We start from the raw sequence: 72,089 nt of genomic DNA, 5'->3' as shown, positions 1-72,089 counted from the left end.
GTATACGGTGGTCCAATTGAACTGCATCCAATTCGCATCCAGCTTTAACTTATCTATTACTCTTATGGGTATGAGTACACGTAAGTATTGGCGTCAATTTTTTCGAAAAATGTATGTCCTTGATGCGGTTCAAACGTATTAGTTTGTTTATTATTTATTAAACCGGAAAACTTTAATAAATAAATATTTCATATCTCAAGTAATATAAAAGTAGCTTATCGAAAGTAGCTTCAAATCGTATTGTTCCAACTGGATATATTTTCTCTGCGAATGCCCGGCTTAGGCGTCCAAAAGAAACAGGTTTCTAGGAAGGTACTTCTTTGACACTCTCTCAAACTGTTCATCGGAGAAGACGATACATCTATTATATTATCTAAATTCGATGGGGTGGATTTGGTCTCTACTCTTGTATACTAGGGGTTCTTGTAAGGAATGTGTTAGCAAAACGGCGAAAAATCACTAATTGAAGTATATGGAAGTTATCCAATGGCCTGCCACTGCAACTAACCAAGTCCAAGAAGAACTAGATTTCGCAAATTTTGAAATAAGAAATAAAATGAAGCTATTAGTCCTAAATGAACGCATTCAATTACTAACTATCATCTTATCTAATGCGAAAAAGAATCAAATGTACTTAATAGACTATATTGAAGTCAAAAGAAATTACTTGTAATGTATTGGGTGCTCTTCGTTTTGATTCTTTCACTATAACGTCAATATTAATGGAAATATTTACTGTCATAAACTTTTAAATAATGCTATGAAGAAATGGGTAGCCTAAAAGCAGTAATAATTGCCGTGAATTGACTGCAATCATAACATGCCCTTAGTTACCAATCATAGCCTATCGTTAGATGTATTTTCCAGCCATTCTATCTTTAATATACACTTCCGTCGTCGATTGACAAAAACTTGCATGTGATATGAGACGACATGAGACGACATTTTATGTTAGGTGTCCTCTTAGTAAAACAAATACAATTTTAAAAATTGGTGAGTGCTAAAGATGAAGAGTTCGTAAAGTTTCTCAGTCAATCAAATATTTGCTGCGATTTTTTCTCTATTCTTCAGTGAAGTAAAGTTTAATGTTTAGTTTATAAAATAAGTAAAAAATTGTAGAAAATTTGCTCTCGTTTCTGCCAACAATGTCGACGTTGATTCAACTGTTTTCGGATATATCATATGTTTCAGTCAATGGTAAAACCCTTGCAAATTAATTTAAAATATAGTAAAAAAGGTTATGCTGAACATTATAATTATCTGAGAGCTATGAATGACCTATGAAATGACGCGTTTTATGACGAAAAGAAGCTTATAAAAAGTTAAAAGAGTTCGAATAGAAATGAAAAAACAAGAACAAAAATTTTGATTAATTTATTAAAATTTTGCTGACCATGCAACGCTGCTTCGAGTATTGCTAAGAACACATCATCAGTGGTCTTAGGAAATATTCGAATTCCTTGTATTGAGCTTATAGTCCGTATATAATTTGTTTGGAGCGTAAGTGCTAGGTTGTGCCTATCAAATTAGAAGCGATGACTAATCGTGTTTTTCTACAAGTAGCCAAGGCTACACTGATTTAGTCATGTCATGAGAATGGATGAAGATCTTCCAGCGAAATAGATGTTTAAAGCAGTATTTGACGTGAGAAGACGTAGAGGTAGACCGTGTCTCCGCTGGAGTGATCAAGTTGAAGGAGCACTAACTGGACTTGATGTACGAGACTAGAGAAGGCGCGGAGAGGCGCCTTGAGAGACATGTTGCTTCATGCCGAAACTCGGTAACGGCTTGTTATGGCCAAATAAATATGGTAAGTAAGTAAGCCAAAGATGTATAAACTTTTAATGCTCAAGTTGCCAGTTTTTTGGAATTGTTTTTTATTTTTTAAGCGATACTAACCAAAGCACTGGCCGTGCTTAAAATCAGTTTTAGCTTATATATACTTTAGAGGTTGCCAATTTTTATTTCAAAGCTATACTTTTTGCAGAGACATATGTTAGGCTTATTTTTAGTTACTATAAAAAACTATTAACAGTTGAATTTGTATTTATGTTTTAAATTAATATAATAAAAAAAATTAGCTTTAATATTAAGCCAATTTAATTATATTATTGATCACTTAAATAAAGTCAAGTACAGTGTATACCACTATTGACTTTACTGGAGTGGAAGCTGTGGTTAAATTGAAAGTACCAGCAAATTTCTAAAAATTGCACCCAACGCCCCTGGGTTTCCTTACAAACTTATAATTTATTTTCCTTCCGACATCCTGTGGTGATCAACTACACCAAAAGCATATTTAATTAAGTGCACGAAAATACACATCAGAAGGCAAATAACATCATAAATTATTAAAGGATTAACGAATTGCTATTTAAAATTTTAACCCAGGAGGACAATCAGTTAACTGGGCAATTCGGTATTTTATAATTAGGAACGATTAAAGAGCAATAATAATTTGATTGAATTTTTTTTCGTATTCTTATAATTCAAGTTTTTTTTTTTGAAATTTGTCTTATTAAATACTAAGAAATTTGTAAAATTGGTGTCCATACACATTTGACGCCCAAATCCTTGTTGTTGGATTTCTGATGAGTAGAATTTGATTTCCAATGACGTAAGCAAAATATAATGGATGAATTTAAGTTTAGTCCTTACAAACTACCACATGGATTTTAATATTTATGTGTTTGTGAAAACTTTAAGTTACGAACATAAATTGGCCAAGGGTAGTTAGTGACTGGCAATAATTGGATAAATCGCCTTGAATATGCACATGCAAAGGACATCCTTACAACTGTGCTTACATCAAATAGGAAAATTACAAGTCAAACATATTACATAGGATATAAGGACACCTTTATGGGATCAATAATTATCGTTCAAGTTCATGCGTAATGTTATGATGACGCACAATAATTCCGAAATTCAATACAGCAGTAATATGTGATTCAAATAATTAATTAATAGATAATTATAAAATAAAAATAATTTAAATCAAACACATAATTATTTCAATCTTTATTCCCATTACTATTAAATTATTGGGTAAATGAAAATTAATAATTATTACAAATATTATTTAAATTTTTTTTAAAATTTATTATTTATTCACTAAATATAAATATAAACAATATATAAAACTCCAGAAAAATATGCGAACATAAAAAATCAAGTACGGCTTTGGTTCAGTTTGTTAAGATGCGCTGACTCTGAGCTTTAAATTTGGCAGGACACGAGTTTGATTCCTGGTACTTGCAATCTCAAAAAAATATTTACGAATAATTAAATACAAGAATTATTTCTCGAAACAGCTGTATGATCAGTCAAAAATTCAATTATTTAAAATAATATAAAATGAATTTTTGTTGTTGTAGTTTACTACTATTCGAGAAACCTTTTTATAAACAATATATACATAGTTCACTTGCTATCAATATGTTATATTGTATATGAATAGGACTTTTAAGTTTATATAATATATACCACACTCTCTCTAATAAATGGACAATTAAGCTGATTTGCTGATAACTATATCTTCCCAGTGCTCGAATACCATACTCATATACAGCTACATAGCTTAGCATGAATTTAGATGCAAAGTTAAAATAGAAAGAAGGAAAGAACGAGTTAAGTTAGAATTAATATACAAAAAATTATATTTGTTTCTTGGGTAAAAATCACACGTCCCACTAAGCAACAAATTATTTATATACAAGCAAGTCTTAGCTTTCAGAAAATTGTTTAAACAATTAAGATTGTTTTTATTTAAGTATAAATAACAACCATTAAATTTCAAAAAAAAAATTTTTTAAATGTATCCCTAAAATTTTGATTTTTTATATTTTATTTACATTCAGTTTTAAATTTTGCTAATAAATAAACATATTCAGAATGGCATTATTTTTTGAAACTTTTAAAAATTTTTTTTTTGCCGCAAAACACATCAGGCACTATATTTCCATTAAATGATTTTTAAAGTATATACTACAAATATTTTTATATAATATTTTTTATTTTGATTAGTAATAAAATTCTACATAAAACCCAAAAATTGTAGGACGATTCTAAAATTGTCTTTAAAAGTACTTTCAAAAAATAATTTTATTCTGCACATCACACTAAAGACATACGCACGATTTTTCAGTACGAAAAAAAAGAGGAATATGTCATATAAATTTTTCTTTTTTTGTTTTGATTTAGATTAATCAATAAATTTTACTTAAAAATAAATATTTCCAGTGCGGCATTCCTTTTAAAAGTGATTTAAAAAAATTAATTTATGAGGTGTCATACACGTCACTCATACGCACCGTAACACCATTAAATCAATTTCACACAAAAAATGATACAAAATAATATTTAATTTTTATTTTTGAATTGAATTTATCATTAAATTTTGCATGAAAATGCAACTTTTTAGGATGTAATTGTTCTCAGGAGTAAATTAGTTTCGCATCATCTCCATTTTTAAAATTACAAATTTGAAAAATTTAATATTCCTCCTGATGAGTTTAACAATCGCGACGAAGAATTTAACCCGCATCAGTTTTAAAGAATAAAATTATGAAAAAAAAAATACTGAGTGTAATGCTTAATTGATCTTAAATCAGTTGATTAATTTATAATGAACTCATTTATAGGAAAGCTATTTGTAATATATAATTATTCTCATTAGTGGCCTTAATGAGCGAAAATGCGTAAATGAGACAAGAAGGTTTTTAAATCAGTTTATTTATTTATAATGATCAAATTTATAGGAAAGCTGTTTATATAGTAAATTATTCTCATTAGCTACAATAATAAGCAAAACTGCCTAAATGAGTCAAGTAGAAACTTGGTATTAGATGTTTGTCATTTTATTACTTTACCGATTATCAAGTAACAGAGCTATGTCTGAACACTTCTATTGTTCTACTGTTGAAGTAAAATATTTATCAAATTTAATATAATAAATTTTCTTTTCTATTGTCTAATATAATATAATATAATATTATTACATAAAGTGATTGTGCATGACAAGGTGTTTTAACCTGATGCAACAGTATATTTTTTCCTGTATTATTCACAAATCGACTGTTTAAATGTAACAATAAAGGCAAAGCGACCACAATTGGCTAACAAAATTGAAGTTGTGTTCTATCGTAAATATTATAGGCCTCAGATACTCGTATTTTTGAAAACTCAAAACAAAATAACGGCACTTGGTTGAGAAATTGTGATGCAATTTTAGTCCCTGCAAAACTCTGTTAATAGTAAGAGTGTTGCTGAAGCTCACTTGGTTAACATTTTCGCATATAAAGTACAGAAGTTCTACGGTGATGAAATTATAAAACTACCTGAAAAATAACAAAAAGTTATAAATCATAATAGACAATATATACTTTATTAAAATTGATTTTCAATAAATAAAATTTTTGCTTAAAAATATCAATTTTTAACAGAAAACCACGGATACTTTGTATATCACCCATAAAACCTTGTGACTGATACATTTGTAAAAAATTTGGGGAATATTTTGTCTTCTTAAACAACAACTTCTAATGTATTACCTTCGAAAGCTCCCTTTCTATTCCCTCCCACCAACAATTTAATTGTGATGTTTGATGTACCACTTGTTGGTTGCCGCAGTTTACAAAATACTGAACAATGTTAAGGAAGAAGTTCGACACGTGTCCATTTCGACTTCCTATAAAGGAATTACGATATAGAAAAACGTTCGCCATTTGTCAGTATATAAGTACATGTGCTATACATATAGTATATTCTGTAAGCTTAACGTAGCTTAAGTGTGTGTGTGTGGTGTTCATTCAGTATTTTGACTAACGACATATCAAACTATACTCAAATAATATACCAAAAGTTATCCAATGAATAACCGAAATGGAATATCTTCACAAATGTTCATATCGTAGTACATATGTAGTGCATATGTAATTAGTTAAATATGAATAAATTGATAAAAAAAAAAAAGACAAATATGTTAAACATAATTATCACACTTAATTTTGGTTCCTGTGTTTACGCTACGCCCACCGGAGTCATTTATTTAACACATGTTATACATTTTTTACACCCTCCTAAAGTCGTACTCGTATTTTTTGGCAGGCACCATTGATACAAGGCGGCAGTAAGTAATTAGTATAGTAGTTGGAATCAAGTAATTTATGGCATATTAAATAAACAAAAATGATACGAATAAATTCTTAGATAAAATAATTCATCACTTCATGAAATTGGCACAAAATTTAGATTGTGATAATTTGGGTTGTTCGCTAGTCTTAATTAACCAAAATTTAGTTACTAATTAAATTTTGATTTCGTTAATATAATTAGTTCAATAAATTAGTTTTATTATTAATAATTTTGATTTTATCCATTTATCATGCTAACAACGAAATCAAAATTTAATTAGTAACTAAATTTTGGTTATAAATAAAAGTCGTTAATTCTATAAACTCGATAGTACCTGTTTCCAGTAAAATTCATACTTCCACAACTTAGAAAACTTCATAAATAATCGTAGTAGATAAAAAACTTAATATAACTAACTAACTTAATAGACTAACATTAGGTATAATATTATGCTCCTAATAATATAAGAGAAGTACGATTGTAGGGAATGGGGGTGGGGGTCTCATCAAAGTTTGACACTCTTATCTTAGAACCACTCTGACTAAGTTGGCCGTCTTTATTAGTATTGCTTTCAGGCATTTCTGTGACAACATAACATATATCTTGAGATTAAGATTTACTTGCTTTTGTTGTTGTTGTGTATATAATTGTCATTGAATTGATTATTATTGAGATTATTTCTACTACATATATCTTAATAATACATATTGAAGTTTTAACTGTTATTGGTACAAGGTATTGTGATGGTTATTAATATAAGAGGTAAATTAATCAACACCCGGCGTAAATAATAAAAACGCTTTTTTTTGGAAAATTAGATTTTATGCTTTAACATAGTCCTCTCGACGCACCGACTCCAATGATATTTCAACATTTGGATAACTTTTAAATAACACGATTTATCAAACTCTCTAATACATACCTCAGTTTCTCATTCCACTTTTTCATTTCATGCAAATCTCTTTTCTAGGAGCTGTCTTTTAAGGTTTGAAAACAAATAATTGTCACTGTGAGCCAAATCTGAAGAATACAATGGGTAAGGAAGCAATTTATACCGTAATTCATTCAATTTTGCCATGGTTTTTATAGACGTATGAGTGTGTATATTATACAGGAAAAAAAATTTTGTTTCTTTGACAAATGTGGTCTTGATTGATTTTTTCTTAATTTCCTCATGCAATCGTTTCAATAATATGCAATATTATTAAATAATGATGGTATTGTTTTTCAATTTTTCAAATAAAGTCTATAAAAATTATTCCACTTCAATTCCAAAATACGAAACCCAAAACTTTTCCAACCGATTGTTGAGGAGCACTACATTTCCAAGCACTGTTTTGAATGACGAAGTCGTCGTCGTTGTTATTTTTGATCAAGTCAATTATGAGCAAAAGCGCACCCATCTTGCTGAAAGCTTTTTCATACCCATATATTCATGTAAAAAATTCGATACACGTTCATATGACATGTTTGTCTTCCCACTCAACTAATTTTTGGATAATCCAACAAAATATCGTAGGTTTTTCCATGGTTTTTCTGTTGTGACCTCTTTTGAACGACCCGAACACACATTTAAATTCAGTCTCCCAATATTTTATTATTGGTACCGATGTAAACACAATCCATTTCCAATTGGATTGCATCATCGCTCATTTCTTTTAAATGGAGGAATTTTATTGCTGAACGATATTCAAGTTTTTCCATTTTTTGAAAAATCACCAAGGTACACCAAGGTACCAAGATGAAGTCAAAACTTTTAAAAACTCCCCAGATATACAGAATATAGTTAATTTAGTTCTGGCTTTGCCACCTGTTGTGAAGTCAGGTAATTATCAATCAATCTCATAAATTAAATTTTTTATTGTATCCTTCTTTTTTACTGCTGTCTAGAGAGACTGTAAAATCGATATGTGCCATTGCTTGGTTACATATCTATTACAAACACATCCAATCTGTTACCATCCAAAACCCATATTTAGTACAAACCAATACGCAACCACTAGGTACAGATAAATATTAATAAACACACAAATTGATACTACACCCCATTTGTGTGTGATGAATGGGACGGTGATGCTTATGTGGAAAAATTCAATGATTCCAGTCTTGAAAAGAACCATTGAATGCACTATTTGTGAGACCATGTAATAACCTATTGAATTAAAAATATTTAACTAATTCTATGCGTTCTAAAAAAATAATGTACATTTGCAATTTAGAAATGTTATCTCTCATTTTACCATTGTCTTCGCTTAGACTCTCGTTAGACCTGTTAATGATATTAAATTCATATTTCATATATATTATTAAGTTTATATGAGATCATAGTGAGTACTGAGAGCCAACTATGTGCCTTTCAATAGTTCCACTTTCTTTGTTCGCTTTTGTCATCGTCCAGGCATTCGAGTACTAAGTTTATTTTTTATATTTACTACCAGCTTTTTTGTAGGATTTAGCACTTTAAGCTACTCGAGTAGAAAACACTATTAAATTGTTATTTTTGCTAAATAATTAGAAACATTTTATTTTTACAGAGCTTTGCAAATTACAAAACGACTCATTATTTTCAACATATTAATAAAAAAAAGTGTTTTTGAATTTTGCATACTTATCTACAATAAATTAAAAATAAATATGTATTAATAAAACTGCAAGAATGATTTCACAACAAATAATGCGAATAATTTATCTAACTTAATAGATTATAATTGATAAAATACAAGATCTTTTGCTTTCATCGCCTTTCCTCTACAAAAGATTCTAGACTTTCTAGCATTACCAAAATGATGCTCTTGATCCCTTGGAATCGGGATAATTTTGTTCAGGAGTTCTCTTGGAATCACGTTTTATAAGTATAAAGCGAGATCATCAATTGAATCAAAGTGTATCGATTTCCAATTTATGAAAATCGAGGAGAAAGGATATACGTCTACATATTATAGTACATTTACTACTAGTAATTCTCAAACTGAACGATATAAATAAATAAAAATACAAATGCAGTACTAACTAAATATATTTATTTCAACTGTTAACCAAAGTTCTAAAAGGTGTATATGTCCAGAATAATAATTAAAGGTGGAGTGGCAGGCTTCATGGCATCTTCAGAAATTTCATGATTTCATTTTTGTTGATTTCCTGAAATAGATATTAATTAGTTTAAATAGAAAATTGAATTAGTACAGTAAAAGACATATCAACAGAAGAAACACAATAATAAGTGTTTAAAAAATTTTAATAAATTCTCTTAACTTACTGAAAAATTTGAGTTTTGGTGCAGTTATATGGTAGATTATTTCCGTCCGTATACATTATTGTGTACACTAATAATCCAACAAGTATTTCTAAAAATATTTATAATGCAAATAAAAGTTTAAAAAGTTTGTGATAAATATTTAAAGTGTTAAATACTTTGATATAAGATGAAAAAATTTATTTACGACTTTAAGTTGTCGATAAGATGGATACCGTCCTCGTAACACCATAAGTGTGGAAAACTAATGTTCAAACAAAAAAATTAAAGTATTATTAATTGCTGTCAAATATGAGAATTTTGTTTATCATTTAAAAAAATATTCAATATTATCCTACCAATTCAATGTTTTTTCCCCTTCTTTTTTCCATGGTTCTTGCCACCTTTCTTTGCACGCTTGTTTTTCCTTTTCTTGAGTTGTCCTCCACGACGGCCTGCTTTCTTTTTCTTAGCGCGACGTTTGTTAACCGCTCCCTTCCTTTTTGCTGGTTTACGTTTTCTTCCTTGTTTTGTCAGTTTTAGCTTCTCTACGGGAAGAAATACGTCTAATAAGTCTACGCTGTCTATAACACGAGGCCTATGTGGAGAGAACTCTTCCTTCTCACTCTCGTTTAAATGAACCCAAATCTCCCCTCCACATTTAATAATTTGCAACGGACTTAATTTTGGATTGCTTTTTTGGAAAAATCTCAAAAAATTGGTGAATCTGTTTTCAGTCATTTTACGAAAAATTTTTTCTTTAAGAAAAAACTTTAAGTTAACAGTTGAAGTTATATTTTATTAATGAAAATTTTTGAATTTACTTTACTGTTTTACTTGAAATGTCAATGCAATTCTGATTTAAATAGAAATATATAGTGTAAAACTGCAAAGTAGAGGGAAACTACTTGAACCCTTTGAAAAATCAATTCAGTATTAAAAATTTATTATATTATTTATTCAGTTTTTTGACGAACAATATCGCAAAACCCTGTATTTTTTTAGATGTTTTTTAATTATATATACCATATATTTTTCAAATAGGATTCATAACGATTTTCATATACAATATTTTCAATCTTCAGAAAAAGATCATATTTTACAAAAGAAAGAACTAACATTTCTAATACAATATAATATAATAAAATATTTTTCTTATATAATAGAAAAAATTTATAATAAAAATTTTATAAAATAACTACATACATTCTTATTACACTACTATAAAAAATAATATACAAGTTATTTACATACATACATACATAAAATTTTAAGTTTCTCAAACTTCATTCGAAGTTCGAAAATAAACCAAAGATTTAGGTGCAAACTTTAATTCATTCTAAATAATATGCAATATATGTAATTTTCTCTTATAGCAACATTCTCTATACCAATTGTCGTATTCGAAATTCTTGCTCAAAATAATTTGTACCAGCCGAGTGTACAGACGAACGGAAGGGTCTTATCTTCATACAGAAACCTTATTCAAGAGAATAAGGTTTGTCCTCATTACCAACTTTGTTGGACAAAATCTGCAATATAAAGAAAAATTTGTTTCTCTCAATTCTCTTTCTTTCTTTAAATAAAAATATATTTCAAATATAGTTTGATTTTATAAAATTCTAATTGAAGAAACTGGACAAGTACCTGAAATGTCAGATATGCAACAACTTTTTTCAGTTATTATAAATTATAATTATAATTATCAGAGTCAACTCAGAGTCAGCGCACCTTAACCAACTGATTCTTTTCTAAAAGCGTAGTAGGTGGCTTGATCTTATTCGATTTTAGGTACCGGCGCCGGCGGTTTTGTTGAAGAGTGTTGCCTATCTAAAGTCCTGCAGTTCTTCAGGTCTTCAGAACACCTGGTTGAGAAAATACAACTTCATATCAAGTGATATTATAAATATTAACACCTTTACTGTATAACTTTAGATTTTAATCACAGTAAGAGCTATATCTAAACAAATCTACAACACTATCAACGCTAACAATTAACTGAAGCTTAATCGAAAAGTTCAAAACATATTAAATCAATTACAATTAAGTTCTCTAAAAAGTAGCAAAGTATATTAAATCACTTCAACTTAACTTGTTACTCAATTTTAAATACTCAAATAAAACTTAGCTAAACTATCGGTTCAATAGATCACGATACGATTTTTCATTGGTATATACACAAACATTTGAATATATGAATTTAGAGTTACCAGTAAACTCTTTACGCTTATAAGACATTCTTATAAGCGCACATCTCTTCTAATAATGCAAAGTTGCTGATCCCCAATTTTCATTTTTCAAATAAATCACGTTTTCTTAAACAGTAAAAACTTCTTATCTCTTCGCGAAGGTAGCGACTTCAGACAGCTTTCACTGTTCACACTGCAACATAATTATGTTAAAAACGATGATGTAAAATGAAATCGATGCTTTTTATCAAAGTTCAACAAGATACATCCGGACTTTATTGTACAAAAAATGGAACTTAAATATTTGAAGGATATGGTGCTGGATGAATTTTTATAATCCCTATAAGCCACCACAATACTCTCGTATAGCGTCAAATCAGTCAAATCAGAGAAAAAATGACTCGCTAAATGACTCGTCAAATCAGAGCCTATTTTATAAATCGCTAATAATCTATTTATTATACTTTCCAATTTTAAGGAAAGTCGTAGAATTTTGTAAGTATTGTTAACAATTATTATAAGATAATATAATAATAACTTAACATTATTACAGCCTCTATGACTTTCTTCTTGCTGGTAATTTTTGGTGGCAAAGTGAAAGTGAGCATATCTACATTTCCTTTCAAATTTAGGCACAACCAAAGACATTGTAAAAATACGATATTGGCAATACTGATATGACAGTCTAAATAACATGCTTTTTCGGCATAGCCTACAGAACAAGGACCTAGGTAAGACTAATGAAAGTTAATGCCATTGAAAATGGCAACAGAATCGTCAAATATGACGATGGAAACGAATTCAAGAAATAATATATTGGACTTAAAAAAAATAATTTTGATTTAAGATTTAGATATATGTGTTTATAATGCCATTTCTTGCGTATTTTATCGACGTGGGCTTTAACTTCTCAACCTCTCTACTTTCAGGAATATTTGCCTAATGACACAATCAATAATATTCAAATCAAGTTGACGTTTTCTTTTACTAAAATGAATCTAGTTGTCATGAAAGAAATTTAAATGTCAAAAGTTTAATGTAAAATATTTGCTGTTCATTCAAAATTTGAAACAATAGAAGTCAACATCAAATTCTGCTCTCCGAAAAGTTATATTTTAATAGTGTATTTGGTTCAATATTATCGAACTCTACTTAGTTTTTATCGTTCAAGAAATGATTTCAAATTTCAATTGTTAACTATTAAATTATAATTTATTTTTGCAGAAACTTAACATAAGGTAAGTGTACTCGTATTGCAATATATATTTACTTTGCGTCTACACTGGCTAGTATTTGGCAAGATTTTTGTATACACTCGTCAGTTTTCGCTGGCATATACGAAATTTTGTTTGTAGATAAAACGCGAGAAAACTTATTCGCATTCGAAAACGAAAATCTTGCCAAGTCTAGACAGTATAATGCTGAATAAGATTCCATTTTATCGGCAAAAGAACACTACTTATATTACACGCACCATCAATTTCGCTTGCATTTAGTTTAAAAAAAGAAATATTGGGTTTGGGTCTTGTTTGGAAAACATAATTTAATCACTGAATAGTCATAAATCCTATTGAGAGTCTATTGAACATTTGTATTTTTATTCATGTTCTTTAAAACCTCGAAATAGTATGAAATTACAAATCATTTACGAATTACAATAACAAAAACATATGTTATTCGATAATTAAAAGAACTGCAGAACGCTTGCAAGTATTTTAATAGGGCAGTCTATGAGTGACGAGAGAAAAAGTAAAAACCCGGAAATCAAGAAAACTCTTGGGCTTCTCTTTTTTTTGTTTGTTTATTTGGAGCTACCAATTTAGAATGGTTAAACTATCTGTAATATTTTCTCTATAATCCTCTAATAACACACATATCTTTAGCAATATGTATCGTCATTTATTGTTTTCAAAGATTCTAATTTGGATCCGGATCTATCAGGTCTATATGCGATCTCAGCACTACTTATCGAATACAAAATTTTTTAAAACAATTTTGACAGCTATTTTTTTCAATCAACATTTGAATGGTTGTTCATTAAAAATGTTTCTTTGTACTTAGATCAATATTGTAATATATAAAAAGATTTAAACAAATATTTTCTTCAATAACTTGGTATCTCCCCTATAATGTGGCATCTGACACTCCCCTCCTTAAACCAAACACCTTCTTTTTTGTGTTTTCTCGGTATTCGATATTATTAGCGATAGTACTGACATTTTCTTTATTTATCAAAATGCATACTTCGACAATATATAAACTATACCAAACAGTAGGACTTGGATTACCGATACACTTTAAATTTGCAAAAAATAAGTCAATTTTTTTTATTAACAAAACCACTGAAACAAAAGTCACCCTTTTTATTTACCGAAATCCCGTCGTAAGCAGTGATAGTGAGGCTGTAGTCATTGCAGCAGTTATTCAATCTTCTAAGAAAGTAATCCATATTTCGTGATTAATTATATACTTGGGCGTAGAACTTCGCAAAAATGATTTGTGAAGCCAATATATAAATAAATATAACTACATGATATAAAACTTGTGCTAAAAATGCACTTCTTTATATATATATTCAATATATATATATACTCAATATAATTTACATCAATTTATATATATTAAATATATATATTCAAGTATGATTGTTCAAGAACTAACGACTGTTCCAAGCGCGGCGCAAAAGTCGCTATTATATATATCATCGGTAGTATTTATTTTAAAATAAAGATATAAAGTAAAATTTTTAATTTGTAAATGTTCTGCTACGTATCCCACTCATGTAATTTAACAAGACAATAATGTTCCAGTTCCAGGGCTCTAAGTTTTGTATGGTATATTTACTTATTTAATTAATGGGCCATTACTGATGCGTCCAATAGCCTCCGCCGATCAGTGGTTTACTGTCGCCACTGAGCACCTACATATTGTTGTTTACCTGGTTCTTCTAACGAAGATACAGACATCCTCTAATATGTTTTTTATCAACGGGTACCGAATCAAATACCTTTCCAATCAAGAGCATTTTCTTTCATTCGTCTGACATGACCAAGTTAGTAAAGTCGCTTAATTTTTATGCGCCTAACATTGTCGCGGTATAGCTTATACAGCTCATGGTTCTATCTAATTCGATTTTTTTTTGTCATCACATAAGGTACCATAGATCTTTAAAAAAATTTTTCTCTCTAAAACTCCTAATGTCTTCACATTGCTGTTAATAATTGTTCATGCTTCTGCACCACACAAAGGACAGGCATGATAGTAGACTGGGGGGGCGTGATTTTTGGCTTGTGGAGAGAAGGCTTTATTTCTTGATTGCTTATTTAGGCCGAAGTAACATCTGTTCGTAAGTTTGATTCTTCGTTGAATCTCTAGGCTGTAGTCATTTTAAGTATTAACGCTAAATGTTAACACTGAGTTTCTTTCTTTTTTTTTTGGAAAGTTCGCAGTGTAAAGAATACGTATATATGAAAGATATAAACCTTGATCCTCGAGGGACTTTTGCTTTGATGTTTCTATATAAAAGATGATTATAAATTTAGACTAATTTTCTATTATGCATGAAACTACTAATTTTACGATTCAATTTAACTAATACTATTCCGTTGACTTTCTCTTGGTAGCTGCAGTTGTAAGATGTAGTTATTTCGTAACTTTTTTATCTTCATATGGGGCTGTTATTTCACGATATTCTCCTTTTATGTTGCTTTTTCTCCTTTTTTTTAATCAGTTAGGCCGATAGCTATTGCTGTCTATTAGCAAAATCGGAAAGCCTTAACTTTGCCAACTTTCTGTTGGCAAATCAGTAAGCCCTTTTTGTCACATCATCGGAACGTTGTGCTTTTCAGTCAACTGTCCGCAACAGCGTCTCCCACTGCTAATAGATGCATCTCAGCTGCAATTACATCTTAGGGAGTCATACTGCAATTTCAATTTAGGGTTTTTCACAAAAATTTTTAAGGTGTCAGCTATCTCCTTATTTTAGGGTTTGCTAAAACGATTTTGTAGAGTTTTCTGTTGTCATCATGCGTCGTCATCTACTTTGGGCGACAGCGCGTTCGGCATCATCTGTGCTTTAACGGTCGTAATTAGTAAATCACTTCTCTACCATTTGTCTTGATGTTAGTAGGATCCGAATAGCACAAATTAAATCAAGCTTTTGTTATCACGACATTTTTTTCTGTTAGAAAACTATAATATATAATTAATTGCTTTGAATCTATTGTTCTAAAAATATAAAAACTTGTTTCACTAAAACAGCTGTGAGTTAATGATCGGTCAAATGTCGTGAAATATCATGGAGTTTTCATTAAAAGTGCTGCCAATATGTCATCCTACGAGTTTATCAACCGATATCTTATGTGTGTTGCTTCGGAATTTAGTGTTTGAGTTAATTATATTTCAGATATTGACAAAAATTTTTGGATGGATAATGTTTTTTTTTTTTTAAAACTATCAAGGAAGGAGAAGGGAAAGTGAGTGGGGAGAGTAAGGTGGCCAAGGTAAGGAAGTGAGTTGGAGGAGTAAAATGGCGAAGGTGGGGGAATAATGTGGGGAAGTAAGGTGGTGGTCAGTTAGAGTGACGTGAGGTGGTTGGTTTCTGTTGTTGTTGTTGTTGTGGTTTGAGTTAGTGCTATTGTGCACTTTTACTCTTTTGTGGCTGGGGGGCGTATACCTGCCCCACACTAAGCTTTAACTACACTAGAATTATTATCATTTAATTATCTTTTAACTGATGACGAACCGTAGATCAGCATATCTTCCTGTGCGCCTTGAGGTGGACTTAAGGTTTGTTAGGGGGGGGCAGGGGTCTGTGAATAACTTTAGGGAAATTTATTTCAAAAACACCCTGTATTTGTGTACCTTCAATTTTTCTAGTGTTTTAAGTTGTTTAGAACAAATGACCAACAATTTTTTTTTTTGAACTAGATGCAAGCTTTGATGAACTTAAGCACATATATACTGACATACATATATAAAACATTTGTATATGGTATTTATTTACCAACATATTTACACGTCTAGACAAGTACGCCTATGTTTCATTAATCACACTGTAACATATTGTAAAACTTAATTTAAAAATGAACGTGACTTCGAAACCTACGAATATGGGAGCAAATATCACATTTACTGCAACGATAGTATAGTATGTATATACACTATATTTTTTGTAGTGTATGTTTTTTTTTGGTTGGTTTTTAATAAAGCATGCGTTGAAAAGTTAATAATCTAAAAATGTAATAATAAATCAAATATTAAATATATTTGAATTCAGTAAGTTTATAAAGTAACTAAGTTGTGACGTTCTTATCTAAAGGATGAAAGTAAATACCTAATTTAAAATAGCAAATATTTTTAAACATAACTGGTATGATATACATATATTATATATTTGATTGAAAATATTAATTTTTCGCAGTGCACCTTCAGCATCCTTCAGCTGTCAATTTGAATGAAATTCAAATCGCATGCGCGAAAATTCCCAGCATCTGTCAAAACAAAAGATATTTACCTCCAAAAGGGTGAGTCTATGATAAACAGTCAAACGTGCGGTTGTCGCCTTCCTCGTAAGGAGTGCTTTTATTGTGAAAAATGATTTTATTATACAAAAAGTGATAATTGGCAATTAGCTAAAAATAATTCCTTAATCATATATGATAAATGCACAAATATTTTCAAATATTAGAAATTTTTAAAATAAGTGCTCGAAAAGATGCGCTCATCATATTACAGTAAAGATAAACGAAAATACAGTGACATGACATATGAGTAAGTGGTTTGGTGATGAGATGAAAAGGAAATTCCTCTGCTCTAGGTGTAGTATTTGCTTGCCTTTGTATTTGACAAAAGGATTATTCCTATATCGTGAGTTGAGGTGGGACGAGTTGAGGCGGAATTTCAGGTTGTGTTAAGCATTCCTTGAGGCAAATAGCGCTGACATATACCACAACAACAAAAACTACTAAAAAAACGACAATCCACCTACATTTGTAAAAATAGTAGAGAAAACCTTGTTTACAAAAATAATTCCACTATTCAGAATGAGATCAGAATTTTATGTTTTCTTGGTGATTTTAGTACTAGCTGTCGTTCGTGAGATTGAAATCCTGTAGTTTGAAAGGATTAATGAAAGAATAGTAGTAATTGTGTAAATAAATTCAGTGCTGCAAAAAGTATGTCGTCGCTCACCTTTCCGTGCAGTATTTACTCTTCATCTTCAAACTAGGTTATAGGCTAGTTAGGTATAATTTTTTAATTTCCTCTACACCATCCTTTAATGCGAAAATATGCTTAATTATTTCTGATTATAAATAAATCTTTAACAATGGAAAAGTTATTGGTATTGATTAATTTATAATTAATTATTTTACTATTTTTTACAAATATTTAGCAATTAACTGTTGTGATAAATAATTATTTAAAATGCTATCACTCATCACAAAAGCAAAAAACAAAAATCATCCAATAACTTCCCTCTCATATTTCTCATACCTCTTCTATTAATTAGTCTCTAACTTATACTCTTCCAACTCCATCCGTAAAATATACATTCCTTCTACACAATTTAATTTTGTTAGAAGAGGAAATGATTATAATTAAGATCTTCAAGAAATAATAAAATAAAATAGTATGATATAATATATTTGCTTTCCAATATCTTTTTAATAGTCTATTTACATGGCTTAAGTTAATCATAATCCCGGGATTTAGATTAAATACGCATTTATACAGCAATTAACATTATAATTCGTCAATCAGTAGTGTAAGAGCAACATGTGGATAAGAAGCAATACAATTTCATAAGAACTACGCAGTTTTAAAATACGGCTTGAATTAACCATATTAAAAGAGCTGCCTAATTATAATAACGAATAAAACTCGATTTGATACTCAAATCTATTTGAGAATTATAAACACGTTGACAATGGTAATAACTCAATCAAACAAGTAATTTATGCCGTTTAAATAGATTATGAAGCTATGTTCACACTCACTCACTCATCAGTCAGTTTTTGTATAGAATTTATATGAATAGTGGCAATACAAAGTAGTGATTATAAATTTATTTAAGGCGGGATTCTTCTCACCATACCTTTATTCTCATTTATATATATTATATATAGTGGATTTTTTATTAGATCGATATAGCAATTTAGGTCCATATACTAGTAGTGATTATAAATTTATTTGAGGTGGGAACTAGGAAGCGGACCCATTTAACAAATAAATTTTAACTTGAAAACTATTTTTGTGAATTGTTTAAATATGTTTAATATATGTCTTCGGCCGAAAAAATTTTTAAGTGCAAAATATCTTCTATTATTTCACTCAATATCTTCTATTATATAATTTACTAAATAAAAAAATTGTATTTAAATCGGTATTCCGATTTCCATTGCTTTACGGCACTGCTTGGGCATACACACTCCCTTACCTTCGATTGGGCGTTAGTGGTCAGCATTACCCCATACGTCCTGTTCTCTTGGTGAAATGTTATTTCAGATATATTTTTAGTATTACCACGTAAATAGTGTTTCACACATAGTTTTAAAATTTTCTTCAAATTTACCTTTACCAAGCGACTTAATAATATCAGAAATATTTTTTTGTTAAACATAAGTTTTTCAAAAGGTGTTTGTTGAAAAGAGCATATAATATATATGACACCTAAATTTTCTAAAATGTGTGTGAAAGCTCAAAACTCTATTATAAATAATTACTATTTTTTTTTTATTTTTTTTTCAAAGTCCAACTTTTATTTTATCTGTTATTGTATCAATCATTTTATACCACTTTCTAAGTTTGCCATCAAGAGAGAAGAAGTTATAGAATTAGGTTTAGTTAGGTGTGCTAAATCCAGTGACTAGCCAACACTGTGTCCGGTATCAAGTCATTGTACATGGTACTGAGGGCATGATCATACAGCCGGATAATTCCGAATGTATATCATGACTGTGACAAATTTTCGGGTTTGTGAGTAAGGCCGAAGATTTGAGCACATAAAAAGTTATTATTGATATTGATGTTCTCTACCTATAAATTGTAACATTGAACCTATATTACAGAGTTTTATAACTTCATCCATTATAAGATGCCTATCTAGGTACTTATTATGTTTATAATTTAGTGTCGGAAAGCTCATAACACATATTTTGAGATCTCATTCTCTGCCCTACAAAACCGACAAGTTCATTTAGAGTAAGTTCCCTGTTTTGTAAAGTGATATTTTACCCTACAGTACCCTGTCAGAATGTATGTAGAGATCCATAAAATTTTTGCTCTTAATTTAATACAATTGCTAGATTGGCTTAGTACAGCTTTCTTTGTTTCTACTCTTATTACTGAATGGGTAAAAAGAAATTACTTCCTTTCAAGTCACAGAATGATATCGGTTTCTTTGAAGCATATATAGTATAACTTTTTTTTAGAAATTTTCATGCTTAAGTATCAATACCTCTTAAATTTGTTCTTATACTTTTATTTTTATACTTTTTAAATTTTAATGATATACTTTTCATACCCAGAATTAACACCGTTTAAGATCTTTAAATCTTAAATTTTATTATTTAGTTTTAATATTTCCAGTTTATATAAGACCTCTATTGTTTTGTGAGTAATAACTGCTATTGATTGATTGAGAAAGACTTATTTATTTGGAAGCTATTCAGAGGGAATAGCTTCCATTAAATAAACTTCAGATTTAAGTTTTACTAATTCAAATTGATTCTATTATAATTTCATTATTAACAACGGATTGTGATGCTGTGTTTCTTGTTTATTCTTAAAAGAAGATTTTCCTGAATTGTCAGACGAAACGTGCTCCTTTAGCACTATTGTATAATGATAATGAGAAATTCCTGGTAACAGAGTTTTAAGAAGTACTTCAACTATACTTCACTTTTAATCAATTTTTATTCATGTTTTGTTCAGAGTCTAACGGCAGCGCTGCTAATAGGTTCAATCACCCAATAGAGATTGCGACTTCTTGCGATTTTTCTCAAACTTAATCGAACATGTATGTTTAAGAAAATTTAATGAGTAATTTAAGTAATAAATAAATTATGACTGTGTGGTGGTATCTAAGATGTCACATTATCCATAAAAAAGGGAGAGATCCCCATAAAGTAGAAGTTCATAAAGTAGAAACGAAACGAAGTCACGTTCATTTTTGCTATTTTAACCCTAAGACATTTAGACATTACATTTATTTCAAATCGAAACACACACCCCAACACGTACTTCAAAAACATATAGAATATAATTTAATTAGTTTAAATGGACATTATCGCATTTGCAGTGCATATATACATGTATATACATGTTTTAAACATACTCTTGGATAGCATATAATTGCATCATCTATCAACTCCTTAACTTGGTATTTGTGGAAAAAAGTCAAAATTATAAATTTTCATATACGACAAACTTGTAGTATGAGTGAACATTTTGTTAGTGAATATTTTGTATTGGGACACAAAATTGGAAATGGATCATTTGGAGAGGTTTTTACCGGCACAGACATTAGATCTGGGAATAAAGTTGCAATAAAGTTCGAATTGCCTCCATGCAACAAATCACAGCTATGTAATGAGCGGAATGTCTATGCAAGTACGACTGGGTCCGTTGGTATACCAACTTTTCATTGGTTTGGTGAACATGAGGAATATAATGCATTAGTCATGGAATTACTTGGTCCCTCTTTGGAGGATTTGTTTTTTGCTTGTAACCGTCACTTCTCTTTAAAAACAATAATCCAGCTAACTGATCAAATGCTAAGACGAGTTCAATGCCTCCATAAGTCCGACTGGTTACATCGCGACATTAAACCAGATAACTTTGCTATGGGTATTGATGAGTTTTCTAGCACTGTATATTTGTTTGACTTTGGTTTGGCAAAAAGATTTTGTGCTCCTCTCGATGGAATACATATACCATTCAAAAAAAACAAAAAGTTAGCTGGCACTGCAAGATATGTCTCTATTCACACGCACATGGGCTTAGAGCAATCTCGTCGTGATGATTTAGAGGCATTAGGTTATGTGCTTTTGTATTTTAATTTGAGCGCACTTCCTTGGCAAGGTTTAAAAGCGAAAACCAGAAAACAAAAATATGAACGGATTGCAGAAATAAAATTATCAACACCACTGACTGAACTCTGTAAAGGTTGCCCGCGAGAATTTCATATATATCTTAGGTATTGTCGAGATCTTGGTTTTAGTACCTGCCCAGATTATGAATATCTAATAAAATTGTTTCATGGAACTGCCAGCCGTTGGAGGATTGTTTACAACTGGGTTTTTGACTGGACAAATATGAAAAACCATTCGGTCTTTCAAGAAAGCCGAAAAGATTCAATAACGAAATGTGTGCAAAATGATAATAAAACACCCAGCCAAAATGTTTACCATAATCCTAGGGAAGTGCGACTGTATAATCGTGTGAGAGTTAGTGACGCAAAGCCTTGTGTACAAAAATGTAAGAACAGTCCACAAATACAAATGCGTACTCGTCATGCTGAAAAACGGGGTGTGCAGAAACCAGGTTTGCAACCAAAAACTAAACAAGCTGTTGTTGATAATTGTTTTAAGAAACCAATCAGAAATGATACACGTGTTAAACAGCATTCGTTACGCCATGAGATAACTTCTAAACAATGTCTGAGAACCATTAGATACCATGAAACAAATCATACATTAGATCAAATGAAGCCTCAACATGAACTGCACGCGGATAATGCTCACAATAAAACTGCTCAATTAAATGAAGATCTCAAAAATCAATATCCTAAAATCAACCGGGGGCGTTCGTTTTCAAATCAGATACAGAAACTAACTTCCAAAAACTTTGTTGACACACTCAATCGACATAAACCGTTTAACAAGCAACGGCGAAAACTTTTACATAATAATAAAATGAGCAATGAGGAGGAGCAGGGTGAACTTACAAATAATGGATGTCGTGAATCTGATAATAATCGTTCAAATTTAAATCGAGTTCAAACCCGAAATTCAAACCAATTGATTAATAACAATCAATGCTATGAACGTGATGATACTCCTTGTAAGCAACTACAGTCAAAAAATGTAAATAAAACCCACTTGAATAATTTTGACAAATCGCAACTGAAGAAACCTCTCAAACACAAGTGCGGTGTACACGACAAGGTATGTTCTGTAGAAAATCTAGAAAATTTAAGAACTGATCTGGAACTTCAGCATACTAAACCCTGTGTAATGCATGACGAAGTACAAGAAATGGGTTATTCGAAACAAAAAAACAATCAACACACAAAACCTAAAGCTCTAAATCATCACCGAGGACTTCCTGAAAAAGAATTAAATCCTAAATATAATAGTAAGGAACAGAGACATATGCCACAAAATCACGAGCCACAATCTAACCAAGATTCGTATGTGAAACCAATGCCACCGCCTCGCAAACAATTTATTGACAGTTATGGCGATGGTAATATTAAGCAACGTCAATATAATGCAACCCAAAAGCAACGATTAACTGGAGGTTCAAATATAGATCAAGTGGCACCATTGCGTTACAGTTACAAAAACCAACGAAATTATGTTTCTTTAAATAAGAACGATTCAAATATTAGCAATCCATGTCAACCAAGAAACACCAAAATTAATTATTGTGAAGCAAATATTAATAATCAGGTTAATTTGAAGAAGGAAATTAAAAGAAACGTAAATAAAGTAACCCAAAATCAACAACAACACCAACCAAACATCAACCAAGCCCATTATAAAACCTCTTACCCAAAGTGTGATAACAACGAGCCGGTACCCGAAACTGGAATCAATCCAACCGGTAAACCAATTAATAATGAGAAGCGACAGTTCATAGCAAAAAACGATCCATCGAGAAAACAATACAATTCTGGATTATGTGAAAAACAAAATAAATTCATCAAACCTCAATATAGCACCTATCAAAACCAAAAAAGGTTCATACATAACAATGGTATGCAGGGAAGAACACCCAATTTTAAGCCAAGAGAAACCAAAAACGAGAAGAAACCGCAAGTTTACAATGAAAGTCAACCGCAGCAAACACTAAATACGCAAATGCCATACGACAGAAGTAATCAAAATTATTCTACAAATGTCCAACAAATGAATACTTCAACTCCATACCCAAAAAACAAGCCGGGCATAACAGAGGCACAGCTTTTAGTTAATCAGGGCGCAATACCTAAACGTATGCCACAGAAGAAAATGCCTGATCATAAATGGGTTGGAACAACACCAACTGAAAATGTTAGAAAAAACTTGCATATGCGTCCAAAACAGATCCAAAAACCTCCTACCATTGACATACCAGTTTGTAGTAGAACAAATAAGAACAAACTGAAGGTATACATGAATAGCTTCAATTATACAATTTTTTATTTAAATAGTTAATAATTAATTTAAAAAATTTTTTAGCAACCACAATTCGTAAGTCTTAATCCTGACACAAATGTCCCTAATAACATGAATAACGAAGTTTATGGTACTAAGAAGTACAGCACTCCATACAGATGTCATGGATGGGTAAAAATAGAAAATAATGAAATTGTAGAAAAACCGGTGCCAGTACACATATCAATGGTTTATAAACAGCCAAGAAATCCAGCGGTTGTTCCTCAAACATACTTTAAGAAAAGTTGTGGCGTCACGCGAAAACCTGTCGCCACCTCTAAAAATGTAGTGAGCATTTTTTTTTATTATAAAAAATTCCATAAATTTTTTTTATCTTGTCTTGCTTATCGAGGTTCAAACTTTAAAAGTTATTGTGATTATATTATATAGGGTGCCGTAATTATAATCAACTATTAAATGTTATAGCAGTTTTACAGGTAAATTAGACCATCCTGAGGTTTGTCCCGTAATTCATTCTTATTTCTTTTGTCAGGATGTTAGTTTGATTTGGATTGAAATATCTCCATAAAGTACATAAAAATTATTCGTGATATATATACATTATATGTACCTACTTCACGTTCTCTCTCCTTAACAGTGTTCCTCTTCATTGCTAATTGTTATAGTTACGGTAAAATATACTATATGTACCCCATACATTAGCAAAAGAGCCAATTACACCCAACTTTGGTTTCTGTGCAAGTCATCCTATTGGACTTTCTTTATCATTTCAAAAGTCAAACGTCGCAATCAATAATTTATTAATAATTTTTTTTAATATTTTTTTTAATGTTTTAATAATTAATTTAATAATAATTAATAAATTTCCAGAAATTCTGCTTTTCCGTCTTCCTTCGAGCGGTAGAATTTTCATGGGCAAGTCAGGCTATTGGACTTTATTATTTCAGAGATGTTGCTCTTGTTAAGTGCTAGTCATTCGGAATCAATAATTTATTAATAATAGTTTTTTTTCAAATTTTTTTTAATTTATTAATAATTAATAAACTTTTTCGTCTTCCTTCAAGCGATAGAATTTTAATGGGCGATATTGGCTAGCTTTATAATATAAACCCAACCTCTTCTGATAGTTTTAAAAATTTTTTACGATTTTTACTACTCTTATCGCATCTATCGATTTATAAAGATCCAGGATTTTATGCAATTTTTTAGCAAATGATCTGAGCAGTTACTGAACAGATCTGAGCACTTAGAATTGTATCTATAGCTTAGGAATCCTTCCTTATTAAATTTTTCGGTCGCCAATGTAGGTGCCATCACAAATCAGATATGTTAGCCTTTTATTGTATACATAAACAGCATAAAGCTTTTCTTCTGTCTTTGTTGGAATTAAATTGATATTGTTAGGTTATGATGTCCAGAGTAAGAATCTTATGTTACTGAATCTTCTCACATTCATCATGGAAACTAAGACCTTTGCTGTAATGTAACTATATTCCGCCTATTTCTATATTTCAATTCCTTTTATAAATTTTGTCGCTTCCGTGTAGTTCCACGTCCGTGTAAGCGGTTCTATCCCTCAAATCAAAAAAAAACTACATTGAATATTTTTATTGTGGTTAGTTAGAAAAAAAGGAAATCTAATTTAAACCCCTTGATATTCGACTAAGTCAAAATTATCACAATCTTATATTTTGAAGAAATATTTATGCTGTTCCAATTCTAATCATATTTGGTTTTTTTTTTACAGAAGTAAATACCTACTTGATCCCAAGTATATGACCAAACGCGACCTTCAACACTATTATCGATACTACAGCATGACCAAAAATCGCAGTCAATTCAAAAAAATCATCGTTATTATATTAAGTATCTGCTTCTTTTCATATATTTTTGTGGACTATAATCTCAAATCGAAAATCATACACTTGAAAAATCAATTCGATTTTGTGCCACGCGAAACATACTTATTAAAAAATGGAAATGAGTCCGCAATGCCCGTATATTTTGTAGACACACCTGGTTGTCGGATGCCATTTTTCAACGTTACCGACGACAACATACTACAATTTATGTTTAGACCGCAGGCCATAGTTTGCAATAAACTATTATTGCGGAGCAGCGAAACGAAACCTTTGTTATACCTCAACATGAATTCAGCAGAATTGCTCCAAGACTTCAATATAAGCGATTTGAGGACCGTTAATTGTAATTATAGCGAGATCATGCGTAAATCAGATTACCAAATTGAATACCTGAAGCCTATACGGTTTCATTTATCTGCTGAACGTCCAGTCAAGATAAAGGCTGGCGTAGAGAACATACTAGTGCAGTGCGCTAACAAAGAATCACAGGTATTTTATAAGGATTATCATTTTTTCATCACTAAGCCACGGAAGCATAAGATTGTTAATTACAGCAACGGAAACATTTCAACTATACATAAGCCAGACACTTTTAAGCCACAAAAGGAACGTATTAATGTTCTTATATTTGGTATAGATAGTGTATCCCATTTGAATTTTCTACGTCAAATGCATAACACCGTTGGATTCATAAAAGAAAAGTTGAGCTATGTCGAATTCTGGGGTTATAATAAAGTTGGTGACAATACATATCCTAATCTGATACCTCTACTGGTTGGATTAGATGAGAATGAATTGAATATTTCATGTTTATCACAATCAATTTCCGCTAATAAACAAAATTATGATAAATGTGCTTTCATTTGGAAGCGTTATAAAGAAGCAAACTACACAACTGCGTACGGTGAGGACGTTTCCTTCATGGCATTATTCAATTATTTTCGTTCCGGATTCGTAAAACAACCAACTGATTACTATTTGCACACCGTGATTAGAGAAATGGAAAATCACATCAGCTATAATAATTTTTTGAATGTGAATTTATGTTTAGGTGGACGAATATCTGCTCATGTCCTAATGGAATTCGTACGGAAACTTTTACCACTCTACAAAATTGAAGATGTCTTTGCGTTTCTATGGAGCTCAACCATTACGCATGATGCGTTCAATATGCCGGCAGCTATGGACTACGACCTAATGCAGTTGTTTCAAACTTTTGAAGAAAATGATTTATTTAATAACACTATTGTTATATTGATGAGCGATCACGGACTGCGCTGGGGCTCATTTCGCAAAACATACCAGGGTTCGATGGAGGAGCGTCAACCACTATTTATGCCCATATTTCCTAAGTGGTTTAAGAGCAGATATCCACGCGCTTATAAAAACCTCGAAACTAACGCCAACCGCTTAACAACACCATTCGATGTACATGAAATGTTAAATGATTTGGTTAATTTGCAAAATTTAGAAGATGCAAATATTAAAAGTCGTGAAATTGAGCTTGCAGACAGCACAGAAGGACTGCCGCGTGGCATAAGCCCTTTCTTGACAATACCAGGTAAACGTACATGTGAAAATGCGGGTATAGCAGCGCATTGGTGCACTTGCCACCAACGACAGGAACTACAGACAACAGATGCACGTGTACAACGAGCTGCACGATACATTGTTAAACTGATCAATCATCGTATCAAAGATCACATACTATGTCGTACACTATATCTGAACTCAATATTAACGGCGGAAATTGCAAAACCCCACATTAATATCATCAAAGATGTCAACAATGAATATAGTGTCGATGTCACACTCCGCATACAAACGAAACCCGGCTTAGCCATCTATGAGTTTACTGTACGCATGACGAACTACACAATCGATCTAACTGGAACGATTAGCCGACTAAATATCTACTCCAGCCAAAGCTACTGTATCGATGAAAAACCATTAAAAATGTTTTGCTATTGCCATAGGTAAAAAAGGTTATATTCTTGGATCAAGTATTGTAAAAATATTTTCATATTTTATCTTTTCTTATGTATGAAACACATATACAAAAACATGATAAACGTGTATATATATAATAAATAAGTATATATTATATTAATATATCAAAAAATAATGCGTATGGTGTTTTACAGTTTTACAGACTACTATTGTACTGTAGTAGGAAAATAAAGGCTTCATAAGACTTTGTATATAAATATTATACATATATATATGTATGTAACAATTTATTACACACAAGCACTTAAAGACAAAATTATATTGTAATTTATTCGAAAGTTTTAATTAAAAAAAAAATATTTTGAACTGAAAAATTTTTTTTCTTTCTGTTTACAAATGAAAAAAAATATTTATATATTAAAAAATAATTATAAATGTTGAAAATATTATATCAAAATACATGTGGAATAACTAAGCTTTCAAAGCTGCAACTTGTTAAATTAGTTCTTAATAATTTTATTATATTAATATGAAAGGACCATAAGCCGTAAGATAGTTAACATGGATATAATTATTGCAATATCACAATATAACTCATAGATGCGTTTTTGTTGCACTGAAGTGCGGCAAAATACAACAAGTCTCTTGCTAAAGTCTCTAATATATATACGCAAAACAACAAAACTACACTCCGAGTCTAACGGACTAGTTATGAACATTCTAATCAGCTAAGAGACTGCAGAGAAGTATGTTACCAAAGCGACAAGCGATCTTTTATAAACTAACTAGAAATTTCAACAAATTTTATTTACATATTTCATAGATATGGTTGGTTGATTACCACCAGTAAAAATTGTTAAATTGACTTAAGCAATAACTGAGCGCTTGAAACCCCTTTTCTGATAGAAGAAAGGGAAAGAAAGTATATATGTATACCTCTTCAACTTAACACAACAAAATTTACTGTTTTTCATTAGCTCAATACAGATATGTACATATGACATCAAACGTTTTGTACGAGAACAAAATTTCTGGAGCTGGAGCTTTCAAGATAATGTTCCTGCAAATGAAAGCATTTTCAAGCCTGAAGTTGCTATAAGTCCTAGGAGAAAAACAAACAGTCTCCCAAGTCCAATAAAGCATTGTGTCAATATATCAAATACAGACTGTTTCAATACTTATCAAATTATAAATCTCAGAATGAGAGTAAAAAAGTGAGTAATGAACATTTATTATGTCATTATTGAACTATATCCTATTTCGGAGAATTGTCAGATTGTTTGATTTCAGTAGAGCTTCTATAGATAGTGTTAAAAAAATGATATAGAAAAAACTATCGCACACATTTATTACATCAGAGTTCGGCTACTTTCAGATACATTATTAGCTCTTTTTGGAAAAGTTTTGGAATGAGATATTGTCACATTGTGTGACCACAATGGAACTCCTATAGGTACTATTATTATTATCAAAATTCGGTTACTTTCAGATAGACAATTAGCCCTTTACAACATTTTCAGTATGAGAAATTGTCAGATTGTGTGACCTCAATGGAGCTTCTATAGATACTGTTAGAATGATGATATAGAAAAAACTATTAAACATTTATTATGTCAGAGTTCTGTTTCTTTCTGATGAAGAAACAACCCATTAAAAAATCTCTATTTTAAAAATTTGGCTAAAATTTTATTTTGAAACTAGTTGATTTAATAATGATGGGTGAGAAAAGTATATAAATCTGGGCACCATTTCAATTTTATATTGACTACACAAAAAATTGGTAGCAAGAAACAAACAGACCAAATTTAAAGCCTGCTATTTTGATATACAATAGCATAGTGGAAAAAGCTCAGTATAGGTGACCTCCTTTTTTTTTCTTTTTTTTGGCTTAACTAAAATCCATCATCAAATATATGTGCCCGAAAAATCGGAATCGTTCATAAATTTTCTAATGGTATTGCAACGAACTTTAGAACTATATCAGTCTCAATGCTTTCTGTGCTTGGGCCCCGACAATTGTAATGATAATATACACAATAATTATATCCATGCTAATCTTTATTTTGATATTAAAATTTTAAGACTATAATAAAATTAATATGAAGATATTGAAGGAACAATATGAGAATGATAATAATTTCTTTTTATATAAAAATAAACATAAGCAAAAATTATACATACCATATATATAATTATATTAATAACAATTAAAACAATCCATATACAGTGTTTTGAAAATATTTGTAATAAATTCAAAAACTGTTTTATAAATTATTGTAGTAATATTATTTATATATATATATTATATTATATTTAAAAAATAAATGTCATAAATGTCAAATAAATGTCATAATTAAGTGCAATAATAATGAAATTAATTTTATATAATAAATTAATTTGAATAAAAATTATAAAAATTTATAATTATTGTAAAAAAAAAATTAAATAAACAAAAAAAAACATAAAAATATACAAATAAATAAATCATTTTATTTATAAAAATAGAAATTATAAGAAAATTCTACGTCATATTTTTTTATTGTTGTCATAATTACATACTATTAAATATTAGACATATAGATGTGTTAATAATAAATAATTATAATCTTATAGAAATATTCTTTTAGGAATAATCTATAAAATGTTTGGCATAATATGAGAATTAATTTATGTTGTAAACTATAATTATATATTAAAAATATTAATTTTTTTAACAGATATTTACTAACTCATTGTCATATATAATAATTATTATAATTTATCTTGAATAATTGTTTTATATATATTTTTTAAAGTATTATAAGCATTTAATTTATACAATATTTGCTCATAGACGTGAAAGATGACTTTAGACCTGCTTATATATATATATATATATATATTCTTACAGCTATGTAGAGTTTATATTATACAGGGTTATCCATTTTGTGGTACTGAAAGTAAACACAAATAAAACACACTTTTGATGTAGATTCTGATCACGGTAGATAATATCTGGAACATAAGTTATGTTGGATAAATATCACTGAAACAGTGCTACTTAGTCAGAAGCACGAAATGGTTACTTTTTTATTTAATACTATATTACTGGTATGATTTATATGAGTAAATAATATCACTTGAAATCATTGTTCTTACATTATAATTTTTTAACTCCTCTACTGAATTCATACGAGAGTTTCGTTTGTAATTTTAGTTGTCATGTTTGTAATTCTAGTTGTCAATTGTTGTTGGTTGTAGATCCAGTATTACTTGCTTTTGTATTATTTTACGAACGCTTTTAAATATATTATACAGGATGGTTCAATTGAACTGCAAATTTATTTAGTGTGGTCTTTTAATTAAATAAATTAATCCACCAATGTTAAATACTCAAAAATAAATCGAGTGCATTAAGGCCATATAACCTTTTATTAGAAATATACTTAACACAGAGACAGATCCATGAGCATAGCCAGAAAGTTCAGCAAGTAGTGCCAACGAACAAATTTTGTAATTAATTATATAAATTATTTTAACAACTTCTTCAATAATATATTCAGTAATAATGCTAAAAACCGTCATCACATAAGATTAGTAATATATGGTATGGTATGGTATGGGCATAAGCCCATACCCTTGCCACGAAAACGCTCTTGGATAGACCCTGACAATATTACTTTTAATTTTATTTAATGATATCGAGTTTTTTTCTTAAGCAGTTATAAGCAGTTATGACGTCGTCTTAATGTTAAATGTATATACTTATTTATTATTATACAATTTGTTCTACAGAGTTCTACAATATAACATATAAACAGCTTACTTGAAATGTACTTTAATGTTCACTTAAGCTAAATTTAAAAATTCTATAAATTATATATAGATATATGTATGTTATATATAGATATATATGTTATTATAATTAGTATTGATCGTAATTAATAGAATATCCGAAGTATTATTAAAATCTGTCGTATAATATGTAGATAATATTTGGTAATAAATTTTTGTATTGTAAATATATTACTAGTATAAAAAAGAATACTCTAAATATTATTAAGTCATATTAACTAAAACATATAGAAAAAATTAATGTAAATTTCGTACTGCCAATTACTTTACTTATGTAATACATACAACTTTAATACGTAATATAATATATGCTATATATTTTAAAATAATTTAACGCAACTATTAGATTTGAAGTTTGTTATACTTATACGTATTTATTTATATTTGGTGCATTCAAGACTTTAAATGTTAAAATAAAATATTTCTAAAATAATCTCTTTTTTGTAAATTTTATTTAAAGTTCTATCGGCACATTTCATATTTCTGCACATATAGATAGAAGTTCATATTTTACCCTGGAATTCTTAACAAGAGTGATCTTTACCAATCGACCTACTACTCTTCTTTTGTTACTAGATTTCTAGATTTATATCCTTGGTAAAGAAATGTTTTAGAATATTCATTTACAACTGACACATCTTCTGAGACTAGCAGCAACTCGTTATTATAAAACTTATATACGTCTCGATTGTCAAATCTAGTGTAAGTTTTTCACCCTAGATTTACTTTTAATAGCACATTCACACTGTCTCATTTAGGCAGTCGCTCATTTATATTATTGAATTCAAAAGCTGAGCGTTCACATTATAATAATTTAATTTATGCGGCTGATATAGCGTTGATATGTCAAAAAAGCTACTAAAGAACTTTCATTTGTTTAAAATAAATCTTTTAAAATGAAAAAAGTGAAAATTAAAAAAATATATGTGAAATAGTCATGAACAGAAATAAAGCAAAATTTGAGTACCAAAAATGTTGTGCAAAGCACAAAAATGATCATCATTAGCAGCCTTAATGAGCAGAACTGCCTAATTAAGGCAGTGCGAATATACTATAACACAGTTTTCATTTTTGATTGGTAAATCGCGAGTGAAATGTATAACACTTGAGATTAATTTATAACACTCTAGATATTTTGTCAGATTAATGAAATAACCCTGAAAATAACAGCTGTTTTATGGTCTTTGACAATTGGCAATTCAAATATTGTGTTTACTTACAAATTAAAATAAAGAATAAAGAAATGAAGAAAATAAGCGGCATTGTGACTTATCAACATATGTTTGATTGTTAAATAACGTTGGAATTATCCTAAAAATAAATCCTTGGATCACAAAAAATGCCAGCTCGGGAATAAATCTACATTTCTCAATTAAAAGCGGCATTAGACGTCACTTACAAGCTTTATGTAGAAAAATATAAAAAGTAGAACTCGTTGTGTAAAAAATTTGATATTTTCGCTTACAAAAACATTTAAATCGCCTTCTCTTTCTAAACTAACAGAAGACTCTATCAATCAAAAAGCCCATACCAAATTACCAGAGTCAATACAAATAAATATATGTATATTAATCAAGTAAAAGAGTTAAAACGTCTGATTGATAAATAAACCGAATAAGTGTTTAATTAAAATTTCCACGCAGTAGCGCTATATCTCCCAGTAGTTCCATTTTTCTGTTATCAGGCTTTAGAGGTTCATTTTAATTAAATGAGAAACACTGACAAGAATACTCTTTATTAGGTAAAAACGTCAGTATGATCGCTTTAACCACAATCCATGCAAATCAAGGCATGTAAGACACTCCAATTCCACCCAAATAAATAATTGCTACAGAATATTAATTTGTTGCCATTATTTTTTAATAAAAATATAAATTAAATATTTTTCAATCCAAACGCAGTTTTAGTTTCATTTTTCTCCAAAATGTCTGTTTTGGTTAATGTCATTTCGGTAAATTCTCCAAAAAAGACTCTACACAGCAAACAAAGAAGAGTCAGCTGATTTCATGCGCTTATTTGACGTTTCTTATCAACGCGATGCAATTTTCGTTGAAAAGTTGTTTATTGTATCAATTTACTAAAATAATAACATTTATTTACGGCCGCTGATCCAGGACAAATATTAAGAATTGCATTTAATAAAAATGCCACCTACAGATGCACTACGCAGTGGTGAACGCGAACGAGAGCAATCGTACATTATACGACAAAGTAACAACAGCTATGAGCACCGCGAGTCTCAAGCAACTGCCATGTCCGTTGATTACACTGGTCAGTGGGTGTTGTTAGCTGGACGAAGACATTTAGCACTGCAACGACTTGGGCAAGATGATGGCACATTGCGTAAATATTATCGCAATTCAAAGTACGAAGTATCCGCTGCCGAATTTGCTATTTGCCCAAATCGTCAGGAGTTCTGTGCCATAGCAGTAGGTATTTTTATCAATTAAAGCAGCAAAATGCTATAGTTTCAGAAAATGTTTATAGACATCACAACATATCGACGTTGTTGTATGGGGTGCAGCTGAGCCGCGACATTTTCACTCACTACGTGGTCACACACGTATGGTGACTGATATTGATTGGCATGGGAAAAATCCAAATTTGCTGGTTAGCTGCTCCATTGATACGTTTTCGCACATTTGGGACTTACGTGAGCTAAGACGACCAACTTTATCCTTAAGTGCAGTTTGCATGTGTAAATTATTGTTTAGGGATTTTTCAATACGACTTTTATAAAAATAATTTTTACTGTTAATTATGTAGCTGGAGCCACACAAGTTGGTTTTAATCGTGTGTCTGGTCACTTACTTGCCGCTGCACATGATGGCGATTTAAGAATTTGGGATATGCGCAAAGGTTCGTGTCCAATACACTATATAACAGCACATCTAAATAGGTATTTATAAAAAGGAAATAGTATCAAATTGACTTCTTCACTATAAACAAATTTTAGAGTGCATGGCATTAATTGGAGCCACCGCCGTGAAACCTGTCTTGCTACAGCCAGTCAAGATGGTACTGTTAAGTATTTTGATGTCAATAATCCTAGACGTGCGGAAAAGATCATTACAACATCCTCACCAGTATGGCGTGCACGATATACTGTGAGCTATTTAAATATTTTTAATAACAAAATAAGAAAAAAAAATTTTATACTTTTAAGCCTATCGGAAATGGACTTGTTAGTATTGTTGTGCCTTATTTGGGTCGTGGAGAGAATAGTTTGTTTTTGTGGAGTAATAGCAAACAAACTGATCCAGTCTGTTCCTTTGTTGGTCACACTGATGTGATACTTGACTTTGCTTGGCGCCCAAATCGTGAAAACTCATCAGAAATTGTAAATTTTTTTTAAATCTAATATTTCAGATACACTCATTAAAATACTTTTATTAATGCAGGAACTAGTTACATGGTCACGTGATCGTACGTTACGCGTTTGGAAAATTGACGATATGATGCTGAAATTATGTGAGCCAGATACAAATGATTATTATGATACGTACGACTCCTTTGTTGACACACCAACCAGATTAAAGCCTATTATGACATCTTCGATGCAATCGCCACCAATGCATAGCAGCCAACAAACAACTAGTCCTGTACCAACTGAAGCTATTGATGCTTTACACATATCTGCTTCACGTTCACCGCCACCACCTATACGTAAGGAAGATGGACAAATAGCAATTTCATTTACGGATCAACCTACCATTTCACTACATCATGAGTTCTCTTTGTTAAATACAAATATTCCACATGTACAAGTAGATGTTTTGGATGCATTGAAACGTTACGCTGTATTTAGAATAACAGCTGTTGGTCACGTAGTGGTGCTTCAGGTGAATTGAATGCATTATACACAACACTGTTTGTCATAATTGTTAATAATAATCATTTAGTATATGATATTATGATTAAATAATGAAAATCATATGAATCATATTGTCATAATAATTAAAATTGTCAATATATACTTATTTATAGACAACTTTTCCTACTGAATACCCAAGTCCAAATGTGGGACCTGATTTTAGCTTTTGCCAAGGAACAACTATACATGACCACTTGTCCATGACCTTGCTGAAAGTACTTAAAACAAATGCCTTACAACGTGTGAAGCGATCGCGCACCTGTTTGGAGCAATGTTTAAGAGCTTTAGTTGCTGCAATGAAAAAGGTTTGTTACTAATATATGAAAGACTATTTGATAAATTTTAAATTATATATTAAAATATATATTTTTTTTATTATTATCATATCCCATTATTTAATACTGTTGTTTACTATTGATAGCAGTTGTTGCTTTTTTGATGTCTTATCATAAACTTTAACATTTACTATGTTTTCATATTCATTTTACAGTCTGTCGGTGGTTCTGAAAAATCGCATTTACGTCTACAATCGCCACGTCTCGAGGGTGATTTAAGTGGTGCGCTACACGATGCTTGGCTGCCGTTTCCTCGTATATCGGCAGCAAAATTTAATGGTGTGGGTATGCTAGTTACTTTTGGACAAGTACTTAACACTAAACGTTTGCCATTAAGGCATGAAAATAAAACACCTCGCACGCTATCCGCCATTAACGGTGGCGGCTTGCTTGGTAATGTTATGGGACCACAACCTGTACTCTATGCACATCGTGACTCCAATGCATCATTTTACATACATGATCGGATGAGTTCCAAACACACGAAAAATCGTTCATTACAAAAACCCACAATCACCTCACCGGTTGTGCATATATACGATACAAGTAAATTACTGAATATAAGTCGTAATATGGCACAAGAATATTCACTTGACAAAAGTAATATAATTACAACATGTCGTAAAAATCGGCAAGTTTGTGAAACAAACGGTCGGTATGATCTAATGCCAATTTGGACTTTGGCTGAGATGATAGCAACCCCTAATATACCAAACGAAATAAAATATGAGTCATTATTCTATAAGGATCCATTCAAAAAATTTCTGCTTGAAGCGTTGATAACGCATTATGCAAATGCCGGTGATTTGCAAACTGCAGTTATGTTGGCTTGCCTATTTCATAAATGCACCTCTACAATGGAACTAGACACCTTCGCCACAGCTATACAAAATTGCCAAAGTCTTTTGCCACATAAGACAGCAGCGAACAGTTCACCATATCATACTGTGCTGCCGATTGATAATCACGCATCCCACACAAAAGTATCATCTAGCGGTGGACTTGCTCTTATGCATTTAAAACAGCAACGTAGTAATTCTTGGTCAGATTCTATTGATTGGACAGATCTGAAATCACACAATGCCGATGCTTATTCCTGTTCATTAATACGAAAAGCTAAAATGCCATTATTTGACAACTTTAAACGTATTTATGCGGAACTGCTCTTCGGCTGGCAATTGATTTCAAAACGTGCCCTGGTAATTTAAATCAAATGTTAAGAATATAAGAATCGTCGTATAAATCGTTCTCAATCTATTTCCTACAGATACTAAAGCATACAATGTATTCAACTAGCATTCCACAGGGTGTGGAATTTGTAACAGAATGTTTGGGTTGCAACAAAACTAAACGTACGCCAGGTTGCCGCAAATGTAAACGTCCCGTCTTGTTTTGTGCCTTATGTAAATTGCCAGTAAAAGGTGCATCAAATGCTTGCATAGCATGTGGCCATGGTGGTCATGTTATACATATGATGCAGTGGTTCGAGGTGAATGTTGTTTGTCGTACATATAATTTTTATATACAATAAACTTATGATATTTTACTTTACAGAAGCACAACGTATGTGCCACTGGTTGTGGTTGCCTATGCCTTAAACAATCCGCACAGTTATTGGAACACATAATCTAAAAGCTGTTAAAGTTTTTCATATATGTTATTGTTTGAATTGTTAATCTTATATGTTATGTTTATCCATTTTTATATAAATTTTTATATATTTGTAATGTTAAGGTGAAATGTAGTAAAGTATATTTAGGCAAATCATTCTGACTTCACACTTTTATTTTAAATTAATAACGTAATAAACGTAATAGTGTGCAATTTAAATTCAATTTTTCGAAGACTTCCATTATTTGAAGCTTTAATTTGACTTAAATTTACAAATTTTTGTTAAATGTACAAAAAAAAAATAATTAAATAAAAATAAATAAATCATTTGTAACTGTTCGATATATATATTATATATTTTCGTAAGTTCATGGAGATTTAGTACACAATTATGCATTTAATGACTCGCTATATAATACTCGTAAATGTTATGATATTATTTTCGAAAATATTATTCCGAAATTAAAAACTTAACAGAAACAGTAACATTTTTATATTTAATGAAAATATTTAAAAAAAAAATTGTTCCTAATTATAAATGTTGTTGTAGCCCGCATGAACCTGCTTGTGTAGTCCCTTTTAGGATTGTTACGCTGCACAACAACAACAAATACCGGGGTAATTCTATTATTCTAACAACAAATCGCTGTGTTAAGTTAATTCACAAAGAAATAAACTATATTGTCTGTTATTATTACTGATAGATATTACTTTCTCAACATTGATAGATAAAGAAGCTGCCAATTAAAGATACGTAAATGGCCCGAATATCGACTTCATTTGTTGTTATTGATTTTTTTGACTGAAGTACTTCCATTACATTAAAAGACACTACTATAAGATCATAGAATAATATGGTATACTGTTATCTATATAATTTAAATATTAATTGAGTTATGTATATAAAACTACAGCTGTTATAAGTGAGTTAGAATCGTTAGAAATATCTTAGTAAAACTTTAACCATTCATTAAATCGATAGAAGTTGTAATAGTAGTGTAATTACTCGGTTTGCTAAGAGTCTAAGTTTCATATACGGCTCAGAACGTTTTATCTTTTCAGAAAACGAAGCAATATTATATCCCTGTACCCAAATGTTCTTTTTTGCGATAACATCAAATATCTGATTTTTATACGAATAAATCATTTTTCAAATAATTTATTAAAATTTTAAATAAGTTGAATCAGTCATATATAAGAATAGAGATAGATTGATCAGATTGTGTGTTATACATTAGTTTCTCCAAAGATATTGATATATTAGTAAAACTATTTGCATGTAATTATATACCTCATTAATATATAAGTCATTAATCTCAATTGTCTCAAGACCTTTAGTTACTAATTGCACTTAAAAAGGAAAGCTCTAAAAACTGGAGCTCTGTCGTCATCACGGGCGCATAACCAACTATTTATGTAATTACAAGCCCATGCCCACAGCCTGTATACTTTTTTCTTTATGCTCAAACCTCCAGCTTGTGGAGCTTTATCACTGTTACAGTCTCATACCCATATTATGGTTACAAAACCATGCTCTTCGTATATTACTCTTATTCAATGACAATAACTGGATAATAATGATGGCTAACCACTGGAAAATAGCAATGTGAATGTATAAAATACTTAGCCCTACCAATTTTTATTTTAATGATTTATCCTACCCATATATAATAAACTCCAGAACAAAGCTCCAGAAACTGGAGATTTGAGTACAAACAAACAAGTAAGTAAACTAGCATATTTATGTCTTATACATTGTTAATATTTACGATCAATATTCACGACACTTTATCTAAAAGTAAATTCATATATCTATTAACACCATCACAAGCAAACCGTCCTCCGTACTTATGCAAACGGATCAGTCGCTGCTCCATGCAAAAGAACAGTAACCTCCGTAACACCGTCGACGTCCCTATGACACCACATATGACACCACATAGCCTAACAAATTGAATAAACCTACCAACTATATATGTAATTGTTTTCAGAAAGTAAATATTATGCTTTGTTATATTAGTAAGAGGAAATTCTAAAAAACAAAATTAAAGTTTTTTAATAATTTTTTTTTTATTTCTTATGTTTCAAGTAATACTAGTTTCTAGTTAAAAACAAACAAAAAATATTTTCAAAAATTATAAAATTAAAATATATTTCAAATTACAAAAACACAATACATACAAAATTAATATATGTTATAAAATATACATTGATTTTTTCATAATATATATTATATGTAAAATAATTTATTATATATATTAAATATATTTTATATATTACATAGTAATATATAACGCATATTCAATTCTATTGTAATTTAATTATAAATATAATGTATTAAATTTCTTGTACATAAATACACATATATATATATATATATAATAAATACACATTCATAGAAAACATGTTAATAATACATATGTATGTAATTATATAATACATAATATATATGTTATATAAATTGTTTGCATTATAAAAATTCTGCTCGTATTCATTTAATAACATTTTTAAAGTAATTATTCGAGCTATAGCATATTTTTTATATATTCCAAAGTAGAAGAAAATAATTTAAAACTAAATAAAAAAATTGTGTGAAGAACAAATTATTTTATTTGTTCTGTTCTCTTACAATAATTAATTTTTTATAAAAAATTTTTAGTATCCGAAAATATAAGAGATATTATTATTTATTGCTGTTAGTGTATCGGTGAAAGAATTATTTATTTATTCATTTATTTTAAATTATAATAGAAAACAAGAAAAAAAAGTATGATATATATATTTCTATATATATATATTTTTTTTCCAATGTCCTATTAATTGGGAAAGATGATTCATACGTTTAGATGGCATAAGAATTTATTATGCTGTTTAATAGCATATAGTTGCTATGATAAATGATACTATATTAACTGCGTTACAATCAACTCGATTTAACATATCTTTATTAAATAATAAATTGAAGAGTATAAAAATTAAAATAAATTATATTGAAATATATATTAGGTTATTATTAGAAAAAACTCTAGAAAATGTAAAAAATATTTACTTTACAACACATTTACTTATAGACTTAAAAGGTAAGAGTTACAAATTGAAAACCAAGTTAAATTGTACCATTGTAACCATACCATTGTAACCATCGGGATATTCATTATGTTGAGTAATTAACTCGGTAATTAAATAACATAATAACAGAAAAAACAACAACATATATATTATATGTATGTTGCCTGTTACCAGGCTCTTTGCTCAAGTTCGAGAATTTAACACTAATTTCAATAAGAGACTAATGAAAATGCTCTCGTCCAGATCTTCTCGGTTAAATTTAAATAAACAATGTTATTAAAAAACTATGATGTCCGCAAAATTTTCCAAACAAGTCATTGTCAGCGTAGTTTTTTTTTCAGAAATTAGTGAATAGGTAAAATATATATATATATATGTATACATACATGTTTTCACTATTAATTAAAATACAAACAAAACTAAGCATATTTATATATATATATATATAAATATATATACTGCGTACACGCATTTTAATATAAATTATATAATTTATATCTATATATATTTTTTTAATATATTAATATAAATTAATAATATACATATTTTTATATATATTAATATATAATAACATACATATTTTTATATATATTAATATGCCTATTTATATATACAAATATACTTATTTATATATACTAATTTACATATTTATATATATTAATATTCATATTTATATTAGTGCTGCAAATATACAAGCTATTCGAATTCTGGTGCTCAGTACCTCAAGTCATGCCTGATGTTCGAATGTATTCCAAAACTGTTTTTAATTTTTTTTAGAGGAATTAAATTCGTTTATTTCTGGATATTCTTTATTGATTTTTTTTTTTTTGAGTCTTTTTGTATATCTTATAAGATCATATGGTTTTGGTGTAACATATATTATTTTATGTAATCCCCAGTTTATAGAAACTTCCAAAGTATTTTTATTTGATATTTTAAGCGTTGAATCCTTAGGAGAAACGTTTTGCTTGCAATATTTATCAACACGTAAACAAATCCATAAGGAATTATGCATTCATTCTAGAAAAGTAATAGTCCGCCTTTGGATTGGGTATTTATTATATTGAAAGTTAACTGTATGTTTTTATATATATATTATTATGTATATTTATATATATGTATGATTATATTCATATATTCAAATATATATATATATATATATATATATATATTTATGTATTTATATATACAAATTTATATATATTATCATATATTATTTATATATATATATATTTATAAATATTATATATATATATATTTATATATATTATATATATATATATTTATAAATATTATATATATATATATTTATAAATATTTATATATATATATATTTATAAATATTTTATTATATATATATATATATATATATACATAAATATTTATATGTATATATTAGCTTATATACATAAGACGTAAGACCATTTATATAATAAAATCGACCAAAATAACTTACATATAAATTATTTTATTACATATAAATTATGATTTATATATTTAATATATAAATTTTTTTAATTTTTTCACATAACTTAATACAATATTGGAGTTGACAACAAATTTTGTACAGAAATATTAAAATTCACATATAATTAGTAAATTAGTCTTCTGAATATGAATTACAAAAAAAAAAAAATTAAAGCCAAAATTTTAATTTTTAAAATATTTTTATATAAAAATGATTTTATTGATAATTTAAAGTCTGTGCCGACAACTAGGTTTTATATATAACACAATTGGGTAAATAAAGAACTAAATTTTCAATTTTTACAAAAAAAAAAAAATACAAGATAATAAAATAAAACGACAACATCGAGATATAAAACATTTATCTATACAGTGAAAACTATCCCAACGGATACCTGTATTATTATATATAGAAGGATTTTTTTCTAGTATCATTACTGGAAACAAAGTAGACTCGAAGTAGAAACACATTGACACAAAGCGTTATGGCGTTTAAATATTCATAAATATAATTGTTGAAACCCATGTGAGTTAATATTTTCCCGATAAGGTTTAAAACGCCGTGAGGCCCATCGTCAATGTGTTTCCACTTTAAATCTCTGTTCCAGGACATTTCTATTGTATGAACAACAAACAAATTTATTGTCCGATTAAGAGAGTTTTCACTGTATTTAGTTATAATAATTAGTAATTGTAGCAAAATGCAAGCAGAACTTGCCTGAATCAATATGAATGCATATTTTTTGTTAATAATGTTACAATAAAAATTTTTAAGAAAATATGAAAAGGAAAAATGGAATAAATATTTATAAAATATAAGACTATATAAAAAAAAAAAAAATTATTCGTAACTATAACAATTTGTTGATTTTTATTGATTGTTATTAGCAGATATGAAAGTGTTTGCTTGATAGTGTAAACAAATTTAATTATTATTATTTTTAAATAAAAAGGATCACAAAAATCTTAAATAAAAACATGGTATTCACTCATAATAGCCAAATAAAAAATTCAATTTCTCAATAATATTTTTAGTTTTTATACAAACTTAAAAGGATTAACTTAAAGTATGCACACACGTAATACAATTGCTTATGAATAAAATAGAAAAGCTAATTCTAGTATCTTTATATTTCGGCTTATCATTACAAAATATCATTTAGAGTCACTGCTTGTATATATGCTTGTTACGGAGCTTAAATATAGGTGTCATTCACATTTTTAAAAAAATAAATTTATTTCATAATAAGTATAATAAAAGCATGGAGAATCGCAAAATAACTCAACAATAATTAATAAACATTATTGTTGAGCGTTGGCAAATGTAGTTACAATTAATTTTAATTTTTATATTCAGAATTTGTTGTATAACAATTTAATAAAATGCGACCTAAAAATTGATGTAGTCTTAATCTATTTCGAATTCCTCGTCGTCATCAACATCGTAGTCTGTAGAATTTTCCTCATCATAAAGTCTTGAAGTTAATAACTTAGATCTGTATATATTTTTATTTAATTTAGCCGTGGTTGCGTACTTGCCCACACATCGTCGTATTGGTTTAATTGCCGTTTTATGCTTAGCAGGTTTAAATGGATTGCACAGTTGATGTTCGGTCTGTTGTTTTTGCCATCTTGTTTGTATTTGAGGTTTTTTGTAGATTCGATTATCCTCTACATTTAAACTGTGCAGTGTGGCGGCAATTGGAAAACGATTGCCGCCAATTTGACTATATTAAAATTTCTCCTTACATGCTTGCACAGTCGTTAGTAGGAGACGTACATTACTCACTAGCGGACTTTTCGGGTAGTTAACAATAAACATTTGAATATTTCTTAATAACTCTTGCAATACTTTAGGTGCATGTTCACGTGTTATAGCATCGCGGAAATCAATAGATAATATAGCTTCAGCCAAATATCTAAATTATATATATAGAAATTATTAATTATAAAAAAGTTTATTTTAAAAAATTTCAATTAACCTTTGCTTAGTTTCACTATGATTAGGCATATCTGCGCTGATTTGTTGTATTAATGAGAGTAAAACCTTCTGTTCCAAGCAACATGCGGGAATGAAAACTGAACTCGGATCAGTATTTCTTAGCGTATAATCTACCAAACTTAAGTCATTTGCAAGCAACGCCTGGTGAAACGCTTTATTGATCTGACCACTCTGCAAAAGAAGCTTAATGGATTCACGAATATCGTACATTGGTGCAGGTGTATTTGTTTGTGAACGTAGCTGCATGTTTTGACTTTCAGATATTTTACGCATCTGTAATATAAATTGAATATTGAAATATATAAATTCATTTAAAAAAAAAACATTAGTATGATTGATTTTTTTGTCGAATGTGACGCATCTTAAATTAAAAAGAAAACTAGAAGAGTTCGAACAGTAATGAAGAAACAACAACAACATTTGATGTTTATTAAAAACATTTCTGAATTTCTGAGTAAATTACAGAATCAATATTTTCTTAATATTAGTTACGAGTGTTATCAGTGGGATACACACAGTGGGATTAATCTTTTATCTTCCATTGCTGATTTTATTATTCATAAGTAATTTCTTTAATGCAAGTGCCAGATTTTGAACTTATATCTTGCCGAATTTGAAGCTTTGAGCCAAATCATTATACTGTACAAGTAGAAATCATGCAAACTAATTCAAAAAGGCATTTCTGTTTTTATTCATAAATGTCTTAAATTCACACAGAAAATAAGGTTACTAAGGTGAATCTCTGACGAAAAATTATGGAGAAGTGTAAACATAAACAGATTTAAAAGTTAAGAAAGTCAAGGTCTTACATCTCCAAGTAAGTTCTGACAAATGGAACCGACACCATCAAAGGGTGTCATCAAAAACGTATAGAAAAACTATCAATGCCGAACATATAACCATGTGCTAAATAGTTACTTATCGCGCATAAATGCATCAATTCCCAATATGTGCCCTAACTACAGTTCTACCTTCAGTGATTACACTCATCTGTTTTAATGTCCTAATGCATACATCAATTTGAATCTAATTGATCTTAAACTACATACCATTGGAGTAGCTATTTTACCACCTTGACCCACACTGTTTCCAATTAAAATCTCTACCGGCCTTAATCCACTCTTTTATGCAATCAATATCTTTATTCAACCATGTCCTAACCCATGTATTCGTTTTTGTAATTTCTTTCATGCTATATGCCATATAGATCTACACAAGTTATCACAACAACAACGCTGAAAATATCACGGGACTCAATAACAGTCATATAACTCCCACAAAATGGAATTGAGAAATGTTGTAGCGGTTATATGCTTATAAAGAGGAGTTATATTAAATAACTATGGCAAGAGTCTGCCTAATAACAATAATAATACTAATATTTCCTCGTGTTTTTGCAAATATTATCACTTTTTTTTGAAAGGTGTGGTGAGCAACTTATAGCCATTTAGATCGCAATAAAAGCTTAATATTAAATTAATATTAACCTAATAATTAACAAAATCTTACCTCTATCCGTATGGCTTCCTTTACTTGGCGAGCAATGATTATTTCCATACTCTTAACGTCTTTACGCCCCTCTGCGAGTGATTCGCCTATACTATGATGATGCTTAAGTAATGCATTTTCGATATGTTGTCGTAAAGCTGATAAAGCCGTAAACAGTTCTGCCCTTTCATTTGTTTGTCTGGTTTCTTGCATATAATTTTCAAATTGTTCCATAACTAAACCAAATTAATCAATAAAAAAAACACTATGTTAATTGAAAAATATAACCATATTGTAATAAACATACACTCTTTGATACCATACGAAAAGGCTTCGTGCAACTGTTTAAACATATGTTGGGATGACTTCTCATAAGCTGGAATTAAACTGCCAGACATAGATTCGATGAAAGCATTTTGCAAACTATCCTGCACGGCAACTAGAATCGACTTACTAAACGCTTCGATTACACTCTAAAAATAGCATAAGAAAATCAAATTTTTAATTTATATACTAAAAGAAAGAATCAAATAAATATTTAAGAAATAATAAAATTTTTTTTATTTATAAACTATCACGATTATAAATGATGCTTACCTTACTTTTACATAATTGTACTAAGGTTTCTTTTAAACCTGCATCCATCTTGGCTAAGTTTCTAGTCAAATCAATTAATATCTTCGACTGCATATTGTTAATTACTCCGGTGATAAGTGGACCTACATTTCTTTGCAGTTCTACATTTATAGTTTTCGCAATTAATGGAGTTAGTTGTGTTGCGAATAACTGAGACAAAGATTTCATTATTTTATCGCCCATTTCAATATTTCTAAAAAGAAAATGAAAAAAAAATTAATTATTAAAATCTCATTCTAATTCCAGATGCTTAAATACGTTTTAAATACTTAAATATTATTTAAGTGTTCGATCCAATATTTAACTATTAAAAATTTATTCAAAGTGTAGAGGATAAAACTTGAACCCAGGACATCGAAATATTGAGAAAAACAAAACAAATGCTGAACAGATACCCTTGGTATCTGGCATGAGAGAAGCTCTAGCAGTGCTAATTTCCACGTCACCAGCTGACAAGCACTTTCTAATAGCAGACTACAGATAAAAAGTCTTTGAACGTATGAAACGACGAGTAAAACATTATAACTTATAGACAATTTTAATTAAACATTTTTACTTTGGGGATTGGGGATCTGTCTCATAGAAGTGGCTGTTGGTGTTGTTATAGCACACGGGAATTGTTTGGTGAACGACACTTGATCGTTCAACATTGACGATTGCCTCTGGGACGTAGATCCGACCGTGTTTGATACCATAAAAGTGACTAGATTTCTTCATCTTAATCCTGATTGACTTCAATTTAAATCCTACCCAACCCCTAATTCAACTTCACTCCGCTTCCCTTTCACGCAACCAAGAACCATCGACATCTTAACCTATGTATTCGTCTTGTAATTCCTTTAATGTTATTTACTTTACAGTTCCCTGCAGGTTGCAATAACAACAACAGCTGACAAGGAGGAACAGAAGAGATTTCTTTAACTAAGTTCACTTTATACTGATATCATTATCGATAATAGCTAATTGATAAATGGACAATCAGTCATTTAGTTTTAATTTTAAGAGAATAGAATAGAATTTTTATAAAAATCAATGCCTTATCAGAAATGGAGTCATTGTTGCAGGAGATAGAAAATATATATAGAAGAAAATAGTAAATGGGAAAATTTGATGATACTGAAATTAATTTGAATTAAAGGTGAAGGAACGGAGCCACAAATATTTTGAGCTGCAATATGTCTGTTCAGACGGACTAATAAACTGCATTTTTGGAGAATCACACTATAGTTGTGACACACTTTTCGACTAAACGTACTTCTGCGGGGCAAAAATTAGATCAATATAGTTTTTAGTATACGTGGAAGTCATATAATAGACGAAAGTTCATATAGAACTTTGTAGTGGTGTAAATGTGAGTGCTTTATGTGGCGTCATACGAATACCCACATGTATGTCATGTGAGAAGGAATCATCACTTCAGCAGTTGATTATGTTCCTTGTCAAATCAGAATCATGATAAATTCAAAAGAACTACGGGCACTGTAGTTGTTGTAACCTATAGAAATCTGTAAAACAGATAACATAAAAGGAATTACATGACGAATAAATGGGTTAGGCTGCGGATGGGTATTGGTTATATGTGTGTCAACCAAATCAAAGTCAACTAGGATCAAGGCAGAGAAAGCTAGCCATTTTTATGGGGAGGGCCCAAAAGTCGATTAAACTCAAATTTATGTATGCTTTGGGACGGGAAAACAGATGGGCGACATCATGCAGGATAGAGCTGTAATTGGGGTACACCCTGAATTGACTAGTAACTGACAATTAACTAGTATGCGTGACTAGTAACTGTTTAGCACAAGACTATATCTTGATCTAAGTTGAGCTAGAACAGTATCAGCTGCACGAGAAAGGCGTCGTTATTCCTACCTCACAACTTTAACAGAAAGTTTTATAAATTAATTTATGAAATAGTTGTAACTTTTTTTTTTATTAAATATAATTTCATCACTTACTGTTCTTTCATAATTGCGGCTAATCTCTTCTTCGATTCATTCTCATTCCGAATTGAAATATTTTCCACAACTTTTGGTATTTGAACATCGATTTTGTATGTCAAGTCGGAAATCTGCTTCTGTGTACACTCCACTAATTGCTTTTGTGCTACGAAACAATTTGCCATTATATTCTTAATTTCTGCGATTTCTTCTTTGAGTGCCGTTATGTGACGAGCCTGAGTTTTATTTAATTCTTTAAAAATAATTTTAATTCATTGTTATTAAATCAATCAAAATAATTTGAAAAATAAATACCTAAAATCTCTGCAAGCATTTGTGGATCTTCAAGGTGATCAACACCATTAGCAGTATTGATGGTATTACTGCTACTACTGTTACTAATTGTGTTGCTGCTATGACCAATATGACCAGTCGGATGATTATTGTTACTCAAATTATTTGTTGGAGCAGTTTTCGGTATCAGATTAACAGCCTTCTGCAGTTCAGTTGATGTTGTTGTTTGTACTTCTTTTGGTGTATTTGCCCAAAGAAATTTCGACGGAGTTCCCGATGATCTAGGTTCTAATATAAATGCAAAAAAAAAATTTGATTATATCATAAAATTATACTCTTACAACAATGAATGGAAAAAATAATTTTTCGACTATCTATACACAATTACTATATACAAATATGATACTTAAATTGTGTTCATTATTAAAAACACAATATATTATGGTTATTGATATTCAGAACACAGTTTTAGATAAGAATAACTGAAGGATAAATAAAGTTATACTGAGATGAACGCTAAACACAAACTTCACCCTAGGAATTGTAATCAATTGACGACTATAAGTATTAGGCGATCTATATGGTCTACATAAAATTTATACGGACAAAAAAAATGTGCATACTTCGATGAACACAGAGTTGTCATATCTTAACTGTTTGGAGAGTCACTGAAAAACTATGTACAAACAATAGTTCACGGTGTTCAAAACACATGTATCAAGATAATGCGCCAATAAACGCTCCGCCGGTACTAATGAAAAAATTTGTGTAAGTCATATCTTCCATCTTGGTAAAATGCGAGGCTCATCTTAAACCTCTGCTACAATTTGGGCTGTAGCACCCGGTGGTGAATACGCAATTCCGCGCAGAATGTGAACCAAAACTGAACATTCTTCTCGCGTAAGTTTGGGTATTAAGCATGAGCCACTACGAATCCAACCTCAACTGGTCAGTCCAACCGAAGCTGTGGACCACTGATCCAGGTAGTACCAGATAACATGCAACTCTGGTCAGTTGGCACAAGTGCCGTGTCACTTACTACCATGTACATGAAGGGGAATATTCTAACCCCTTCAACACAGGGGGCAAACAACAGTACAGTACTCTATACTACGAGAATTGCGACATGTCCTAGAAACATGTTGATCTACATGTTCACATACGATGCAAAGAACATAGAAACTAGCCGCACTACAACAGCAACAACAAGAAACGTTTAAACAATTGTGCAGAACCACATTGTGGGGAAAAGGCAAGTAAATAAATCGAGGAACAAAAATAAATTGTTTGGATGGGTCACTTGAAAAATTCAGTCACATATAAGATAGGTTACTTTGTTAAAGTAATTTGTGGATGTTCTTACAAATTTTCGGTGGATGTTCCCAAAGTTGCTGGTATGTATTATGGAAAAAGAGTTTAAGAAATGAGATTATGTCGCTTGATGAAAAGTTGACGATGCTGAATATTTTGCGGCTACAAGTATCTACAAGTTCGTTTGCGTATACATTAAATTAAATGAAATTAAAATTTCTACATCTACATAACATCTATAGCATCTATAGTTGCTATAGATGTCTATAGGATCTATAGTTGCTATAGATGTTTTACATCTATAGTTGCTATAGATGTTTTACATCTATAATTGCTATAGATATTTTACATCTATAGTTGCTATAGATGTCTATAGGATCTATAGTTACTATAGATGTTTTACATCTATAGTTGCTATAGATGTTTTACATCTATAGTTTATTAAAAATATTAAAATCTCTTACTACATCTATAGCTGAGAGTGATTGTAAGTAGATATCTGCACAGTTATTAAATCATAACGACTTGAAGTAGGGCGATTATTTTTGTAGTGTATATAGTGCTGTAGTATGGAGGGTTTCTGCTTTTATCATTTTATTTAATTTGACTACTTCAGTTATATATGTGTAATAAGTTATAGTAAACTAATAATATTTCTGAAATGGTATTACAACGAAAAAGATCGCAAACCCTAAACAATCAATTAAGCTGATAAATATAAATGGAAGAAAAATGCAAATGAGTACCCCTTTAGTTATCAAGACTTTAAACTTAAATTAAAGCAATTATAACCTAATACGCTATAAACTAAAATGACATATTTCGATATAAATATGGTAAACACAAAATAAAAATGATTCTTTTATAATTTTTTATAATATACAAATTTCTATAGGCATACCTGTTTCTTTCAAGTTAATTTTAACTTCATCTTTTTCTTCACTAACTAGCATTTCATCAGTGCTGTAAGCATTTGTTTTATAATCACGAAAAGACAAAATCTCTTGCACTTCACGACTTGGACTTGAGCCACCACTTGCAAAAGTGTCAATAATATTGCGATTCATATTTCCATCAATTGCTAAAAAAAAGAATTCAATCAATATAAATTAATTAATTAAATTAATTCTAAATGTTAAAAGAGTATCATAAATATTTTATACCAGAGAGGTAAAAGCAATTTGAATACAAATGTGATTATATGTGATTTTTAAAGGTAAATTGTACAAAAGTGCCAGTGTTAAAAAAATTGGCTCTTCTTCTCAGCATATTTTTTTCAAAACTATAGATTTGCTGTACTTTATAATTTGTATGTTCATGTAAAAAATAAAAATAAAAAAAATTTGTATTTATGCTGACAAAAAGATAAATAAAAAAATACAAAAAAAGTATTATATTTCAAAACATGTTGATTTTCGGCTTAGGTCTTGTGTAAACAAAATAATAATTTCTACTTTTATAAGACGTGCAATTACTTTTACTAATAGTATTTGGTATCGAATAACAACCTCACTCTAAAATTTTAATCAATTTTATAGGAGACCAAGACTTGAAGCCTAAAAATCAGTTGACAACAAGTTTTTGATATATATATATATATAACTATATATATGTTGACACAATTTTCTACGATTTAGAATTACAAAAAAATTATTTCAATTAGACTATATTTCTAATTCTAGCAGCTTAAAAATATATACAAAAGCAAAGTTAACTATGTAAGTATTTAATGTATTTACTTATGAATTTTTTCTGAGTTTCTATTGCTTGCTTCAACTGGATTTTCTGATGTTCTTTGTCTTCAATGATTTTATTGTTAACCAAATTTAAGATATTCAAATTTTCATTGTTATTATTTGGAGTGCCGGAAGCAGCTACACTCGCTAACATCAGTAAAGTATTGCGAACCTCTGAACTAACACAATCTGCTGTTTTTTTCTCTTTAATTGTAAAAGCTCAATTTAATTTACTTGATTTAATTATTATATGTGAATATGTACACTTACCTGCTGATGTTGAAGCAAATTCATCAGGTGTCATAAGATTGACAGGTACATAATTTTTACTGTTAATGCCATTTTGTGGTGAAGAAGTGCCTGAATGTTCACTAGCAATAGCAGAAGGTGTGACTGCCGCTGCAGCAGCTACAGCAACAACCGACGATGGAAGTGGTGACGAACCAGAAGAAAGTGTTTTTTCTAAACTAAGTAGCGCTTCTAACATTTCCTCTTCAGAATTATCTATTTCCGGTTTCACTACAACATTACTGGGCACTAAATTAGTAGCAACATTTTCAGTTTTCGGGCTCACATTTTGTTTCGAGCTCAAGTCTTCCGATATGTTTAAATTGTTTGCAATATTTTCTTCGTTGTTAACATCAATGTCCTCTTTAATATCAATATCATCCACTTGTGGTTGGTACAATATATGGCACTCCTGCAAACTTTTTGATTGTACCACAAACATACGTACAACAACGCAATATAATGAATGCATTTCTTCATCGTAATCGTCCATTTCCTCACAAAGATAATTGTCATTGCTGCATTTTAAACGTCTAACTGCTGCATCATGTATACAAAATGATAATATACCAGAGCTTAATGGAAATTCAGTAATGCTGCGCACATACACTGCACCAGCGACACCGCTAGATCTTGAACTTACATTACTGGAATCACTTAGCTCATTTTCATCTTTTTTACATTGATTGTTGAAGAGATTTACAATTTGCAATACATAACATGCACGCGTATCAAGTGAACTAAGCACTAAGTAGCGTGACGTACGATCAAGTTCCGCAATTAAACGTAGTGTCTTGCTTGTATCTTCACAAGTGAATGTTATTTTCTGTATGCACTCCCAAGTACCGCAATCCCAAACTTTGAGCTCAGTGTTGCTATCAGCACCCGTTATAGCATATTTCCAATATGATCTACGAGATACAAAAATAATTATTTATTAACTGGTATTATAATATATCACAAATTAATTTAAAGGAGCAAATAATGTTTCTATAATAATAAAATTTCCTTGGTATAATTTGAATGTTAAAATTTCATATACAGTGAACATATTGCAACAGAATGGATACTACTGTTCAACGAACACTCCTGTTAAACCGATATTTCTGTTGAATAAGCATACATGATGAACATAAACTCTTGATAAATAAACGTCCATGCTGAATGAGGACCTCTGTTGAATGAGTAACGCTGTTGAACGGGCATGCTTGTTTAATAAAAATTCATCTAAGCTGAGATCGTAGTTTAACATACACCCCTTCGATTGAACAGACACCATAATTAAACAGAGACTTCTATTAAACAGACACCCAAGAAGAACAGATTCACAATGGAATAGAAATTTCTGCTAAACAGAGACTTCTGCTAGACAAAGATTTCTGTTGAACAGAAACTTCTGTTGAACGGAAACTCCTGTTAAACAGACACCCCAATTTAACAGATACTCTGGTTGAACAGACCCCAAATAGAACAGAGACCTCTGTTTAATATAGACTTCTGTTGAACAGAGACTTCTGCTGGATAGAGACTCCTGTTGAATAGAGACTCCTGTTGAATAGAGACTCCTGTTGAATAAAAACTTCTGTTCAATAAAGGCTTCTGCTGAACAGAGACTTATGCTGGATAGACACGTCTATAGAACAGTGACTTCTGTTAAACAGGCAATCCCGTTAATCAGAGACTTCTGTTGGACAGAGACTTCTGTTAAACAGGCACCTCGTTGATCAGAAACTTCTGTTGAACAAAGATTTCTGTTGAACAGATACTTCTGCTGGACAGAGACTTCTGTTAAACAGCCAATGCCGTTGATGAGAGACTTCTTTTGAACAGAGACTTCTGCTGGACAGAGACTTCTGTTAAACAGGCAATCCCGTTGATCAAAGACTTCTTCTGAACAAAGACTTCTGTTAAACAGACACTCCCGTTGATCAGAGAAATCCGTTGAACAGAGATTTCTGTTGAACAAAGACTTCTGTTGAACAGAGATTTTTATTAAGATATGAAAGAAAATTTTAGAAGGACCATTGTACAAGTAACAGAAATCGAAGTTAAGAAACACAAATAGCAGTTGTTTGAAAAGCCTAACTCATATATCTTCAAATAAGGCTTCAATTGAAACACCGTCGCCGCCTAATAAGGTAAATAACGTGTAGAAGAATGACCAATACTTAACGTGTCACTGTACATAATGCAATGCATGGAACGATATTAGTTATATAGTTATTAATAGAATGGGTATTAAACGAGTAAGTTCCCTAATTAAATAATGAAGTAATATTAATAATCGTTATTATATAAGTAAATAATTAATTATAAATATAGTAAATATTATTTTACTAATTTTATAATTTTGTATAAGAAATGTCATTTAAACAAATAACCTAAACTGTCTAACTTTCATAGAATATTAAACAAAACATGTATGAATTATAAAAAGTTATGAAGAATTAACTTCAGTTGAATTTTTGAGATAATGTACAATATTATTTAATTAATAAATAAATAACCTAATGTAGTTCATATGAACAATTGAACTGTAAATGTTGGACAGAAGAAAGTATTTTCTTAAAATTATGTATCATTTTTATATATTATTCTAATATATATTTACTAAATGTAATATAGTACATATCAATACAGTCACACATCCATAAATCGCTGTACCATTTTGCAAAGAAATGTTTCTACTTATAGAGACTTTAAGTTAAAGAATTTTTTTGTAATTGTATGTAAATTGCTCTCTAAACCTTGTTGCACTCTATTTAGTTCGAGATATAGAAAATTCGAGATATAGAAACTTCGGGTTATAGAAATTAGAGTTATGAAAGTTTGACTGCATTTTATTATAGTGCTTTTACAATATCAATATTTTATAAAAATATTTCACCGTTTATACGACAGTTAATTGAAACCGTTTTGTTTTGAAACACTTATAAAGGTATTCCAAACCCGTAACAAAACCTTTAAACGTATCATTACAAACCACATTGAAAGTGCAAATTAAGAGGTACTAAGTGAAATGTTCGTGTAAACATGTTTAATGAATTCCAATAAAATATTGCTTATTTAAAATTTATTTATTAACATGCAACTACATAATTATAATCATGTGAGTATAACATCGCTAAATAATGCGGTAATATAAAAAGTAGTATATAATCTAAATTAACCCAACATAAAAAAGTACTTTGTTTAACTTACTCTGGTGCACTTGTAGCCAAATTATCCAAAAAATAAAAACATGATATAGGTTTACCATCATGTGGTTTCCACTGGTGTAAGCAACGTGGATTCTGTTCGTGCATATAAACTTGATAGAAACGTACAAAACCATCTATGCTGCCAATTCCTAATGTTGAACCATCTGGTGATAAACATGTCCAACTTATGGTTAAAGTTTCATCGTGTAAATTTAAATATCCAGCTACGAAATCTTTAGGATCTTTTTGACCAACCTAAAAATAATTACTTATATAAACAGAATTCATTTCATAACGATATCGTATACTCTTACACCATATTCAGTGATTATTGTGCCTATGTTGAAACATTGAAATTTTGAACCGCGTGCCCAAACAATTAATTTACTGTCTTCAGTTTCTTCTTCATCTTCTTCTGTAACTTCAATAAATGGACACCATAATATTCTGTCGTATTTTGGTGTATAATTCTCAAGCGGATCTTCAATTTTAACCAACAAATTACAGAGTAAACTGCCATCAAGCATATCGATTTTATGAACATACAAAGAGTTAGCATCAATTGAGCCAAGAATATGCTCTTTCTCAATATGTGCGAATTGTATATCTAATACTGCACCGCCTAATCCTTTTATTAGTGTACGCATACCCGTTACAGCATTACTCACACGGATCATGCCCTCGACGCGTGAAGACTTATTATTAACTGCAACAATAAAGTATTTGTTAAACAAAAACTTTTTAATATTAGAATAACAATTAAATAATATTGTATATATATATAATAATTGCATAAATTATTGCAAGCTAAACAATTTTAGAAACATACTATTAGGCCACAAACACTGTTGGGAATATTTTGGTGGCCCTCAAACCTCAAATTGCAGTTATTTTCACTGCGTGCACTAATGTATATACATACATAATTCTCTACAACAAGTATAAATCACATTTCTGCATGAATTCACTTACCATTGATAACATATGCTATATGTGTTCCATCCAAATGTAATGCAACTAAATGTCCGGGATAGTATTTATGCTCCCATTTATAATCAACAATATTTTTTAACTTTACTCGGGATGAGCCATGGTCATGTTTGCCGGAACCACATACAACATTTACATTTTTATACAGAACTTTTTTGTAAAACTCAGAGCCATTAAAATCACTGTAATATAATACAATAAATATATAAAACCATTTATATGTACGGAATACCATACAGAGTCAATACTTACATCACGCAGCTATCAGCAGAAGTGCTTGGAACGTTATCATTGTTGGTTTCCAACTGTACGATTTCTTCGCTATTGAAGTTGTTACTCATTTTGAAAGATATTTTATTTAGAATTTTTGTTTTTGGTATCGCAACTGTTTCAAGTTGCGAGTTTGTCGTCTTTGTTGCTTTAATTGCTGATTGAAAATTACTTTTCAATGTAATCTTATTGGAATATTTTCCACGATCTTCTTTTAATTTATTTAGATTATATATTGTAGTTTGCAGTATGTAGGAGATGCCCAATGTACACAATATCATTTACATGCATTCGTCAAAAATGATAGATTTGTCTAATTCTTATTTTACTTTTTTTAGCAATCGTAAATCCTCGTATTTTCGCGGCTTGGCGGCTCCTTTACTGAAAATATTTTATTCCAAAACATTTACATGAAGTTGAATTAATTACGCTTAAAAACGTTTTATTTTAAACCTTTGCCGATTCGTAATGAAAGTTGGGTAAAGTATGTAGATAAGTATCTTAAAAAAAATTTGTTTGCACTAACATTCGCAACCTGTAAAATTCACAAAACTTAACGCCGCCTCGGCAAACCCTTTGTTTTACAGTTGTTTTGCGGAATTGCCATACGAAGGAAAACGTTGCCAAATTTTATTAAAACAACGTATACATTTTTATGTATTGATGACGGTAATAATAGGTCTACTCCACGAGCTATTCGTAGTAAAACTCGAGTAAAACACAAGTAAAGTACAAACTAAGAGCGTAACACAAATAAAATGCCAGATTACGCTCTTTACACAAATTTGCATGGAACAGCTTTGTGTTCAGTCTGGTAAGAACAGCTGTTTTTTGAAACACAAAACAGATATAGAAGTTGAAATATAAGAGAGCAAAATAAATTTTGAAAAACAAAGAAAGTTTTATATTAATAAATGCAAATATTTTTAAACACTTTTTAATTTAATAAAGTAAGTTAGAATACATAAAATTTTATTTTATGTTATTATTCCAGACATAATGAGGGAAAGAAAAATTGTTGTCATGTTCACCAACAGTTTTTCTAAAATTGCAAAACAGTAAGAAATTGTAATAACACATTGTATATCATAACTATTTAATGCATTTTTTAATTGATGGTGAATTTGTTAATGAGGTATCTTTTTACATTCACCAGTGCCGCACAAATAAACAATTCAAACCGAAACAGCTGATTCACACATCAACATCAAAGTCTGTGTAACATTTTCAATTTTCAACAGGGATGTTACGCTCTCTCAGATGCTCCCTTTTACTCGAAAATTTTCTGATGGAAATTTGTAACTCTATATAAAGAGTTACTCAAAGTTAAAGAGTTATAAAGAGTTACTCAAAGTTAATACGAGCAAAAATGCAAACAAAATGTGTTTCCGTAATTTTTATATCAAAAGCTTATCGATAAAGTATTATTTTCAATGATGTAATCAAGAAAAAGTATTAAATGAAGGTAACTTTCAATGAAAGTTTGAACTTTGTGGTGCCTATTCTTATGTTATGTGAACGTGGTATTATTGGAATAGAAAATATCATTTTAGGCATTACGTAAAATCTTAAAATTTAGTAGCTCTCCATCTACTAATAACAACTTAAAAAAGATATTTTATTTGGCCCCCAAACACTTTTGAAACTGATTTTTAAATCTGTGTTATAATAGATATTAAAGTTAGCGAAAATATACCAACTGACTTGATAGAAAATCGATCAATTATTTAATTAATGTCATTAATTAATTTTTTTATTTTCACTTCTAAGAACTTTTTGAAGCTTATAGCCAAAGTTGCGATTTTCACTTTTGTGATCTGTGAAATTTTATTCGCACTAGAGTACTTTGTAAATAAATATTAAAATAAATATTTTCCTAAATTCCTAAATAAAAAACAAGATATATTAAATTCAATAACATTAATTGTTAGTTTTTACCCTTTTAAACCGACTATTTCTAATTTTATCATATAATATGTAGCTATTACATTGATACTCTATAACTTTGGAAAATTAAAAAATTTTTCTTCAAAATTTTAAAACCTTTCTTAGTAATGTTACCAAAATTAAATTGGAATTTATTATTGAAATCTATATATAAGTTCTTGTGTTAATCCTTTAGTGTTTCTTTAGTTATTGTGCCAGACGACTAACAATTAAATATCATAAGGAATAGGACAGAAATTTCAACCTAAATCTATTATTTGACCTCTATTTAAAAAAGAGTTTCTAAAAAGTCTTATTAGAGAAATTTTAATTTGGGGGAACAAATGGAACATTACCCTCTATTACACAAGAAATGCACTAAATATAACTTGAAATTTTTTTAACTCAACCGGCACAAAAACATGTTTCATTTATATGTTTTTATATAAAATATAAAAATATTTCTATTTTGTAACACAAGAAACTTATTTTAATAAAGATGTTTTTGTATTATTAGGAATATACAGATATTGTTCCGTAACTCGTTAATTGGTAAATTGATAACACCACGTATGATTGTTACGCTTTAATTATATCTCGGTAAAATTGTGAAATGAAACTACAAAAACAGCGGATTTAGGTTTCGATTGGTTTGTAAGATATTAGTATGAAAAAAGGAAACAAATTACTAATAGAGAAAAATGATTTTTATCCTATAATGATTTTAAATTTTACAGAAATGTATACCTCACAAAAAAGTTTAACGTTTTTAACATATTATCAGTAAAAACTTCATATTAAAAAACAAGATAAATAATTGTAAATATTTACAACTTTTAAAATTACTTAATATTGTTCAATTTCAAGTTAATAAAACATATAAGAGCAGCTTTTATTATACATAATGAAGAATTATGTACTATAGCTTATATTTATTATTTTTAATTTATTTATGTACTATAGCTTAATAGTATTATTTTTATATGTTGTTTTAAATTTTTTTATGATGCGTTTCTTTTAGCGTTTTTCAACACTGAAAACCATTTTATATGAGTCCTTACGGACAGACGGCTGGTTTTAAACATTTTATGTAAAAAGAAATTTGCTCATATATTTATATTCAACAATTTATTTTATTTAAGTACATAAGTATGTAATGATAACATTTCAAAATTTCATAATAAATATGAGTTTCCAAAATCTATATATGTATATTGATATATCTATGGTATAAATAAGATGTTCTTAATTTCTTTAGACATTTTTGTCATATGAAAAAAAAAGAAGAAAAGTAATGCGCCTTTTGATGATATCTTTTATGATATATTGTATTTTAAGTCCTTAGATCATTTGTTCAAATGGTCGGCATATGTTACTTTTTTCTCAGTACTATTTCACTTATTATTCGATCAGAACCCTATCTTCATACTTTAATAAGTTTTTTACATATAGTTAATCACAGAATATCTTTTTATAATCTTATTTGTAGCTAATAATCAGCTGTATAAACTGATATAATAATCAGTTTATAATAATAATTATAAACTAACATTTTAGCAGTTTAGTTAGCTAACAATAGCAAAGTTATTTTAAAAGACTACAATATTTTTTATAGATGTATATTGCGCAGAGGTGCGTATACATCATGTCAGGAACGAGTTTACACGTTGAAATAAAATTCAATTTTTTTAGTTATAGTCGCAAAAATACTGCTTTTCATTTAAATATAAATATTTTTGATAAACAATTTTTAATAATTATTATACGACTATTATATTGTATAGTTACTTGACAGTCAAAAAATGATGTAGGATTTGTTTTTGTTGTAGATTTCGTTTATTTTACAGCAAACTAATGAAATTTTTTTTATATTTATATTGTCAATATAATAATTACTAAAAATTGATTATCAGTAAACTTAATATTTAAACAAAACGTAGTGTTTTTGCGACTATAAGTTAAAAAAGTGAATGTTTAAATTAATTCTTGACATAGTGCAAATACTTGACCTATAATATAATAATTATATTATTAATATGTGTACTAAATTCAATTAACTAATTTAAAAAAATAACTCCTCTAAATTATGAACGATTTTAATGCATATTTTGTTTCAAATAATACGATTTACCCTCAAATATATTATATGCAAATGTATGATGTGTCAAATACTTTTTAAATAAATTGTTGGCTCTCTTTTTGTGTTCTTTGATATTTTCAGTTTGTCATTCTCATTCTCCAGCAAATAGCGCGGAAAACGTAGAAGACGTCAAATAAGCAATTTACAATTTAGTTCAACTGTCGAACAGTTGTTAAGTTGTTGATATTTCGTGAGTGTAAAGAAATTTACTATTTTTTGCATAATATAAAAGTTTATGTTTACAAACAGTTACATCCATCAAATATACAGAAATTTTTGTATAGTTGTTGAAATCGCGTAAATATAAATTTCCAATAAGCGCGAATAATTCAAGTTGGACATTTGAAATGTTATTTGTTACTCTTAGCATAGTTTGTGGCCTAATTATAATAACAAAAGCTTAAAACTGGTGTTTCACTCTATAAATAATGCTGATGTGATCATCTTTAATATTGAGAAATTCGATTTATTTATTTGCATATATTGAATATATTGAGTGTAACATGTAATCGAAATAATTAATATTTCAATCAGGGAAGTGTAATAATTAAGTGATAAATTGTTTATTTTTTTTTATGTTTTGCGGTGCCTTTCTCATGTTCATATAAGAAAATCAAATTATTGAGTATAAAATAGAGTATAAATAGTGTTGTTCTCACGTGTGCGCGGTCTTAACAGCTGCTTTTGAACAGCATTGCCAAGCCGAAAAAAGTCCTAGTTATTCAAAATATTAAGAGGTAAGTGAATGTCGTTATTAATTTATAAAGTACAGAAGCGGATTGTATTAGTTGATTAATATATTAAAATAATAATTATTTATATATTAACATTGTCAAATTATTACAAAATCTGTAATATCTGTTTGATTTAAGCGTGTATTTATTAATATCTAAATAATACATATATGTAAACAGTTAACATTGCGTTTTTGTTTAGTCAATATCGTTGGAATAACTATAAATATTAATAATAATACTTACTAACAAAATATTGGACACTAAAGAATTTTTAATAAAACTTTAATTTTGAGGAATATTGATTAATAATGTTTTGAATATAATTTTAATATTAATAATAATACATGACACTTTACAACTGTGGTGAATAACATAGTGTTTAATATTACAATATATAGAATATTAATCATAATAATAAATATTTATTAATAATTAATAGATCTATTTAAAAATAATTATTAAATAGTTTAGTTATTAAATCCGCTTCTGTAAATCTAAAAACGACGTGTAAAGTTTTGCGTTTAAGTGAAAAATATTAATATAAAGTAATAAATAAAAAAAAATGAGTGAAACAAATGAAAATGAAAGTAGTGCTAATATTAAAACATCACAACAAACGGAAAGCAATGCTTCTACATCAACTTCGCCAGTGCCTCCAGTTAAATCAAATGCCACCACACCCGCATCCTCTGTTACTGGCATACCAGTTAGTAGACTGAAAGTGCCATCAAATTTCGGCGGCTCTACCGGTGCTGTTTCAAAAATTGGACGACCATGTTGTCATTCCGCTCCAAAAGCAGGGCCACCACCAAGAGGTGAGTACATGTTTTTAATTTCATTTTAGCAAATACAGTTATTTTTATTTATATATTCCATATAAAGAATATATAAGTTAAGTAATAGTAATTATATAAATTTTTAAATATTATACTATATTTAAGATATCCCAATATATATTTATTTTCTTAATATATGCAGCTTGTTGTGAGTTTCATACTTATAGTAGTCAAAACTTATCTTATCGCGCATCTTCAAAAATATTTAGAATTAATCAAGTCCATTGTAGGCAGAAAATAACGAAGATAAAAAAAAAAACTAAAATAAACACTTTAAAATTGTTATATGAAGACGATTATACATTCTTCTAAAAATCAATGTCTTCAAACACTGATATTTTATTAAAATCTAAAATCAATATTTTTGTTTGGTTACTTACAAGGTAATAAAATATAAATATACTTACGAAATATATTTTTATGAAAAACTATTTCAAAAATCCTTGCGATCTTAGCGTGTCTTCATGTCAAATTACCCAAAGCCATAAATTCAAGATACATTTATTTTACTATTATATTATTTTCTCTATATAGGCCGTGTGCGAGTTCGAGTGAATTGAGGTAAAGTAAAATCAAATTTCCTATGGATTTTCTGCACTGCATTTATTTAAAAATTTATTTAATGGACTCATTTATTATTTTTGTTTAAAAGTTTTCAAATTTATTTATTTATTTAATAAACATCTTATAAAATTTATGCAATGATAACACCTAATTTGTATAATTTTTATCTAATTAACCCTACTCGAAATTCTGGTAAATACCAACATTCGCTGCAATACCGACATAATTTCCTATTTTCCTCGATTTACTATCAATTTACTCGAACTCGCATAAGACCATAATTAATTGTTTTAATGATCAAATTGTATTTATATATTCTTACACAGGTTATTTGGTCAATATTAAATAACAAACAACTTAAAAAATTTGTATTATTTGCACCGATATTTCGATTATAGTCTTTTAACATCATCAACAATTTTTCTTTTTTTATGAACGTGAAGATCTATAAGATCTATAATATTTTTCCAATATATCCTCAATAATGAATCTTAATTTGCTTTGACAGCTGTCAAATAAGCACAAGGTTTGGTGGATTTGTAAAAAAAAAAAAAAAAATTTATGATTGTGTTATTAAACACTTAAAAAAAAGAAATTCTGAAAGAAAAAAAAAGTTTACTCGTTAATATGGTGATTGTAGAAACAAAAGAAATGAGAACCTAAAGAATACTGGTTTTCAAAAAGTTCAAAAAAAAAAAAAATGGAATATCATTATAGTAACTACAAAGATATCAAAAACCTAACTGCTTTTATTTATCACCGACTTATCATAGAAACTGCATATAAGTTAAACACTTGCTTGATATTAATTTGCATTTCAGTTAATACACTCTTTATAAATAGGACCAAAAGTCAAAAGTTGTCTTAAAATTTTTGAGATTGAATTATCTTATTATTATGTTAAAGCTATTTGAGCGAGTGCACTTAAGCACTTTTACTCTTTCTTAACTCGAGATATTTTCAAAACCCCTCTTCACACCTTGACTAGATTATTGTTTATCACTTCATCAGACTAAGCAATAATTGACCTTAGAACTGCATACCTCTCCGAAGATCCAAATAAATTTATTGTTCCAGAAACTGTTAAGTATACCTAGTCAAAAAATACTTATTATCATCATGGATCAATATTGATTTTTTGAAGTCTGATTATAAAATTTTGAATATCGTTTTGTTTATGTATCGTTAATCGTTTACAGTGGGATATGCTAAATGTTCTGAAATTGATGAATCTGGAGTGATCGTTGTGCTTGAGACTTCGATATATCAAATTAAGATAATTACAAAAATGTAACATCTATAATTATCACTAAATAGTTTCATTATTCATAATTCTAAATTACATTCCTTCAGTTCTAGACCGGGTTATCATCTTCTACATTTTAAAAAATATTCTTAATCAAACTGTCTTTTATAATATAATATTATTTAACATAAAAGTCTTGGATAATTAAAAATATAATTAAAAAGTAAGCAAATATAGTCAAGTAGTGTAACGTTAGTAGTATACCGTTCTGTGCCAGGGGTTATTCAACTTAATTTCTCTTCCATGTTAAGTATGTATTTTAAGTGTTTTTCTAATATTATAAGAGTATATATATATTTTCATTATATTTTTTTTAACGATCTCATATAAATATCTTTCATTTGTAACACTTTAGTAGTTATTTCTCAATATTTATCTACATTCTTTATACGAGTATAGAAAATTTGATTTAAAATCGATTTTTGTAAAAAAATAAAAAAAAAACTAATATTGTTGATCAAAAATAAATTTAATAATTAATTATTTTATTGCAATTTAATTAACCATAAAATAATGTTATCAGTCCCAAATGATACTAAAATCATAATAGCTTTCATGACACTGAATGCTAATTCCGAAACGATATAATTGAGTACTTAAGATTTATAATATTGATATAAAGATATGGTATGAAGCCGGCTGTGTGGTTTTAGAGTAAATTTTTTTAACGACTCTTATATTGATTTAAGATAAACATTTAAGGAAGTAGCGCAACTTTTCATTTTCCTTTTGAAAATTTCGATTTGCAGTAACATATTTTTTCCCAAAGCATTTTTTTTTCTGGCACAAGGTTAGATAAATTCTTCTTCGTCGATTTTCAGCGCACCCAAAACTCGATTTAATTTTGTAGATAAGATTAATTTGCTGAACTAATGATTCATCAAATCGAATCGAATCGAATCGAATCGAAATCGTATGCAATTTAAATAAGATTAATTTAGTTTGTTACTTTGGGCTCAGTTTGACATTTAATAATTTATTTCTATTTAATATTGATAATTGTTCTGCAGTTGGACAGGCAATTGTTGTTTCATGTATAAACAATACCAAAAATGGTGTATAAAAAGCTCTCCGACATTTTCAAATGTCGCATTGTAGTTTGCAATTGCTCGCATTACAGGGCTAACTAATGTTAACGAGGTAGCTATCTATATGACACTGTCTCCATATGCGTTTTAGATGAAAAATTCACTTAAAATATGAGCAATAGAGAAAAAAAATTGAAAAATTTATAAAAATGATTTCATCAATTTTATTGCATCTTAAAAGTAGAACATTTCAACTTATGCAGTTGACGCCCACATAAATTTTATTTATCTCTCAATTTTTTTTTTTTTTTTTTGTTTTAATACAAATTTTGTTTATGAAAACAAAAGTTGAAAAAAAAATATTTAAAATAATTATATACATATATAAGTCTCTTATTCTAACAAATATGCAATTAAGGAAACTAAAGATTGAAATTGATTAAAGATAAGATAGATCACAACAACACCCTAATGACTTTATAGAGTGCAATAATATATTGTATAGGAAAAAAAATATTCAAACTACAACTATAAGTCAATATTTTGAATAGCAGCCATGAGCTGTCGGAAAGAGATTTTATATATACATATATATATATATATATATACTTACATGAGCTAACATTAATTCCTTCTTACACAAATTGTTAAGCTCTTTAATTTGGGACTTACTATTGGATGAGCTAAATATTTTAAAAATTCAAGAAAAATAAAATTAGATTAATGTAGAATGCTAATTGCATGAGTAATTTATAATAGAAATAACAATAGAAGGTGTGGGCTTATACTCAGAGAGGATATTTCTTAACACCAAGTAGAAAAATACTTGTCATACTATTTAAAGAGTAATTTTTCTGAAAATAGACTTTTTAAATATTTTAAAATCATTTTCTATTTATTCTTCTTTTCTTTGTTTTTAGTTTTCTACTATCATTGCTTTCAAAACCTCTCAATTTTTTGGAAAACAGTTTTGTGTTAAAGTCTATCAAACAATGTTCTAAATATCAAAATAAGTTAAAATAAATAACAAATTAATATACACTTAGATCTATATATACGACCCAAAAATAACTACCCCATATCCAAATTGAAAAGAAAACACCAAAGTTGTTAAAAAACCAGATCATATTAATAGCTAAACTATTCATAAGGAATATAATTATTCTTAAGATATATGAATAGATAATTATTTGTTTTTACGTCACGATAATGACCCAACGAACGTCAAATTGAATCTTCGAAAACATTATGTCAAAACTACAACACATATCGTTTCCGTGATCATTTAGCACCTTGCGACTTCCGACTGTTATCTAAACCCAAAAAAAAACCACGCCAGAGGTGGCGTTTTGATGCGATTGTTAGATAAAAATCCAATAGACTTTATGGTTTGAAGTTTATTCCAGAAATCAACTTTAACTATTGTTTTCAGAATTACAGAAAACGTTAGGATAAGTGTGTGAAGTATATCAAGTGTAGAAAACTTAAAAGGCGGAAAAATAGATTTAACAGAGCGAATAAGGATTTTAAATGTTATATATAATAGCATTATACATCAATATATATCAAAGTGCGAGATGAAGTCAAGTGACTGCAGAGACTTTATAAACTAGCCATTGACAGAGAAATCTATCACAAAGACACAATAATGTTGTTCTCATTAATAAGTTTTTTCTTATTAGAGGGATTTTGAATAGCAAAGAAAGAAATAAAGGACAAACACAAAAATTTATTTTAATTTTATTGAAGTTTGGCTGACCATACAACGCTGTTTAGAGTATTGGCAAGTACTCTTCATCAGTGGTCTTTGAAATAATCGAATTTTTATTTAATTAGTTTATAGTCCGTATATAATTTGTTTGGACTGCAAGTACCAGGATTAGAACTCGTGCCTGCCAAATAAGAAGCGATGACTAATCGTGTTTATCTACAAGAAGCCAAGGCTGCACAAACTTTCAATGCTCAAGTTCCAGGTTTTATTGTCACTTATTTTTAGTTAATTAGTGACATTAACCAAAGCACTTGCCGTGCTTTAAATTAGAACGAGCTTATAAACTACAGCTTTATTTTGGAAACACAAGTTCAACGAATTGAAAGTTAACTTTTTGGGTTCGCCTATTCTTTATTTTTTCAAAGCTACTCTTAAGTTTTTTCTTACTCAAATTCTACATGAACGAAATTATAAATAAACAAGTAGTGTGTTGTTTGTGTAATATCTTAGTGCTTGTCGATGAGCATTGTTTCGCGAGTTGCATATCGGAAGACAGTTTTTTTTGACTGCCTCCTTAGTCTCGCTCTAAAAAACGGTTGTCTCTTTTGACTATTTTATAGATTCTTTTCTAAAGTCAGCCGACCTGCCTCCTTAGTCTCGTTCTAAAACACGGATGTCTCTCTTGACTGTGCTATATGACTGGTTCTCCATTTATTGAAAGATGTGATGTGGTGATTTTATCGATTCTTTTCTAAAGTCAGCCGATCTGCTACCTTAGTCTTGCTCTAAAAAACGGCTGTCTCTCTTGACTGTGCTTTATGACTGGTCCTCCACTTATTGAAAGTTGTAATATGGTGATTTTATTGATACTTTTCTAAAGTCAGAGGACCTGTTTCCTTAGTCTCTTTAGGCTCTTAAAAAGGGCTGTCTCTCCTGACTGTGCTTTATGACTGGTCCTCCACTGATTGAAAGTTGTAACACAAGGATTTTATCGATTCTTTTCTAAAGTAAGATTACCTGCCTTCTTAGTCTCGCTCTAAAAAACGGCTGTCTCTCTTGACTGTGTTTGATCATTCACTTATTGAAAGTTGTAATATGGTGATTTGATCGATTCTTTTCTAAAGTCAGAGGACCTGTCTTTTTAGTCTCGCTCTAAAAAAGGGCTGTCTCTCCTGACTGTGCTATATGAATGACTGGTCCATTTATCGTTGTTGGCTTAATCGAACAGTGTTGCTGGTCACATCGCTGTCCATTTAAATTCCACAAAAACATGTTCAGCTTCTTTTTGTATGATATTTTAATAACTCGACTGCTTATCAGAATAAATACTCATCGCTTTATTGTATCTAAAATAAAATGCTGTACTCGTTCTATTCTGCCTACAAGAGACTTGGTCTAGTTTCATTAGTAGCATTAAATTATGTCATTGTTTATGATCTCAAATCATCATGTGTACGTTTAGAAATGTTTGCATTAAGATTTGTGTAAACTTTTTTATCTTTTTATCTATATCGTTGTATCTTAATTTGCGGTTAATGTGTATGCGCTTCTATGGAATGAGATCAAAACAATTGAAATGCCAAATCAGTGTCCGACAAATGTGTGTGGTGCGGCCTATTGAATTGCGTTGCATTCGCACAATTAAGCACATTTTCAGCACTGCAGCTTGCAGCTTGCAGTTTGCAGTTTGCAGTTTTTAATAACATTTCATACTTGCAAATGCGATTATTTTCGATCCGGACTTTTTTCTATTTTCCTATTGATTTCTGATATGCCATTTAGAGTGCCGCGATTCACATCAAATGAACGTTGTTGTGCTTATTATTATTGTTTCAATTTGCATACAATAGCATTGGGAAAGTAAACTGTTCAGCTCATAAAACTGTTGCTTTGCATTTCCTAATTGCGTTTCTACTACAATTTTATTGACTGTTTTGCGTATCTCAAGTTGATTTGTAAACACTTGACCTTTTAAAATTTATGCGAAATAATCTTTAGAACAAAAGTTCGGTCTTTCACTTCAGTAAATATACTGCAACATGGCACAATTGCAAATTATCTCATGATGTCATTTGCATTTTTCACAACATGAGTTGTGGTACGTCAGACGTCTCTAACCGTCTGTGTGAAGGGATGGCTGGTATCTCAAAAGCCATGGTATCAAAAATTATGAAAAATCATAATATATGCATTGTCTCTACTTATGCAAGATAAAAGCTCTGTTTTTAATGCAACCTTAACCCATATTGAGTTATCAATTTCTTTACATTCCTTAACAGATTCGTAATATATCCGACAATATTCAATGTAACTTTTTCTATAATATTTTTATTTTTTTTGCAGTAGCGACAATATTTTTAGTTTCAATATCCAATTTAGTGGTTGGCGGTTGGCGGTTGGCGGCGATGATGTCAATTTACACAAATATGCAATGTTTATATAATTCCACCACACCAAGTAAGATTGCGGGCGGTTACTTGCTAAACGGACGTTGCTTCTATTTTAAAATGCATATTAGCTGATCTTTCCCTAAACTATTTTAAACTATTCTCGATGAGCTAATAAGAAATAATTGTGGGGTTAGACTTACATATTTGTAACATTCCGTTTAGTTATTTGTAACAACAACCATTAAATGCAATTTAGAGTATCCCCTAATTATATGTATATTTATATATATTTATATTTTTAGTAAGTGTTTCAGTGAACTGCGAAGAACTGTACAGAGCTAGCATCGAAGAGCTTTTGGCGATGCTAGTAGCCCATTGGTTAGTAGTCAACTATGTCGACAAATTGGGTATCTCCTTATACCAAAAATATGAAAGCTGTAGAACGAAATGTACATAAATCTTTTAGAAATAATCTGCTTTATCATAAGTTCTATATAAGTTCTAAAAATTGAAACCTTATAATCGGTTGTGTGGTAACAAAACATCACCTATACGCTATTTGAATAAAATAGGAAGGTACATCACAAATAAAAGCTACTAATTATGATCTATCCACTTTTTAATACATTCCATATACGAAATAATAATTTTGAAAAATAAATCTTCGTTATCATCCGTACAACTTGGTCTTAAAACATAGAATACCATTATTAGGTATGTGGCAACAAAACGGCGCCTTTGCATTATTTAAACAGAAGAGGAAGCTTTCTCACAATAAAGAACTACCAACCATGATCTATCCATTTTTTAAAAAATACTGTACGTGTCTATAAATAACCTAACCTATACATAATAAGTCTGTTATACTTTTAATTTTAAAAGAAAACACCTCTAGCCTTTATACTTAATTCCTTTATTTCTATCTGTTATAATGTTTTTGAATTATATTATTACTTGTACAGTCTCGTGTTCCTCAGTTTTTAATCGAATCGAAGAAAGAGAACCAACTCAATATCCGCTACTTATGATCCTACTATGATCTCTGGTAATTTGTTTGTTAGTTTGTAAGTAGTTAAGACGCAGTGAGTTTAGATTAATTTGTAAGCTGATAAAACTGTAGAAGAGCACAGATACGTGTCATCAACATATACCATGTTTACTAATCAGACAAATGCAATTTATTGGATACCGTGTCGCCCGGTCGGATTTTATTACTTCATTAAGTGCAAGAGTTTATCTCCATTGGAGGTGGTGACTAAATATTGCATTAGCGTATAGCCTTCTGTTGGTCATTCGACACGATATTTAATTGAAGTACAGTTTTCTAACCATATTTATCATATTAATTAATACAATTAATGGGCAAAGTGTATTTTCAAAAGAATCTAATGATTTATGTAATGCTTAAAATGAATGCATACTTTATACACCCATTGAGCACCAAATTGCATTGGATTTTTCGGATATAATGCTCATCGTATTAAATAGATCTATACAGAATAGCAATGGCCTAAATTCAAATTAGTTTTCTAATAAGGATTTTGCAGCACAATATATATAGTAGCATATTTAAACTGTCTTAGCCACTTGCTCATTTATGAGTGAACGTTCACATTATAATGAGCTAATTTACGCAGCTGATAGAACTTTTAGAAACTTCAGTTAATAATATATTACACAAGAAAAATATATATATAATTGATATGTTAAATCATTTTCATTTATCAATTACATGTTCAACTAATTAAAACAAAGATTTTATTAAGTACTTAATTCTACAGCGCGTTTGTTTACACCTCAGCTGTTGTTTGTTTACATTGAACATATAAAACATATGACATAAATTTAAATTTGATAATTTCCCTTTCGTTAACCGTTTAAAGAGCTTTCATACTTTTTAACTTACTTAAAAACAAAGAAAGGAACATTTTTAATGCAATCCTTGAAAATAAATTTCCCACACGGGAAATTACCTAAATTTGGAATATTTGTCACATGTTTTATATATAAAATATAAACAAACAACAGCTGAGCTGTATATGCACTAAGGAAGTAAGTATTTAATAAAATCTTTGTTTAAATTAATTGAATATATAATAGATATATAAAATATGTATATACATAAATGATTTAATATATCAATTATGTACTTAATTTTTTGTATGATATATTGAAAAAATATAATGGGTTGGAATTTTTAGCAATTGTAACATCCAAACTCTATAAAAAACCAGTTTAGCAAGGAGGGTGATGCACTTTATTAGTACATCATATGAAGTACAACAATAATTTTGCTAGATTTTCCCACAAGGTTCGGTTAGGTTATGCTGGCGAGCAAAGGGAATTCACTAAGGCCTGTTGTGTTACCGTATAATGAAAAAGCGAAGAGTTTAAAACTACCTGAAACCTTTAGTAAAGCTTAAAATGCTGTTTAGTGGGAGGTCTTGTAGTTTATCAAGATTTTCAAACAAGGTGCCCCTAAAGTAAGTCGCCGCTGGGCATGAGTTGGTAAAAGACAAAATAAGTAAATGTATACCCACACTTAGTTTAATCTATGTCTATGTTACTTTCTTTAATACATTGTATATATATTTCACCGCAATTCTAAATTAAAAATGTTTTTAAAACGTTGGCAAGATGAAGCGATTTTATAAAATAAATAAAATAAAAACTAACAGATTTAAGTTCACAATCTTATAAACAAATATAAATTAATGTAATTAATTACACTAAATACTCACATCTGTTGTCTTAATTGTTTTTTAATTAAGATTTAGAAGGGTTAACATTTCAATAAATTGAATGTTTGTTTATATTTTTTATTTTTATTTATTTTTTTATTTTAAAAAGAGATTTTGTCAAACAGTAATGAACTACAACAACAAAAATTAATTTTATATTATTTTGCTTAATTAAATTTTTGACTGACCATACAACTGTTTCGAGTATTGCCATATACCCATCATCAGTGGTCTGGGAAATTATTCTTGAATTTATTTATTTGTAAATAAGACCGCAAGTACCAGGAACCGAACTCGTGTCCTGCCAAATTTAAGCTCAAAGTCAGCGCACCTTAACAAACTGACCCAAAGCCGTACTTGACTTTTAGGTTCACACATTTTTCGGGAGTTTTTTGTCAATTTGCTGTGAAAGTTTTTATTAACAAATTCACTTGCTGTGGAATAATTGAATTATTTAATTATATTTTTATTTTTTAATTGTTAAATTTCAATACTATTCTGTTTGTAAAGGCATTATTTTTGTATTTTATAAATAATATCTAGAACTTAACACGTAGTTTGGTGAGTGTTGGATAAATATAATTGTTATTATCTAGCACTTAGTTTTTGTTTAAAAC

General features: G+C 29.4%; 3 protein-coding genes and 1 long non-coding RNA gene across 9 annotated transcripts; 2 read left to right on the top strand and 2 right to left on the bottom strand.

Annotated features, from left to right (window-relative positions):
• Positions 1–9,135: 9,135 nt before the first annotated feature.
• LOC119689828 lies at positions 9,136–10,148 on the bottom strand. Its single transcript, XR_005253497.1, has 4 exons — positions 9,727–10,148; positions 9,547–9,632; positions 9,392–9,479; positions 9,136–9,273 (listed from the first exon to the last, which is right to left on the bottom strand). It is a non-coding gene; the product is annotated as an uncharacterized LOC119689828 (long non-coding RNA).
• A 2,629-nt stretch (positions 10,149–12,777) lies between these two features.
• On the top strand, positions 12,778–27,871 carry LOC119688092 (metacaspase-2). 5 transcript variants are annotated; one of them, XM_038102730.1, is made up of 4 exons: positions 12,778–12,794; positions 20,858–23,930; positions 24,003–24,266; positions 25,687–25,774. In XM_038102730.1, the coding sequence occupies exons 2-4, from the start codon at positions 20,994–20,996 to the stop codon at positions 25,690–25,692; spliced, it is 3,207 nt and encodes a 1,068-aa protein (XP_037958658.1). In that variant the 5' UTR covers positions 12,778–12,794; positions 20,858–20,993; the 3' UTR covers positions 25,693–25,774. The 5 variants fall into 5 exon arrangements, with proteins under 5 accessions (XP_037958658.1, XP_037958659.1, XP_037958662.1 ...); XM_038102731.1 differs by having other exon boundaries at positions 24,003–24,263; positions 25,687–25,769; XM_038102734.1 differs by lacking the exons at positions 12,778–12,794; positions 20,858–23,930; positions 24,003–24,266 and adding an exon at positions 17,247–17,328 and having other exon boundaries at positions 25,687–27,871.
• Positions 27,872–33,590: 5,719 nt separating this feature from the next.
• On the top strand, positions 33,591–37,612 carry LOC119689055 (GATOR complex protein Wdr59). Its single transcript, XM_038103796.1, has 10 exons — positions 33,591–34,014; positions 34,073–34,283; positions 34,352–34,484; positions 34,542–34,692; positions 34,752–34,925; positions 34,987–35,427; positions 35,573–35,764; positions 35,950–36,993; positions 37,062–37,283; positions 37,349–37,612. Exons 1-10 carry the CDS (start codon positions 33,730–33,732, stop codon positions 37,424–37,426), a joined length of 2,931 nt encoding a protein of 976 aa, XP_037959724.1. The 5' UTR covers positions 33,591–33,729; the 3' UTR covers positions 37,427–37,612.
• Positions 37,613–42,956: 5,344 nt separating this feature from the next.
• On the bottom strand, positions 42,957–56,709 carry LOC119687393 (enhancer of mRNA-decapping protein 4 homolog). 2 transcript variants are annotated; one of them, XM_038101684.1, is made up of 14 exons: positions 56,076–56,709; positions 55,806–56,005; positions 55,148–55,539; positions 54,835–55,088; positions 51,616–52,544; positions 51,349–51,549; positions 50,511–50,690; positions 48,320–48,586; positions 48,023–48,257; positions 46,029–46,260; positions 45,739–45,904; positions 45,453–45,667; positions 43,924–44,216; positions 42,957–43,860 (listed from the first exon to the last, which is right to left on the bottom strand). In XM_038101684.1, exons 1-14 carry the CDS (start codon positions 56,372–56,374, stop codon positions 43,674–43,676), a joined length of 4,050 nt encoding a protein of 1,349 aa, XP_037957612.1. In that variant the 5' UTR covers positions 56,375–56,709; the 3' UTR covers positions 42,957–43,673. The 2 variants fall into 2 exon arrangements, with proteins under 2 accessions (XP_037957612.1, XP_037957613.1); XM_038101685.1 differs by lacking the exon at positions 51,349–51,549 and having other exon boundaries at positions 56,076–56,708.
• Positions 56,710–72,089: the final 15,380 nt, after the last annotated feature.

This window comes from Teleopsis dalmanni, chromosome X, assembly GCF_002237135.1.
Source record: "Teleopsis dalmanni isolate 2A chromosome X, ASM223713v2, whole genome shotgun sequence".
Classification (NCBI taxonomy): Eukaryota; Metazoa; Arthropoda; class Insecta; order Diptera; family Diopsidae; genus Teleopsis; species Teleopsis dalmanni.
This window is presented reverse-complemented; position numbering and strand designations above follow the sequence as displayed.

What these genes read in the sequence shown, in the direction of transcription:
- LOC119688092 (XM_038102730.1), top strand. Translation starts at nt 20,994, where the DNA reads ATGAGTGAACATTTTGTTAGTGAATATTTTGTATTGGGACACAAAATT. An exon ending in CAAATAAGAACAAACTGAAG is followed by an intron (nt 23,931 to 24,002) that starts GTATACATGAAT and finishes AAAATTTTTTAG; the next exon opens with CAACCACAATTCGTAAGTCT.
- LOC119689055 (XM_038103796.1), top strand. Translation starts at nt 33,730, where the DNA reads ATGCCACCTACAGATGCACTACGCAGTGGTGAACGCGAACGAGAGCAA. An exon ending in TATGGCGTGCACGATATACT is followed by an intron (nt 34,693 to 34,751) that starts GTGAGCTATTTA and finishes TATACTTTTAAG; the next exon opens with CCTATCGGAAATGGACTTGT. An exon ending in GTGAAAACTCATCAGAAATT is followed by an intron (nt 34,926 to 34,986) that starts GTAAATTTTTTT and finishes TTATTAATGCAG; the next exon opens with GAACTAGTTACATGGTCACG.
- LOC119687393 (XM_038101684.1), bottom strand. Translation starts at nt 56,374, where the DNA reads ATGATATTGTGTACATTGGGCATCTCCTACATACTGCAAACTACAATA. An exon ending in AACTCAGAAAAAATTCATAA is followed by an intron (nt 50,691 to 51,348) that starts GTAAATACATTA and finishes TCTTTTTTTTAG; the next exon opens with CAATTGATGGAAATATGAAT. An exon ending in TACAATTATGTAAAAGTAAG is followed by an intron (nt 45,905 to 46,028) that starts GTAAGCATCATT and finishes TGCTATTTTTAG; the next exon opens with AGTGTAATCGAAGCGTTTAG.